Source organism: Scardinius erythrophthalmus (assembly GCF_964197995.2).
Source record: "Scardinius erythrophthalmus genome assembly, chromosome: 17".
NCBI classification, from domain to species: domain Eukaryota; kingdom Metazoa; phylum Chordata; class Actinopteri; order Cypriniformes; family Leuciscidae; genus Scardinius; species Scardinius erythrophthalmus.
The window spans coordinates 12,950,260-13,022,348 of record NC_138237.1 but is presented as its reverse complement, the minus strand read 5'-3'; the positions used below and the strand labels follow the sequence as shown (position 1 = coordinate 13,022,348).

Sequence of the window (72,089 nt, the reverse complement as noted above, 5' to 3'; positions counted from 1 at the left end):
TGCCATAATGACGTCAGAAACACCAGCAAAATGTCTTTGGTTCACTGCAGCTTTGAGGAGAAAATACTCAGCAATGGTGTTGACTTATGAATTTGCACATGGTTTGTCTGAAAGCATATTTAAAATACCACATAGACATAAACATTATGCTTTTTAAACATAAACAAATTATTTTAAACTTTAAACAAAACTAGTTCGATGGTCAAGTAAAGAGGTTTAGATAAAGGGGTTTGAGTGATTAATAATCAGTATCTAACCTGACGAAAATATATTTATTCAGTGTTATCCACATTATATTTCATCTGCAACAGCATTGTAAACTTTTATAAAGATACGTTTGGTCATTAACTTTTAAATGCCTCATTATGCAAATTGCGAACACATGAGGAGAGTCCCGCATGAAAGACCCACGACTGACAGATTAACGTGCTACTACATTTCTGTCCTAAACTGTAGGAAATGAAATTAAATTGAATGTGGGGGATTTTTAACTGTGACAAAGATGGGCAGTTTAAATGGTGACAGAATGCGCGTAACTAAGCGACAGAGCTGTTCGTTAAAGATGCAATTATGACGAAGTGGTATGTCCCAAAGCTGCTATACACTCAACAAGTGTTTTCTTTTTCTTCACAAAAACAGTACTTTTATAATTTTATACTTTTAGGGCATAGTATAAGCAGGCGAATTGGGACGAAGTAATATTATTTGAAAAACACTAGGCAAAAAGTCCCCAGATGACCTGTCCACTGAAGTGCGTATTCGATGGACACGTTACTATTCCGTGAGGCCACGGGAGAGGATTTATGAAAAGAAGTGAAGCGATGCAACTGATGCTGGCAGGTCACATGACAGTGACAACATGGCGGATGTATACGTCTGAATTTCTTTTATACTACACATATTCATACTATATATAACATACTGTTTTAACAAGTAGTCCTACTCAGACAGTATGCGATTCTGGATGCTGCATAGGTGTTCTAAAATCAGCTCAAAATATAAAACATGTTTGATATCCTCCAACTGGATTGAATCATAGCCTGAAGCTAAAAACCTGAATCTGTGCCCATCATATACTAATCATTTTCTGTGAAATCTGTCAACTTAAATCCAACACCTCCAGTCCAGACTGTAAAACAGGACCAGAAATCTGGGCAAAAGTGTAGTGTATTCATACATAAATCTGTTTTTTTGCAATGTTGGACTAACAGACCTAGATAATGTGATTGTAGCTCAGCTTCATCCAGAATCTATAAGTTAATCAGGCCTTGACGCTGTGCACATGCTCCGAAAGGCAGAAGTGATGCACAATGCGTATATACAGTATATATTCCATTACGTGTCGTCATGCATTTTTGGAAAAACAGATGGAGACTGCAGCTCGACTACACAAAAACCTGCTAGCTCGATTCTAACTGCATCTAAACTTGCTTATTGTCTTCTTTCAGGAGGGACGTTGTCCCAGCTTTCAGACAGCGGACAGACCCTCAGCGAGGACAGCGGTGTGGATATTGCTGAATCTGGACGTCTAAGTAAGGATAGCAGCCCACGTCCCGCCCGGACCAGAGCCCCACGGGATGGGCACGGGGGAGGAGAAACATCTGCCAAACCGGTGAGACCGAGAGAGAGAGAGAGAGAGAGCGAGAGAGAGAGAGATGGGTGTGTGAGAGTTAATGACAGTGACAGAGGGATGGTATTAAAAGTGTGAATGAGAGTGAAAGAGTGTTGACAGGAGAGTGCAGTCACGTAAATCTGTCTCCTCCCTCTCCCTGTGACTGAGCGTGCTTGACTTTTAACAATTAATTTTCACTTTTCTTCTTTTGGTACATATATTTTCTTTAGTTTTTTCTGTTCTTTATTTGTTGACTCGTCCACTTCATCTCATCTCATATCACTGATCCAACAGCTCTCTGAAAAACCAATCTCAATGTGCTGAGTCGAGACGCGTCCGTCTTCCTTCTGGCCGTCCTTTAGCTATATGCTTCTCGGCTTTTCTTATACGCATGAGCTGTGTTGTTGTTCTCATGGATCGAACGAATAGTGCCATCTGAGGACAGTGCGGTTGGGCACAAGCCACTTTCTGTGGCCTTATTTTAGGCTGTCAGACACAAAGCAATGTCTATCATCAAAGCCAAATGTGTCTTCCTATATCTGTTCTCTTTCATTCTCTCTCCCTCTCTTTGATCTGCTACTTTCCTGTCTCTCGCTCTCTCCTCATCTTTCCCGTCCTGTCTCTAATCTGTTTCTAAATCTACCTTGCAGCCGGGTCTGTTGGAGCCGACCTCCTCTCTAGTGAGGGTGGCAAAAAGTGCCAGCACTCTGGGCATTGCAATAGAAGGCGGGGCAAACACACGGCAGCCCCTCCCACGCATCGTTACCATACAAGTGAGTGGCCCTTACAGTGTTCTATTATATACAGGGTTATATTATATGAAATAATATAATCTTGGGGTCGATAAGATCATTAGCCCCCTCACCTCTGACAGCAGAGAGAACTGCAAATACACACATACAGAGCTGTGAATGTGAACGGGCTCATGTTGATTGTTTTAAAGGTCCCATTGCATGAAAATTTAACTTTATGAGGTTTTTTTAACCTTAATATGAGTTTCCCTAGCCTGCCTATGGTCCCCCAGTGGCTAGACGTTTTGATGGGTGTAAACCAAGCCCTGGGTATTTTTGAGAAAATGAAAGCTCAGACGAGCGAATCTAGAAATCTTCCCCTTATGTTGTCATAAGGGGAAAGGTTACCTCCCCTTTCTCTTCTTTCCCCGCAAAGAGAATTTGGCCCGCCCATGAGTAAATGAGCTGCGTGACGCGATATTGTTTTTTCCTCGAGAGACATCATGGCTTGCAAACGAGCGAGGCATGGCAGTTGCTCAGTGTTTGGATGTAGCCTACAAATGAACACAAAAGTAATTTTTTAGTTCCTTCATCTGAGCCTCTGAAGAACCAGTGGGTTATGTGAATTTCTGATGTGTAATTGTTCAAGTTCAGACAGATAATCTTTCTGTCAAAGTTGTTCAATACTGTTTATGCATCAGTAAATCAAGCCAGTGACTAAACGATCAACTTCACGTCGTTTCTCTTAGTAGGATGAAAATAATCTTACTTAAACTGTGATTAATATATACACAGAAAGCGATCAAAGAACAATCCTTTTCCAAAAGCCCAAGCTGTCAATCACACACAGCGCGAGTTTATCTGGACACTTGCCAAAACTCGTTATGAAATCAGTGACGCTGTTACACTGCACAACGAAGCTCTTACTGTACTTACCTCATGTTTGCATTGGTGAAAGCATTAATGAGAGTGCAGAAACTGCGTTGCAATGATAAGATCTTCATTCACGTGATCAACAGGCTGTCATCTGCTCAATACTCATCACTGCAACCTTTTATGTGATGGGAATAGATCTAAATGCTTAAAAAACTTCTCACGATTTGTTAATCCAGATAGCTGTAATAGTAAAAACATATATTAAAGCTGTAATAGTAAAAGTTTTCGAGAAAGTTCCACATGTAATGCGAGATATTTCATATGCAAGCATGTCAGCCAATCACAGCAGTGGGCGTTTACACTGAAGTCTCACAGCAGACACGCCCCTTAAAACAGAGCATTCAAATCAGAGGCTAAAATCAGGCTAGGAAATATGCCTTTTATTTCTAAATTATAACAACGTTTGATCTAAAAAACATACTAATATTATAAGGGCACCCCAGGAAAACATTCTAAAATAATAAAAAAAAATCATGCAATGGCACCTTTAATCTCAGGTGTTTTAATGTTCATAAACGTGAATGTAATGTGAGGTTCTACTTGTTAATTAAATATAATGTGAGGTTCTACTTGTTAATTAAATATATAAAATCTCTCTTTTTTGTTTATTCTTTTTGCTTCGTCTTGGATTTATACTGACACCTAATGACATGGATGTAGCATTGTGCAGAAATGTACCGATGATACCGGTGGCATTGAAGAAATTAACTTTTTGGTCAGCTATGTTCAGTTTTTTCCATGAGCAAAAGTGTCCAAATGATAGAAGGGGTTATGGGGTAAAGTAGGCAATATTCAGCTGGTCATGTGATCTCAACATGGTAGCTCCCATGAGAAGGCCCACTGCATGTGAAATAAAACCACTTTTATTAGGTTACTCATATGTGAGTGAACATGATTTTTATCATCTTTTATATGCATTTGTTTAGAACTTCTAAAAATTGCTGGATGTACTTTTTAAGTATTATACTTTAACTAATCTCGCACCGTTTGTACTACAAACATGAACGACACCTGAAATTGTGAAGCTTGAGGAGAGATATTTCCAATTACTTTTTGTTTCATTGTCACCTGAATGGTAAAATGGGAGCAAGGATATCTAGGGACCATAATATCGTAGAAACTTGTTGGTGGGCATTTCTTACCACCCAGAAAACACTAGCAACCACATAGCAATTTAAATGTCACTTAGCAACAGGATAGCACCTTGGCAAATATCCTAGCAACATGGCAATGGTTTTTGTATGGGTAAGCACCACAAAATTTTAATACTGAATCTGATGAATCACAATAGTACCCTGTGGTTCTTCATATTGGGCGGCTGCCAGGTTTTACAGTTGATTGTACAATTTCAAAACCCTCAGGTCTGAAGCCGGTACGGAGCCTGAGACTATGACAGAAACAAAATGAGTCCCAATCATGAGCTTACTGCCGTCAGTCATATAAAGGTCAATGAGTGAATTAAATAATGAGCACAGGAGTACATGGACCTCCAGTTGTGGGCCAGTGTAGAGCAGGAAGTTGGTGTTGATGTTTGACACCATTGTGGCAGCAGATTTTTCCTGATTCTGTGTTTTGTTTTACTAAAAATCTCGAGCACTCTGTTGAACAGGCTTGTGGGAATACGTGCAGTTAGGTGTGCAATTTGTAGAAAGGCTCTCTGTGTTTCTGTGTCCATCCGTGCTGGAGAGGAAATGAAGTGCGTTCTAAGGAGGGGACGGCTGAAATAACAGTGCAACTGATTGCCTTTGATTTAGCAACAAATCAGCTCCTTCTTAATAAAAGACTGAGATACGAAGAGCAGGGGCAGGGGAACAGGAGAGACTGAGCAGAAAAAGGAATATAAGAGAAATGAATGGGTTTTAATTCCCCGGCTGCAGGCGGTTCATCAGCGTCATAATGAAAATCCAACAACAAAAGCAGCCTTGGATTAGATAATGTGGTGCTCTTTTGTTCTGATCAATATCAGGCATTGAATGAAAGAAGACGAAGAAGCTGGTGACATCTAAGTGGCTGACATTTTAGCCTCCATTAGTTTACTACTTCCTGTTGCGTACGTGATGTTATGCTCTGACCCTCAAGTTCGTTTTATTGAAGTCCCCCTGTGGTGAAAATCAAGCTTTTAATGTTGTTTATATGTCTATGTGGTGTTTTTATAGGAGAACTCCGGTCAATTTTAACATTGAGCTCATTTTTTTTATAAATTTGGAGTGCTGTCAATACAGAGAACAACGACAAAAATCGGTGTTGCCTACACCGTGTTATCCTCTTTTTAAAATTTGCACCCTGTTGACTTCAATGGGGCAAGTTTTAAACCTGCTTTTAGCCTCTTAACATCCTTGATGTGTCATTACAAGTGCCCAGCCATGTTGAGTGATTCCTTCAGAGTGAACACGGTGAATCTGACTGCAGTAGATGTGAAAGATATTAATAAAAGTGATGTTAATTCAGCCAGCGCACATACCTGTATTTACTTCCTGTTTTCGGTCGAAGTCCATAGTAATCGATTGTCGAGTTCTCCACTGTTGCTTAGTTACCTATGATCACTCGACAATCGACTACTGTGGACTTCGACCGAAAACAGGAAGTAAATACAGGTATGTGCGCTGGCTGAATTAACATCACTTTTATTCATATCTTTCACATCTACTGCAGTCAGATTCATTCAAATTTTAAAAAGAGGATAACACGGTGTAGGCAACACCGATTTTTGTCGTTGTTCTCTGTACTGACAGCACTCCAAATTTACAAAAAAATGAGCTCAGTGTTAAAATTGACCAGAGTTCTCCTTTAATATGCTTTCAGACAAACCATGTGCAAATTCATAAGTCAACACCATTGCTAAGTATTTTCTCTTTAAAACTGCAGTGAACCAAAGACAGTCTCAAAAACATGGTTTGAAATCTCTGGTGTTTCTGACATCACAAACTACCTTGTAACCAATCACGTCACCCTTTAGCATATCATTAACACCGAACTAACAGGGGAGTCTCTCAAGAGATGCCGGTATATTTTTCTGTTGATATGCAAAATCGGGTCAATTATAGCCTGGCAAGCCAGACCTACATCAAGATGTTAGGTCTGGCAACTCACCATAGACAAAGCTCAATCCGAGGGGCGGGATAAACGGCTGTCTTTCAAATTCCCTCTGCACGCAATAGGACAGCGCTTCAACCAACCAGAGCGTTTTCCCAACAGCGGAGCTAACGTTAGTTGATAGATTCAACTTTTGCCATATCTGGCCGGCAAAACCGACGAACACATCTTCCTTTTTTTAAGAATGACTTAAGTGCCGTTCTTTGCTCTTTTCTCAAAGAAAAACTTAACTCCAAGTCCTCCAGTCGCGGCCAAAGCCGATTCGAAAGACTGTTCTCCAGCAGCAGCCGCCATTCTTTGTTTTCAAGTAGCAGGGAACCGTCGCAACTCTGTCGTCATTATGTTAAGCCCGTCCCGCCTACTCTATACACGACGTGATTGGCCTGACCCAATTTAGGTTTTTGCAGCTCGAAAGTCAACAGAGAGTTGCTAGACTACCCTGGCTGCAAAATACATTTTGCTGCCGCTAGGGTGCGTCTAGATTTCTAGGCTAGGTAAATTAAGCAATATGGCGGGTGTATGATGTATATGCTGTTATAATGAACTATATGCCTTTCTCCACTAACGTTCTGAGTTGTTCAAAGTGTTTCTGATGATTGTTAGAAGGCAGACTGAGATGGCGAACGGGAACATAGTTTGCGTAACATTAGCAACACATTATTAGCCGTTTGATAACATAGTCAGGAAAAAGGCTGATCATATTAATTACCGTTATATGTGAACAACGTTATAAAGAGCGATACCATTGTGCAGCGTTTATCTCAGTAAGTTGACCGAGTGAATCTGTGAGCTGGCGGGGGTGGAGGCGGGGCTAATTAGTATATTCATAGATCTGCGTATACTAAATGAAGCAAGGGTGTAGAGTTTCATTTAAGCTATTCTAAGGCATGAAGATTTTTTTCACAGGAAAAAAAACGTTTAAATATGTCATTTTTGGTGATCAAAGATGTGTTTTAAGGGATGCACTACTATTGACTACAAGGGGGCTTTAAGTAAAGTTCTACTTAATATAGATATTGCTTCTTTAAGTGTAACAGTAGTAAACTTTGAGTACACAACTAGTTTACAACAGTGAACTTGTAGGTATACTGAGTTTACTAGTCAAATACTTGTAGAATATAGCAATACTTTTTTTAGGTAATGAAAAACACATTGAAGTGTACTCTCATTAAACCACTAGTACTTATAGTTTACTGTTATATATATATATATATATATATATATATATATATATATATATATATATATATATATATATATATATATATATATATTGCACTTTAAGTATACTACTATGTTCCTATTTAGGTATTATTTTTTATATTTGTAATTTACCTTTAACTGTACTTTAATTCTTTCCACTTTAAGAACATTTTATTCTAGCTTTATGCATCCTTTTTTATCAACACTTGAATGACAACAGGGAAAAAAAAGAGTAAAAACAAATATAAGCCAAGTATACTTAGGATAATTAATTATACTTTTAAGTAGCCTATATCTCAATCAAAAGATTACAAGAGTACAGGAAATAGGAAAAATATACTTTACATTGTAATCAAATGAAATTTGAACAACAACAGCTTTCATTTTTTGGCAAACAAAGCTCTGCTCAGTAGAAGTTCAGGTTAAATTAAAAACTAAAATTGCGTGATAGTTTTCCCTAAAAAAAAATCATAATTTAATAAACTATTATTTTTATTATTATTATTATGTGTTATTAGCTAAAAAAGTACATTCTACTGTACAATACTAATATATTTCTGTCATAATTCCCTCAAGTTAAACCAAACTTCTGACAATAGTTGTATCAAGTGAAATTTGTTAGTATTTTAGTTAATAGTTTTAGTTAACAATAACAACACTGATCCCTTAAAAAGTCACAATAAGTGATTTGTGGTTGTGCAGTGTTTTCTAAGATAGTTCCAGTGACCAGAGAGCAGCGATAGCTACATCTGAATTTACAGTATGGGACCATCAGTACCCCCTAATGTTTACTTATAGATGAGCAAGTTAATTTCAGAGTCGAACAATGTGCCAAATCTCTTTAATGTTTAAAACTGGGTTTTCAGCAAATTATCAATCAGTTGTCCACCTGGGATCACTCAGTGATGAATTGATATAATAGTTTAATTTTCAACTCCGCTGATTACATTCTTCTGTGATTTCCCAGTTGAAATCCATTTTTTACTTTCTCTTCAGAGCCAAATCTAATCTAACTACCAGCCACACCAAACTGTGTGTGACTGTAACCGTATTTAGAACTAAAACAACCGACTTTCGCTTCTGTGAACTCTGCCAGTCTGTCACATTGTGTTAAATGAAAGTTTCTCAAACTATCTCTCATTCTCTTTCCCACAGAGAGGTGGTTCGGCTCATAACTGTGGACAGCTAAAGGTGGGTCAGGTAATCCTAGAGGTGAACGGAGTGTCTCTCAGAGGAAAGGAACATCGGGAAGCTGCACGTCTCATAGCGGAGGCCTTTAAAACCAAAGAGAAGGACTACATTGACTTCTTGATCACAGAGTTCAACGTGGCTCTATAGGACCGTACGAGTCCCATGATGCTGACTGCGGAAATTGTATAAAAAGCACTGGGAGATACCGCTCCATGTCTTGCCATGATTAACCCCCAGAATCCTGTTACGTTCATACACTTCAGCTCATCCTCTTCTGTGATGTTTTGAAACCAGTCACTGTTTGAAAGGCCATTCTGTGTGGACCAACCCCATGTTGACCTTTCCAGCGGCAAATGCCAGAATAGAGCAAAAGTTCAGTCGGTTCTGGCCGGTTTGTTTTAGATGATTGGACCATCTTTTCAGTCGGCTTATTCCCTGAGCTTCTAATATATGGCAAGAGACTCTTCATTAGGCTTGGATCTGTGTAGTGTTTTTGATACACGATATGACGTCATGTCCCGGTGTGAGAGTCTGCGCGAACGTGTCATGGAAATCATCGTCTTTTTTTAAAAGTCATAGCTATTTTATAAGAAATATGTGCAAATGGATAAAATGTGTTGAAAATATATGTGTATAGTTTATGAGGTGGACATAACTACTGATTCTAGTAAATAGTGACTAACTAGAAATTTGAACTAAAGTGCTTCTCATTACAGTTTGCTGTGAGCAGAACTGCTGAAACATCTGTCATCTGCCTTTTTTTAACTAGTCAGTCGATTTCAATATTTTATTATTGTTTGTGCTGTTTTCTTTTGCGTCATGCAGTAATTGCTAAACCACGGCAATCAGTCATTAGGACAGAAATGCTGGAGTCCTCATAGATTGCTACTCTGTTCAAATACCTAGTGAGCTGCCTACGTAGACAGCATTTTAAGACAGATGGCACTTCTGACGTGAAGAGAAGAGCTTGTTTTGGCCAAATTTTTAAGGCAGCAACACGTGCATCACGGCTCAACAATAAGGATTCCTCACTGTCCCATACCATTCAAAAAATGTGGCGTCATATTTTTTTAAACTGTTTTTCAAAGAAGTCTTTTATGCTCACTAAGCCTGCATTTATTTGATCAAAGATACAGTAAAAATTGTAATATTGTGAAATATCACTGGTAAAGCTGAATTTTCAGTCTTCAGTGTCACATGATCTCATATGCTGAATCATTCTTACTGCTCAAGAAATATTTTTTATTATTATCAATGTTAAAAACAGTTGTGCTGCTTAATATTTTTATGGAAAGCATTTTTTTTCAGGATGCTTTGATGAATAGAAAGTTAAAAAGAAAAAGCATTTATTTGAAATCTATTTTTTGTAACAATACAAACATCTTTATTGTCACTTCTGATCAATTTAATGCATCCTTGCTGAATAAAAGTATTATTTCTTTTAAAAAAAAACAAAATCTTACTGACCCCAAACGTTTGAATAGTAGGGTTTATCATTATTTTCTGGTAAATTGTATTTGAATTTATGGTTGTCTTAGCATTTCCTGTATAATTATATTATATTTATTATGAAGATGTTATATTAACTGTCATTTTTTGTGTTTGGGCCAGTGAAAGCATTAGCAGGGCAAGTAAAAATCTGACCTACTGACCTGACCTGGACAGCAGAAAAAAACCTTACTGTTGAGCTCTGATTTATCCTTCATGTAGTAGACGATCTCAGAATTCACTGAGATGTACAAAGCAGGAACAATGTTGGACAAAGCAATAAATGTTTGATATTTTAAAATCTAATTAATTCAGTATTGCTTAAAACCATTTACTGTAGCATAGCAGCATACTAATGAAGTCAGTTGCAAGTGAAGTCTCTCACTGTGTGCTATTTGAGTTTGTGCCACTCCAAATCATTTAAAGGGACAGTTCACTTAAGAATATGGGTAACCAAACAGTTGATGGACCCCATTGACTTCCATAGTATATGGAGAGAAAAAAAATACTATGAAAGTCAATGGGGTCCATCAACTGTTTGGTTATCCACATTGTTCAAAATATCTTCTTTTGTGTTCAGCAGAATAAAGAACCGCATACAGGTTTGAAACAACTTGAGGGTGAGTAATTGATGACAAAATTTTCATTTTTGAACGAACTGTCCCTTTAGGTTTCAGTAAGGATGTGTTTTATATAGGCCATAGACAGCAAGGCTGCTCACTAGGTTTTGAGAAGAGCCTTTGACAGCATGCCAGCGTTGTGAAGAGTCTCAGAAAGAAAAATCCTTTCAGATTTATTTAAATGGAGCGAGAAAATGAGGAGACCCTTTATCCAGTTATGAGAGGCGAAGCAGGAACTTGACATTGCAATCAGAGACAAGCAGCCATCGAAACTAATGAAAAGTTTAGATCTTCCGGCGTGAGGGATCTGATTGATGCATTGAGGGAAAAAAAAAAAGAACAGACTGGGAAGAGGTGGTGACACAAAGCAACAATGTGTCAGTCATATTATATAAGGGTGGACGAGTGGGAGAGGAAATTGAGAAATGGTGTTATTGTAATGTGTGTGTAAGTGTGTCTGGCTTTGAATGCAGAGGCAGTGAGTGAAACAGTCCCACAGAGCCGAGGTGTGTGTGTGTGTATGAGAGAGAGACACACATCTACTTGAAGCTTTGAAATATTGACTAGTGCAAGCACAGCATTCCCACCTGCCCACTTTCTCTAATATGACAGCCCACCTAGATCACATACGGCACCATTTTACTCCTCTACAAACCCACATAGTGTATTGCTTGTTAGACTCAGCCATTTGAACAGTGTATATAATATGGTATATCTATATATTTTAGGTAAATTGTTTGTAAAAAAGAAAAGAAAAAAAATGTGCTGCTCCGATCTCTTGTTTATTTTACTTATTGCATATTTGTTTTATCCTCCTCTCTTTTACTTCCCGCAGTTGGGTAAATGTGCACTTAAATAAGTCATCTGAAAACAGTAAAGAATTTATCCAGTGAAATCTTCTTCCTTGAAGTCTCAGTTCTGCACACACCTGTCTGACAGCATTAGGAATGACATGTGCTCTTTTGTCAAAGCATTGCTTCAGTGCTCTTCCCACGGAGAACGTTCGCGGCAAAGACCTGCAGTGCTCAAAGGTATCAGTATGAAAGGCATCCGAGGAGAGAGAGAGAGGGGGGGGGGGGGTCTTTGCACCAGATCTCATCCCACCGAAGCAGCTCTTCAAATGGAGAACACTCGTGTGTAGCGCATATGTGGAGCTGCTGTGTTTTTTCATTGGTGGATGGGAACACAGATCAAAGAACAAAGCATGTCTGACCGTACCGACCTTCACATACATACAAACATATATTCACAAGTCCCCAAACATATTTACAGAATCAAGATCGCATTTTCCGGATTCGGCTTCAAAGTTTTAAAAAATTAAATGATGCTTTTTTTGTTGATTGCCAACTCTCCAACTTCAGTTAAACTAGCTTTTTTATTCTCTGTCCATTTTTACTGAGGTTCGCCTTATAACCTTGTAGACAAAATTTGGTAACTGTACAAGTACAGTTCAGTGTTATTATCAGTAATGACTGAATTTAACTGAACAGCAACAGTAATTGAAATAAAACTGAAATATTAGATGAAAAAAATTGAAAGTACAACATTTACTAAAACTAAAACAAATTAAAGTGAAAAAAAAAACGAATAAAAAATGACGAAAGCACATAAAATTACTAAAATTGAAGATGAAAACTGAAAATATTAAATACTATAAGGGTATAGACCTTATGTAGCCCCGCCCCTTTTCAACGCTGCGCTCGTTGTCTTTTGACTTCCGGTCTGTATTTTCACAGCGATTTTGCGTATTTATGAATGAACGGCTCGTTTTAAAATCTTCCCGGTCTACTGACATTTGTTTATACATCTGCTTTAAACATTACAGTCCTCGTGATAACTTTCGTTAACTTTACATTAAGTAAATCCACTTCAAAATCTAATTACTCCTGGACAGCAATGCCATAGAAATATCATAGACTGTAAAAAAAGATGGACGACGCCCTTTCACCCTCTTCCATTGATGAAAACTGAAGCCGCCAGAGTCCCGATATGGCGCTGACATATTGGAACTTGAGTCTGCGCAGTAGCGATCTCGGGACCAGACCTGCGCAGTAGTGAGCAGGAAGTAAAGCCGCAAAATCAACGCTCCGCCCTCACTCTCGCAGAACGCACGCAGGGAGAGTGGATTCTGCACACTTTTAAAAAAATTGATTGCAGTACGACAAGAGGCTTGTTAAAATAAAGTAAATACAATCTCCTACGTCCTCAGAAGATCCCGAAAAAAATGTCCGTTGGTGCTTCAGTGACTACTTCGCTCGGAGAACCTGTCAATCACAGCTGTCAATCATGACGTTACACCACCGCATCACGTAACTAACTAAAAACCAACTTATTTTTGAAACAGACACTTGAACTTACATCAGCGTGATAAAAACGACAGCAAATGAAAGAAACCACCTTTGGAAAAAAGATATTTGAAGTGTAATTTAATTGTTTAGTTGGTCTCGCGTCCCGTTGAATAACACGGGGAGGCGGGGCTTATGACCTATACTAGGACCAGTCACCGGGGGGCGATCGAGACGTTTTGGCTTCACTTTTCAGGGCTTGTGCGGCACGCTTGAGAAATATACAGAGCGACCGCAAAAACGGAAGTTAAAAGACAATATTCTAAAGATGGCGGCGCCCTCGTTTCTCTGGCGCATAAGGTCTATATACTGTCTATGGTCTATATACATGATAAGAAAATAACACTGGTACAGTTTTAAACCTTGATTTCATGATTTTCCACCGATAAACATTAAATAAAATAATTATCAAGTTAAAAAACAAAACAAGTACACCAGAATTATTAACAGCATTGCAGATTAATTAGTTTGGAACTAAATGTTATTAATACAATTATATTAACTACGGTAACAGGGTTAAAGGTTGTGCTTGATGAATAGGCTACAGTCAACTCAACATATATATAAAAATTAAGAAAATTGAATGAGATTACTTAGACTTCAACTTGTTAAAGAATGTTACATTTTGAAATGGATAAACAGCTAAATATTATGGTTTTGTCCTTAAAATGTGTTAATTAAAAATATATTTAGTACAATGAATGTAATTGATTGACCATGCTAAAATTATTATTCTTGGATACCATTAATACGGTCATGACCTCTGTGGTGTTGGACTGGCCAAATTACCATTTGGTGCAAATAGAGGTAATGCTTTTTTTTTTTTTTTTTTTTTTTTTTTTTTTTTTTTAAGTAAAGTGAAGTGAATTTGTGGAGAGAAAATACAGGTTTAGATGAATTTTCAAAACTACATTTATGACTTCATAAGTGACGTGTCTTGGAGTCTTTGCAGTCGTAAGGGAAGAAAATAAAGTTTGAGACCCTTCATCTTGCTGATATCTGCTGGTGTTGTAAGTGACTGACAGCATTTGAGAGAAATTTCTTGAGCTCCACTCAAAATAATTCACTCAGCATCACTCATGGTTTAACTTAGACACTATGCTGAAACCTCTTTTCCCCAGAATCATGTGTTTAGTCATTTTATTATTTTATTCCTTTAAAAGTTGTTTTACCTGAACAACCCGCTGCCTTTGTTCCTCTGTCTGCCTGCCTCTTGTACAGTTTAAAGAAAAGACTACACAGCCATGGTATTTATACAGAAAGTGTGTTTTATTTTCCAATAAAGATAAAGTGCAAAAAAAAAGAAAGAAAAATAACCCCTTTGTCTTTCTATTCTTCATCTCCCCACAATTTCTGGTGCTTTGTGGCAGGTACAAATCTCATTAACTATAATCAGTGAGATAATGTAAAATTAATAGACCCTCACTTCTCACTAAAATATGAAGTAATTCCCTAGTAGCGTGCCTTGAAACCCATTTGATCAAACCAATTCATACACAAACACATGATTATCTGGACTGGTAAGTTATCTGCAAACAGGAGGCATTGTGTGGTTTCTCATTCATTAGGTGTCAAAGCACAGAGAAAAACCATTAGAGGTGTACAATGCAGAAAGCCTCATTAACCATATAGCGTATGGCTGAATGAATAAAACATATGAGGAAATAATTGATTGCAGGCTTCATTTTGCATATAGGTCTCTATTTGTTTGTGTTTAAAATAAATTGAAATAACTGTAAAAAGTAAAATATCAGAATGAGATTGTTAAAAATGTATCAATAAATAAAAACACTATTATTTCCATATGGATAAAAACGTTCATGTTTGTTTACTAATACTAGTACTTTGATGTAGGCTATATACTATCTATGTTTACCATATTCTTTCACAATGGTATTTACTGGTGCTCCAAGAAAACTGTAATCATGATGCATATTTAGAATATGTGAGAATATTTCCGGGTGATTCCACCGAATGGGTGACATTTGCTTGTTGTTACTCTTCAAAATGAAATATAATGTCCTGGAGACAGAAATGTCACCCATTCGGTGGAATGGCTCTTCCACTAAAGACAGCTAGATCTACATAGTTTAAAAAGCCGTTATATGGCTCCATCATGTGGCTGATAATGGTATCACAACAACCGTTTTGCAGTGCGTTGACTTATGAGTGAGTTATGACTGTAAAAATAAGCTTGTTGCTCTGTCAGTATTCGGTTACATGATGACATCCCAAAGAGAGAATCTATCTCGTAATTTCAGCAGCAGTTAAGTTGTTTAACGGCCCTGGGTAAAGTTAAAGAGAAGGATGCTGTTGTGTGGACCATATGAATCGTCTCGGTCTTTTCAACCCCGCCCTCTTCCCTGTTGAGCCAATCAAAACGTCCAAACCAGCGTTCTGTTGATTTTGACAACGAAGCCCCGCCCTCAAATCAACGCCTCGCTCTTCTTAACTGTATAATTAATTAATCCTGCGTCTTTGTTGTAGCTTGCTGGGGTTTCTCTGAAAGTAAATATAAAGTTTTCCACTCCAGAATACAAAAAACATACACTTTTCGCTTTGTACTTGAACTCTTAGGTATGAAGTGAAATAAAACTAGTCGCGTGGAGTGAGTAATAGAGATTTTGGCTCGCGCGAGCAACACAACACGCGAGACCCGCTCGAGCTGAAGAGCTGAACCAAAACCAAAAGTAAAGGGGACCTGGAAGCTTGAGTTACATTTGTCAAGAAGCAGGTGAGAAGAACATGTTTGCCCCGTCGCTTAGTGATGGAGGGACGGGCTGGTGGTGCTAGTTTGCGTGCTGCTCTCATGGAAACAGTCTGAAGTTTATCTATTCACATGAAGAGGGCTGTTTTTAGATGTCCAAGGTAAGGAATCCTACAATACTACAGTCAGTGGAGCTTTGCTTGTTAATTAAAGTCCACAATAACAGATTTCAGAGCAGTGCTTGTATTTAGAGAATTCGCAACTTTGCAAAGGGCTTTTGCTCTTGAACAACAGGTTAAACCACCTTCTGCTCGTTAGTCAAGTTGTAAAAAATGTCATATATATATATATATATAGACTATTTCATAGAAGCTGGATATGTTTATTCATTTTGCCTACTAGACTGACAGAATTAAGCAATATAAATTGGATATGCTAACATTTTGTCGTAACTTATATGCAAAATAAAGCTGGATAATTAAGTAAAAACAAGTTATGAAACAGTAAATGGTAGTTAACATGACATGACATGAAATAGTGACAATAGTGTGACATGATATACCTTATATAAAACTATTATAAACAACATTTATGATTATTGTTTAATTAATTTATTAGCATTCAATGTAGCCTTATATTATTTGTTATAATACAATGAATTCAACATTTATTATGTGATGTGATATATGCTGATATGATTATTATTGAAGTATTAACATTTAATGTAGCCTAATATTATATTTATATTTAATTTATTATATAATATTAATATATTCTATTCAAAAAGCAACCATTTGAACTAGAATAAACAGATCTGATGTGTAAAAAATGTAATATAAAACTTTCTAGGCTGTGGTCAGGTGTTTCTGTGCTAAAAATGTCTTCCAACACAACCTTTTTCAAATAATGGTCAAATAATCCCAATCCTTCCAAGTCAACCTGAAAGAGATGCTCATGGTTTGAAAGTGGCACATTCATTTCATTGCACTGACATTACAGTCAATCTTGTGGCCTGTTTGATCACAACACAAATATTCTTCCTCAGACACTGTGGATCTTCTTGGCCCATAAGGAGCTTTACGGCTCACTGTTCGTTTTATTAATCCTGTTCAGCTCTGTGTGTGTGTGTGTGTGTGTGTGGCCACTGTTATGCCTATTAAGTGCAGTAACAGTGCATGATCTATATATAGGATACGTGTTGCTTTTGGCTGAGCTCACCACAGGCTCGCTGAATGGATGGCAGAGATCTAGACAAGCGGTTAATTAACGTATGCTGCAGAATGCACTGCACTCAGGAGATTAGCAGACTCCCTCGGCGAGTACGTTTGTGTTCATGCTGGCAGAGGATGCTGCTGACAGACTGCTACGGTTTGTGAGTCTTTATGGAATAGTTGCTTGCTACAAACAAAAGTTTCACCCACACAAATAGGTCCGCTACACAGGACATGACGACATGTCATCCGTGCTTGTAGTTTATGAAGAAACTGCATGAATGTGTCTTGTTAGGGTCACTGCCATTTTTCAGATTATGATTAGTCTGTATTTTAGACCTAATGCCCTTGTTTTGATTTTTAAAATGACAAGTGTTCACAACTATGCTCTGAATATGGCAGTCACATTTTAAAGGGTTGTAAACCAAATTTAGTCTAGAAAAATTAAACGGTGCTTTTCTTTTAAAAGCAGCTTTTCTTATAGATCAGAAGGAAAGTTCTTCCCCAGCTATTCATCTTTGCCATGAAGCAGTGTTCTGAATGCTGATTGGCTGTGCTTAGAATGATGACTGTGGCCGGCAGCGCATGGCAGAGATTGTTGTTGTGTGGTCACCATGGCAACCAAGGGCCCTGTGAAGGTTGTGGGTTGTTTTTGAGATTGAAGAACACCTCACAGCATTCACATGTTTTACCGCAATAATATGCATCAATGAAACGAAAGTGAAGCTTATATTTTGATATTGCAAAATGGCCTTCAGGTCAAACACAAATGTTTTCTTTTTTTCGGATTTTACTACTTCGGCACTGATTTGCTGCCAATCATGAATCATTTCTTATTAGTATCATGTTAAAAAAGGTGTTGCTGCATGAACATGATGGTTTTGTAGTTCTAGACTAAATGTGAGCATGAACATGATGGTTTTGTAGTTCTAGACTAAATGTGAGCATGCATTTGATCATATCACTTGCACAAAAATAGTATTCAGTATGTACAGTGAATTGCAAACTTAGAATATTATGCAAACCTGTAATAAAAGGGGTGGTATAATGCCCTTTTTACAAGATGTAAAATAAGTCTTTGATGTCCCCAGAGTGTGTATGTGAAGTTTTAGCTCAAAATACCCCACAGATATTTTTATATAGGATGTTAAAGTTGTCACTTTTTGAGGGTGAGCAAAAACACACCGTTTTTGTGTCTGTTCCTTTAAATGCAAATGAGCTGCTGCTCCCGGCACAGGGGGCGGAGCTGCAAACGCTTGAGTCCTTTTACCTCACACAGACATGCACTGAAAATTTTAAAACTTTTAGCCTTTTATGTTCAAACCGAAGTCAGAAAGATGGAGAGACTAAAGAAGGTGTCAGCATGTAGACAACATTTCTGAATGGTTAGTTGGTGAATTTATGTAGCTTATGTGTAGTTATCTTCTAGTCAATGATTAGCATATTCTGTCTCGATAATCTATAATCGTGTTCCGGGGGAGGGATTTATGTAAATTTTAGGGTTCATGATGTCACTAACCCAGGAGGAATGTTGTGTAGTCCCTACCAGCCGTTTGTTGTAGTCCTTGAAAAGCGATTTCTTTAAAAGAACATATCTCCCTTTGCTTTGAACTTTGAGCGTCGTAACTTTGCAGATGTTGTTTATACTCAAATAGCAATATTACACACTAACTAAAGTCAGAAAAGTGAAATCATATTCAACCACCCCTACACAAATATACTTTATGTATATAATCTCACTTTATTACCCAATGTCTTTGCTGCTGACATTCGATGATCCAATTCAACCATACTAAAGCAATAATGACTTTACATATACCCTATATTTGTGTTTATGTATTTATTTATTTATTGCTGAAGTAAGAGTGTTGAACTTTCTTTTCCTGCGTCCTATTCTTCTGCAATGCAGAATGGCAGCACAGCTCACAGGTTTGTTTAAGCTGCGCCCTCTACTGTACAGGTGTGAATTTACATTTCCTTCAGCCTGAGACTTATTCATTTAACTTTTGGTCTTAACATTTGCCAAATTTAGGACTTTTTTTTAATTTTTATTAATAAACAATAAACCAACCCCGGCCCAGATGAGAAAAGGCAAAGCAAAAGTAACATTACATTACTTTCCATTAAAAGTAACTATGTAATAAACTCAAGTAATAAGTTATAAACTTAAGTAATAAGTTATAAGTAACTAAGCACTTAAAAAATGAAGTAACTTTTTTTTCTGCCTTGACATCAAAATGTATGTACTGTACACTTTAAATAAGCTGATAAGGCAGTTATAAAGGCATTTACATGCAACTTCATGGAATACTATTTTGGGATTTTTTGAGATAAGTATTTTTTTGGATAAGTACAGTTTTTGAGCATAAAAAAATAGACATTTCAATAGTTTTATATACATATATATATATATACTGTATATATATGTATGTTCGCTCTGTGTCAGGGCTTATATGGCAGATGAAGAGCTACATTATTTATTCAGATGTTTTGTTGTTCCACTGGAGAGCAGCTGTTTACAGACTTTGCGTAGCCTTTCATCATGCTCAATTAGCACTGAGCTACAGTACATGAATGACAGAATTAATTAGACTATTGTAAGGAGTTACACAAATGCTTAAGGGTATGTTCGCTTAGAACGGTTCTCTTTAGTCACCTCTTTCTCCTCCAGCTTGAATGGATTCCAGTTATTTATCTTTGTTCATTAAATTAGTTTCAGTGTTTTTTCTTAAAGGGATATTTCACCCAAAAATTTAAATTGTCATTATTTACTCACACGCAAGTTGTTCTAAATCTGTATGAGTTTCTGTCGAACACAAAAAAAATATGTTTTCTGGTTCCTATTGAAGTCAATGGGGATCAGCAACTGTTTGGTTACGAACATTCTTCAAAATATCTTCTTTTGTATTCAACGGATCAAAGAAATTCATACAGCTTTAGAACAACTTAAGGGTGAGTAAATTATGACCATTTTCATTTTCGGGCAAACAATTCCTTTAACACTGTTTTATGTCAGAAAATCATGAAAAGTAACTCATCAATCATTCAATGGAAATAAATACAATAAAATAAAATAAAACATGCTATTTTTGTGTTTTTCAGTTTGTGTTTAATCACCTTGATGACCTATAAGTGGACATTACACCTGTCCATAAAAACATTCGTAATTGGTCAACCATGAGAGAAGACCTCAGTGTCAGTGTGGAGGAGGTGCGGGTGGTACAGGAGCTCAAGGTGGAATAAAAGAGAGAGATAAAGAGCAAGGTAATGGAGCGGAGCAGTGGTCGTACCACTGCAGGAGTTCTGTTGTGGACACCAGCCCCAGCATATCCCTCTCCCTCGAGCCCAGAGGGGTCGGACTTTAGCTGGGATGAAGAACTGGATGAGGACTTCCAAAGCCAGATGGATGAGAATGGCATCATCGGTCTGGCAGAGAGTCAAGGGCAGCAGGAGGTGAGGACATCAGAGATGTTTGACTGATATCTGCCCATTTATTGGTCATTTAGAGCAGGCCCACCAGGACTCTTCATCAGAAGTGTCTCATTACTCTTAAAAACGCTTGTCAGCGGACAAATGCATTTAATTAGAAACATTTCTTATCCATTTTATGCCTTATTTCTTGAATAATGGTACTTTTTTTAAACTCTTTAATAAGCATATCATGATTCTCTGAATCAGGGAGGAGAGGAGGAGATTGCGGAGGACCTGTTGTGGGACATGAAGACCCCCGAGCCGGAGTATGGGCCTCCACCTGCACTAGAGGCGATAAGCTATCATCTGAGTGAGCTGCTGGACTCTGAGCCGCTCTCTCAGGTCACTGGAGACGACTGCCGCTCTGCATTTCTGCGTAAGGACTCAGTTCATTTAAACATCCGCAGCAGAGTTTAATAGCATAAAAATATAGTAATTGTGTAGTGAAATGATTTTAATTTTGTGAACAGGGGTAATTAGTACATAGGTACACTATCTATTCATCAAATAATCCTGAAAAAAAAAAATATCACAGTTGTCCCAGAAATATTAAGCAGCAACTGTTTACAACAGTGACAATAAGAAATGTTTCTTGAGAACCAAATCAGCATATTAGAATGATTTCTGAAGGATCATGTGACACTGATGCCATTGCTGCATTTTCAGTAGTCATTACTCCAGTATTCAGAATTTCACATGAATAAATTACATTTTCAATTTAAATTGTAATAATATTTCACAATACTGTTTTTATTGTATTGCCTTGGTGAGCATAAGAGAGACTTCTTTCAAAAATTTAATCTTGCTGACTCCAAACTTTTTATTAGTAATGTAAGTATAATAAAAAATGGTCATATGGTCTTCATTCACATTCTGTCTTTTTTTAGAGGAAGAACACAGAGCAGAGGAAGACCAGAGTGATTTGTTGGAAGACTGGACTGATGATGAGGATGGTACAGGAATCCCAACAATCCAAAGGCACAAATTAAACACTTTCCCAGAGAGAGAGACAGTGTTAGACATGACGGATGAGGACACATGTGAAGATACTCATAGATTCATGGACCAAACATTTCCTGTCACAGAAGCGATGGTATCTATGTTTGGAATGGTGAAGAGCCTTGACTTCAGTCACGAAATGACTGAGATCCCCCAAAACATTCCAATTTCAGGAGTCCCAGAGCGATCTGAGCAAAGTGATTGTGAGGAACTCAAGGAAACCGATGAGCAATTTCTCCAAGTCTCACATCGTTCCTTTAGAAACGCTTCTGATCCTATCAGTTTTCCCCATTTGTCCTCAGAGGTAATGATGAATAACTGTGATATTGAAGCGGAGACATTTCCAGAGCTAGACATAAGGGCAGAGTCATCTCTTAGCACTTACCAGAGTCCCGCTCCTAAAACATACCACACTGTTAGATCAAAGGGGGAGGAGATTAAACACAAGATCACACCTCAAGCTTCACCAAGAAGCCCTGTGATGAAAATTAGACAGGGAAAAATGCAAGATAGTACGAGTGGAGAAAAATTAGAAAGAAGGTTACACAGTCCTAACCACAACCTGCAGCCTCCAACGGCCTTTCCTAGAAAAACAAACCCTGCTTCCTGTGATGATCAGGTTTCCATTCCAGCACAGTGCGTTTCTAAAGCAAGCGTCTCCCCCTCAGAGCACACGCCACCTCTTACACCTCATCGATCTTCAGCAATGAAGAACCACAGAACCTCTAAAACCTCTCACACTGATCCAGATGACATCAGGTCAGGAGAAAAATGGAAAACATTTTGACCCAATAATTTGACCCATGATTAGTTGGCCCATAAATAAAATAAATGTATAATAAATGTATAAGTTTCTCTGCAAATAATATAACAAAATGATGAAAATAATATAAAAAATAGTCAAAAAAATATGTGAATTTATTTATTTAAAATAAACTTTAAAAAGGAATTTCCTATATTATTGTAAAGTATACATTTTTCTAGAAATGTATCAATTATTGCTGTGTATGTATTTTTAGGAAAGGACAGCTGAGTCACCCCTTACCTGATTTCTCCAAAGTGAAGCCGAGGGTTCGTTTCCCGAAAAACAGTGGATACAAACCTCCTAAAAGCAGTAGACCCCCTCGTGATAGAACTTCACACCCAGATCTTCCTGTAGTGTTCAAATCCCCTGCTGAGATTGTGAGAGAGGTCCTGTTGAGCAGCTCTGATGGGTCTCCAGGAAGTCCCTCCACCAGTGGGACCCTCAAGCGCCTGCACAGTACAGTACCAGAGGAGTTCCGCTGCCCCCAGCAGGCCAGCACACTGGTGCAGCAGCTGCAGGTACGTAAAGAGGAGTGAACACACTGTTCACAATGAAATTCTAGTATACTCTTTACTGCACACTGCATAGTATACAGTACTGTTCAAAAGTTTGGGATTAGTACGATTTTTCTATTGGGGTCATCATGACATGAGAAATCAAATTTGGCTTTTGACATATGAGAGGTCTTTGTACCATTAAAACCTATTAAAACAAGTTTCCAGAAAAAAATAATACTCTAATAATAAGTAAAGTACAGATACTCAAAAAGTTGACTTAAGTACAGGACTCAAGTAAATGTACTTCGTTACTGTCCACCTCTTATCATCTCACCATCATCTCACCCCGTCCACTGGTATTCAGTTTCTTAACAGATGACATTTGCTTGCTTGCACTGGATGTGAGCGTCGCGTCAAAAGCAAATAGAACCCATTATAATCATTGACGCTGTCTACACTGGATACACTATACAGATGCTCGTTCAGTTTCTGACATATTCCATGCTCTTGAGTCTGTCGACAACAGGACAATTTAAAGAGTGAAAGAATGTTCACTATGGTCCAGTTTAAACAGCTCGCTTGCGTCTCTGGACCGAATTTAGAAGGATACCAGTGTCAGGAACAAGTGGATGTTTTATTTTAATGGCATCCCGGATCACGTCGGAGGATTATATGTTTTTTCAGAGCATTTCATTTTGTAAGCGAGGCACAGAGTAAAGGAGAGTTTGCAAAGAAACGTTTGTTGAAAGATTAAGCAGCCAGCTGCATTGAATCTGACAGCAGCTGCATCACAACCCGTAAGTAAATGATTTCATAATGCTTTGTCTGTAAATTATGGTTTAATATGGATTTATATTTTCAAAACACTTACTCGCGTGCAATAGCGAGTGGGCATTGATACTGTTTCCTTTGCAGTGACGCTGGCAAATCATAACAGTGGCCGTTTACTGACAAGCCTTACAAGAGCCGCCCTTTAAAAACAGATCATTTCAGACAGAGGACAAGGCTTGAAAACAATTGTTTTTCCTCATGCATTTGTTTTTGTAGTGCAAAAAACTTTAGCATTATAAGTGAACCTCAAGGAACATATTAACATAATAAAAAAATCCATGTCATGACCCATTTAAATATTTTTTAAGTCTCTTATGCTCACCAAGGCTGCATTTATTTGTTTAAAAATACAGTAAAATGTAATAATGTGAAATATTATTACAATTTTTGTTTTATTTATATATATATATGTATTGGAAATACATTTCTTGCATTTTTTTATGTAAAAGTATCTTAACTTTTAGTAGTCTGATATGTTAAAATCCTGGTTGATATTCATATAGTTTATTGTTCACATTAAATAGGGAAGTATAAGTAAATTGCATTATGGGAAACATTTTCCCTTGCAGTGTACATTACATCTGCACTATGTTTTGACAAAAGTAGTAGGTTATTGCTGTAGTATACATACTGCATACTATTTTTCACAACAATTTGGTAGCATAGACTTCTGAACATACTGACACACTTGAAATTATGCTGATTTATTTTCATTTAGGCTAAATTGAAAGATGAAGCATTAAGTCTCTTATTTTTTCACCTCGCTTATTCTTACAGGAGGACTATAACAGGCTGCTTACCAAGTATGCAGAAGCTGAAAATACTATCGATCGACTTCGCCTTAAAGCTAAGGTTGGCTTCACAGACTGTATTTATGGTTATGTGCTTTTTTCCCTTCATTTGAAGGCTGACGTGAATTCAGTGCCATGCTCTCCCTCATATCAGCAGGGCTGTCTCCTTTCTCCGTCTGCTCTGATGTTGACGAGAGCTATTTTTAGACTCCTCAGGCTGAGTCAACACAATATATATTCAGAATCTCTTTTGTGACGGCCATAATCACAGTCCTCTGTTTAGCAGCACTGCCATACAGAAGCACAGGCTCATTTTCAAACTGAGGGCTCTCTCTGATTGTGATGTTTTTCCTCAAATAGAAAGGCCTGCCAAGAAGGTTTACCTCAGAGGACAAACACTTTCAGAGAAAAGCAAACTAGCAAACAAACAAACTAAGGCAATAAGCAGCGTACATACAAAATCATTATTTGCATAAATTGTTCAATTATCTGCATACTTGATATTATACGGGTAAATGTATGCAACTGAAAATACTATTAACTTCATTGTTTTAAGCAATAAATGCACAAATTGTTGCACAAATACTGTAATTACACGTCTTAGTAGTTTATTATTTCCTTTAAAAGCAATTGAGTGCAACACATTATCTACAAACCAATTGTGGAATTTATTATGATTAAATATTTAAATCAATTTACAGTCTAAATGGCATTATCATTATTATCGTTCTCATGAAATGAGCTCTATTTTATGTGTTCAATAAGATAATAGATTGCATCAGTGTTGAAAAAGGTTAATAAACACAGAACACTGTCACCTAAACAAGTGACAAAGAACCTGACCTGAAACAAATCTGGTCCTGAGCTGTTACATAAGAGGTCAGTGTTACATGTCACAAACTCATTTCAGCAGTACCGTAACCTTTTACAGAGCAATGTTGGTTATTATTTAGGCTAATAATTGTAGGCCATTTCTCTGTGCGGTTTTGCATCTTCTGCTGCATTTGCTCTAATGCTCATTAAGTTCTTCCCTCACATGACCTGGCCATCTGCTTCTGCTTTAACAGAAACAACAGCTTGAGAAAGGCAGGTTTCATTCACTTCAATGATAACCCTTATTGACTTAGTTGTGGTTTCTTAGATGTAGAATTAGGGGTGGGTGATATATAATAAAAATCTAGAAATGACATCATTAAGAAATGGCCTTTCCAAATTCAGACAGAAAATGAAGAGTTTATTTAAAAGAAAGTTAAATATTGTATACTGTGTATATATACTGTGTATCTGCAGTAAATTTGAGGGGTCTGTCATGTGTGCTGGCAAGTCAGGGCTGTATTACTCTGATGGTCTCAGCATCAACACAGTTTCTCCACATGTACATTTTTTCTCTTAAAAGTACAGTATACCAAGTAAATATGGATTTAGAGAGATTTTATAGTACAGCACATAGGGGACATGAATGCGTTTACACAGGACTCATTATAAAGCATTATGTATAGAAATGGGCTCATAGTGTTGGATTATTGTCAAAGTAGATTTTCACTCATGTATTTGCTGATTTCTCTCTCATTTTTGTTTAAAGTAGCTCTTTACTTGTCAACTCATGATTGTTTTTTTTATGTGCTGTTTGTTTTCAGGTTGGTCTCTGTTCTGAACCCCCAAAGCCCAGTACAGCTATCCTGTCAGGTGTTATTCAGGAAGGGTCAAAGGTCATAACCCTCAGTTTTCCTCAAGCACAGAGGGCAGAGTTCAGCGCAGGATCTGCTAACCTGTCCCAGCAGAAGAATGGCTCCGGTACACCACACTGACAATACCACTTTGAAACAGTGTGCTTGTATAGTGTACATAAATTACACACTAACCACAATCAAACAGAAGTAACATTTTCTGTAATAGTTAAGAAAACAGCAGAAGTTTTATTTTTGGGTTATTCTTTTTTTCTAGTGATGCACTAAAATTATTTTTTGAAATTAAAGCTATTATTTGGCCAAAAACCAAAACCAAAAATAACTTTTATTTAAAGCTGCAGTCCATAGTTTTTCCTCTTTGTCGCCATCTCTGTTCGAAATCTGCAATTGCAGTTATTCGCGGAATTATCAACTTTACGTGGGTTGTGCCTCGGCACAGCGCGGGTGAATCCAATGTTTTGAGGAGAATGTGCGGCTGTCAGTCACCGTGCCGGTGTGGATACTGTCATTCGCAATCACAGATTCTACTTTTTGGAAGTATGACCAACATAAGAATTTCCACCGGAAAATGTAATCTGAACAAGAAAGTAACATCCACTTTTGTTCTGACCAACTAAGGGGAAAAAAGCATTGCAGTAAATCGCACTGATTAAATCTAACGATCGCTTATCATATCACGTCAAACTGTGCAAATTATACTTTGTTCTCAAATTTTTAGTAATAATGACGCAAAGACATGCTCGAATTTCCCGCGGAAATCCACCAGTACCACTGGAATCAAAAACATTATTACAAGCTTACCATTTTGAATAAAGCTAAGGCAAGCAGATAGTTTTGAACACTGGCTGGTTATGTACTTGCTCAAAAATCTGGATAATTTTTAACACAAAAAAGTTATGGACTGCAGCTTTAATAATAGATTAATTCATGAAATTTATTTAAAAAAAAATTGACTCAAGAACTTATTTACAGTCTTTTACAAATTATGGCAGTTTTCATTTAAACTTTTTAATGATATATATATATATATATATTTCAATTATGTTTCTATTCTAATTCAATGTTGAAATATAAACATTTGAATGGTGACTGTAATAACAAACATACATTAAATAAGACATCACTAACAGGTTACGTAAAATTATAATGAATGTGAGTGCATATATTTAGCAAAATGCTCTTCTCTAGAGCTATGGGTATGTGGACTCTTCTAAATTGGTAAATTGTTTTGTTCGCATTGCAGAAAATTCCAGAAAAACAGTACCTCGCCCTTCTTCTGTGAGCTCCATCAGCTCTGGATCTGTCACAGCAGACCATGTAACAGAGACTCTGACCAAACAGACTCGTAGATTTCAGCTACAGGTAACTAACTTTAAAAGAATCTGTTCGGATCTTTTAAATGTGTCTGTAACAATGACCATCATTATGTCAAACTCAAGAAAAAAGAATCAGATCAGCCGGAATCTTGTTATTTTAACAGCAGTGCACTGAATCCTAAATACATTTTTTTTTTGTTCTTTTTTTTTTGGTTGTTCAGGTTGATGCTTTTGAGGCACTTCTAAAGAATGGGAAACTCAAGCCCTGTGAACAGATAAAAGTATGATGATGCTTGTTTAAAAAAAAACAACGTGAATTTTTAAAGACATGAAGTCAGATTGACTGAGTCTGAATCCTCTACAGGGTCTCTCCACACTGGCACAGGGGCAAGAGTCTCTTGAGAGGGCTTACCTAGATGCACGAGCCCAGTATCAGATGCTGCAGCAGCGACAAGGCGGGCATGTCACCTTTGACCCAGACAGGTAACATATGTTTTAAATATCTGTATATATACACTACCATTAGATTTTTATAGACATTTTTTTAAAGAATTTAATACTTTTATTCAGCAAGGATGCATGAATTTGATCAAAAGTGACAGTAAAGTCATTTATAACATTACAAAATATTTCGATTTAAAATAATTGCTGTTCTTTTGAACTTTCTATTCATCATAGAATCATAACCAAAAATTTTAATCTTCAAAAATATTAATCAGAACATATTTTTTTAAATATCAGCATATTAGATCGTGTTACACTGAAAACTGGAGTAATGGCTGCTGAAAATTTTAGTGCAATAATATTTCACAATATTACTATTTTTATTTATTTTTATTTTTTATCAAATTAATGCAGCCTTGGTGAGTATACGAGACTTCTTTCAAAACATTAAAAAACATACCTATTTTTTATTTAATTTTTAATTTATTTGTTCACAGATAAACGTCATTGTTGTTTGATGCCGATGCAAACATTGACAAAGCTGTGCTTCCTGTTTACTTCCTGTGACACTGGTTTGTAGTATGTACAGAATATGCATACTGTGTGTTTGTGTGTGACACAGGGACCTAGAAGGTCAGATCTTCAGGTCAGGGATGCGATTGGATGAGATGAAGGAGTGGCTGGAGCAAGCAGAACAGAACCAACCCATTTCTGAGTCTACTTTAACCCCGCTCCCTCCTTCAGATGTGCTCTCTGTGTCCTTGCTGGAGACTGAACCTCTACCCGAGGTGCCTCAAACTTAACCTTGACACCTCACTAACCTCTGACCTCATGAGCTCACAGATATAAGGGACAGAAAATTACTGATTTTCTCCTCCATTCTTTCTCAGAGCACACTGTCAGCTGTCCATCCTGAGGCTTATGTTGGTGTGGAGGTCTGTTCAGTTAGCGGAGAGAGTGATGCAGACAGAGAGGAAGAAGAGATCCTCCCATTTGTTCTTCATCCACTCAATGACAAACACAAGCATGTGGAGAAAGACTTCAGTAACCTCATGGGCTGGTGAGTGACCTTTGAACCTCACACACACATATTTATATATATATATATATATATTAGGGCTGTTTTCGACTAAGGATTTTCATAGTCGAATCTGATTCGTTAGATTTTGCCGTAGTCGACTGATAGTCGAACCTTTTTTTTTCTTTTTCTTTTTTTTAGATAGCAGCTTGATTTTTTCCATTTCAAACAAAAGAGCTAAAAAACATATATATAACACATATATCATAACATTTCATAAACATGAGGAGCAATATGAGAGAGAAATTTGGTGATGGTTGTTTAGGTACATTAAACCACATAAAGCTTTTTCACGCCCATGAGAACAGCGTGGAGTCAACTCACTGCCGCTCCGCTGCCCTGCTGAAAATGTGAAGCAGAAACGCTTAGTATCAGATAACGTCGATAATAATTGGACTCTGGGTTCGATTTTTTGACCATTTTCAGTGGTTATGAGGAGCAATATGAGAGGGAAATTTGGTAATCGTTGTTTAGGTACATTAAACAACGTAAAGCTTTTTAACGCACATGAGAACCGTGTGGAGTCAGCTTTTTAACGCACATGAGAACCGTGTGGAGTCAACTCACAGCCGCTCCGCAGCCCTGCTGAAAATGTGAAGCAGAAACGCTTAATATCAGATAACGTCCATAATAATTGGACTCTGGGTTCGATTTTTTTTTATCATTTTAAGTGGTTATGTGGAGCAACATGAGAGGGGAATTTGGTGATCATTGTTTAGGTACATTAAACCATGTAAAGCTTTTTAACGCACATGAGAACCGTGTGGAGTCAACTCACAGCCGCTCCGCAGCCCTGCTGAAAATGTGAAGCAGATTTTTGAATACATTTTTATTTATTTACATTAGTAAGCTACAGGACATTGTCTTTCAAAACATGACCTGAAAAAATAAAATAAAAATGGTACCCAGCCCTTCTGAAAATGCGAATGCGTCTCTGTCCCCAGCACATTTCAAACCAAACTGACGCCCATGTATTCGACTATGAGGTTCATAGTCGAATCAGACCTCTCCGAATCGAATCGTCGAATCCTCGACTATTAGAAGTCAGCCCTAATATATATATATATATATATATATATATATATATATATACATACATGCATACATATACAGTTTTAAATGTCAGACTCTATCTATTATTGTCTTCTCACCCAGCTATCAGAGTTTTAAAGAGCTCCCTGGGATGCTGGACCAAGCTGTGACTTTAAAGAGCCGTGACGTGCTGGATTTTGGACACTGTGTTCCCTCTGGGAAAAAAAGCGTAATGGCCAGACAACGACACAGGACTATTAATGAGAGTGAGATGACAAAATCTGCTCAGCAGTGAGTCCTGAGCCTATTTCACATAATATTTCAGTACATCAGCTTAACAGATGCACTGCAATACTCAGTATTGTTGTTTTCCAGTATAATATCTGTACATTCTTAAATCAAGGTACATTCATTTGAAAGGCAAAATGGCAAATTTTGGCTGCTGATAGATTTTAAAATGGGAATTTATTTGTTTTGCTGTATTAGCCTATATCCAACTTCAGTGTGGCGGGGTCTTCCTTCATTTAAATATTAAATATCTTTACTCTCCATAATTAAGGTAGTTGCTAGATTATCAGTGGGAGCAGTTCAAACTTATATCACGTAATTTATGTCTCTGGGAAAAGCAGCAGTGGTTCCAACTTAAGTAATATTTTATGCCGTTACAATGGTGAAATTACAAACAAGAAATTCACATTCTGAGACATGAAATTACATGAATAACTGGGAATTTGATTAAAAATAGATCGTCCTTCTCGCTTTTTCCACCCCAAAATTTTTGAGCCGCCTCTGCAGAAAACCACACTTTATATCTTATTAAAATTCAGTGACTTTATGCTTTAAACAAGAAAAATATCTTCTAGTGGTGTAAGAAAAATTAACTTCCCTTTGAATTACGTTTATTACCTCACTAGCAGATATTTTCACATTTTAAGTATAAACTCACTTAATTTTGATAATGTTTTCAAAAAACATGACAATTTTGCTTCTTAAGAAAATGTATCTTGATTTAAGAATGTTTAGATATTTGTACTGAAATCGAGACAAAAATTTAGTAAGAAATTTTTCCAGTGTTTAGAAGATCTATGGGATCAGCAACTCTAAACAGTAAAGAATGTTATATTATTGTATTTCATTATCCAGACATCACTGTTTGGGCCATGTTAACCGATTTGAGAAAATTGACAGGTGTACCATGGATTAGAACTATCGTATCTGACCAATTAGAGAACATCTTGGCTGATAAGCCCCATCCATTTTAGAAACCCTGAGATTCTATCAGTTTATTCTAATTCAATGATATAAATAATTGACACAGATGTAATAAGAATACTTCTGTGTCTGTGATCTAAACATCAGCTGTATGTTGTTATCTGATTTTGAAAGATAATTAAGGGTAGCAGCAGTTCAATCCGCACTGCACTATTATCAACACCTGGCTGTTTTCTCTTTCATTCACCTCTCCATTCTCTCATTCTTTAGACAGCCAGCAGCAGATTGTGTCCCTCGCTCCAGCCCATCTGTTAGGTCACAGGTGTGTGACTCTATGGAAACTCACCCAGAGGCTCTTTGCCACTCCTCGGTGTTGCCAGGGCAACAGGGCAGTGAGAAGAAAATGTCAGGAAGCAGGAAAACTCAAAGCAGTAGCCTAACCAGCCTGGCAGAGAGCATAGAGCCCAAACCTATGGGCTTGAAAGCGAAGGCCGAGACTGTCAGAGCGCCCCTTCTGGTCAGCGACTGTACTTTATTTGTGATGAACAACACTATATATTCTAGTTAAAGGATTAATTATTTCTTTATGTGCTTGAATAATTATTTTAATAGAGTTCTTGCATTTATTTTTGACACTGCAGGATGGGGTCATGTCTCCTGAGACAGACAGTGGCTTTTTGGGATCTGAGAGCAGTCAGCTCACTCCTGCAGTACACAGTCCTCTACAACAGAGGGCAGTGGTGAGGTATGAAGTGCCTTTTCTGTGTAGACCAGACTATGTCTAGAGCACTTCGACTTTGATTCTGTGACCCTTTATTAGAAAAGAAACCAGTGATATATAATGCTTTAGTGGTACTCAGTAAAACAAGCATCGCTATAACTTGCTCATACTTCGGGTTAGGGACTCATCCTGCACTATTTGTGCTACAGACATGAGGAGAGAGGTGTGCTTTTACTTTTTAAGTGGCAAGACTTAATTTCCACCCGATTGGTCATAAAATGGGCAAAAAGTCTGGCAACACCCCTCAAATTCTATTTAAATACTAGTGATTTTATACGCTTTTATATTTTTCTGATATCTTCTCCAGTTCCACGCCGTCTGGCTCGCACATGAAGAACACAGAAAGACCAGAGTCTGCTCCTCCTTCTCGGCAGCCTTTTGCCATCTCCACCTCTCGCTCACAATCCTCTCCGAATACCCCAGGAGAACACCTCAGCATGTCTGGAGAATGCACAGGTCCGGTTAGGAAGAGAGGAGGGGATGAAAGGTGTTCTTCTTCCAGCCTTTCTCCATCAATCTCCCCCCTTCATTGGCCTAATAGCGCCATCCCGGCCTGGCCAAGCAGTCTGACCAGCCAGTCAGATCATGGGAGTGATCCTGGTGGGTATCAGCATTAGAATAGGTTTGACTTTTCATACAAAAAGCAAGTCAAAATATATTTTTTCACTTCTAAGAGTCCATTTGTATTAATATGGACGTCTTATGTTTCTCTCTATGAAATCATAATAAATAGTTACACTAAATGCATTGTGAATACTTTTACGAAGATAGATTAAGGTTAATGTCAATTTCCACATATACTAATACATTTTGAACATTTTATGTTTCATGCAAATTAACAATAGAATATAATTTAACATTAACCTGGTATAATAAATGTTGTAATATATGCTATAATATATATGTTTGTGTGTATGATTTTTACAGCATTACCATGAAAACATTTATTGTCTTGAATAAGGCTGATATTTGAACACGTCATTAATACTGATTCTGCATTTCTCTTTTCATCCTTTTTCTCTCTCTGCATCCTGCTTTTATCCATAATTTTTCAGTCCATTTCTTATCAGGGGAGGAAAAAGCACAGGATAGCCAATACCCACAACCAGCCAATCTGCAGCTCCGCTCTCACAGAAGCCCCTCCTTCCATGTGCCTTATCACCACGAAGACCAAAATTCCGTTCAGCTAACAAATCACCAGTGAGTTTCCTAAAGGCTGACATGGCCACTTCAGCACAAACAAGCAGAGATTTATGGCTGCTCTTTTGAGCCAGGGCTCTTACTGTAAGGGTGTTCTGGGAAAAAATCCAGTGGTGTTAAGTGGTCTCTATAAAATCATTTTTCACTTTATGGCAGCCAGAGTTCCATCTGGATAATTAGATTTCATTTTCATTCTTTCCTTTCTTTGATTCAGCTGGAGTTTGTCTCTCAAATAGACTAGCTGAAGATAGTGCTGGTATGTATTCTGCTCCACATCAAGAGACCAGCATTAATCACCATTAGCTATTAATAAAACCCCTTGTGTGTTTTTGATGGTTGAAATATTCACCTACCCACATCTACACACCCACGACTTCTGGCAGTGCCTGTAACGCTTCTAACTGCAATGGCTATTTCTAAACCCTGTGTTGATCTGAACTCTAACAGACTCAAAATATCTTTAGAGCCAACATGAACAGTTTCATCGAAACACCTTAAGACTATTTGTGACGTTTAACATTCCGTATAAAATCTGGTCCACACTAAAACTTATAATGACTTCTTGACATCATCTGACCCAACATGACTTGGGACTTTTGAAGAGGACACTTGGCCTGCTGCTATAACTTCAAATTGTTCATGAAGGGAAATATTTGGCATGCTCTGTCATCTTTTACACTTTTAATGTACACCACCGTTCAAAAGTTAATTTTGATAACTTTTACCAAGGCTGCATTTATTTGATCCAAAGTAGTGTAAAAACAGTAATATCGTGAAATATTATCACAATTCAAATGAACTCTTTTCTATTGTAATATATTTTAAAATGTAATTTATTCCTGTGATGCAAAGCTGAATTTTTAGCGTCTATTACGCCAGTCCTCAGTGTCACATGATCTTTCAAGAAATCATTCTAATATGCTGATTTGCTGCTCAAGAAACATTTCTTCTTATAATCAATGTTGAAAACAGTTGTGCTGCTTAATATTTTTGTGGAAACCATATTACTTTTTTAAGATTTTTTTGATGGACAGAAGGTCAAAGCAGCATTAATTTGACACATTGAAATTGGAACTCCAGATAGTGACTGATTTTAATTGAATTTCATGTTTTGTTCCCTCTTTAAACTACAAAAACTGCCTTTATGCATTGTGTATGTTTCAGAGAGGCTCTTGAATCTCTACATCAAGAAGTGAACCGATTAAAGGAGAGACTAGAGGGAAATCTGAGACTCTCCAAACCTGCTAGTCCTGTTAGAGCGCCCCCTTCTGCCACAGAAAACACCAGAAATCACGCAGACCCACAGACATCAACACCGCAGTGGTTTCATTTAAGGTAATTAGACTATCAAAATATTATATATGTTGCCTTGAACTTGTAGTTAATAATCGGATGTGTTACAACTTCAAAATGGTTTGACCATATCTTTCTTATTAGGTCAGAGAGGAGAAGGCAGACAGAGAGAGAGAGGAATGGAGAAAAGGAGAAAGGATACTCACCAAGACCCATCCTGAGGCAGAGATCAGCATCTTTACCTCGGCACCAACCTGAAACTGACCTGAGTATGTTTAGCTACTTGCAAATCTTTCCAAATCAGTGTAGGATAAATATGGCACATGTCTTTGTTGTAAGATAGGGATGCAAAGAGATTTTCTCAACGACCCTGAATAACGAAACACTTGGATGCCAAGTTTGAATCAGTTAAGCTCTGAGAGAGAGATTATATTCATTTTTCCATCATTAACCCTGCTGCAGCAACTGATTCTGAGCAAATCCAGTCTGAGCCAAGACCATCAACATTAAGACATGTCCCAATGTCCCCTATGACATCAAGAGGAAGAAGACAAACCAGAGGATTTGAACGTCACAAAGAGGACAGTACCTGTAAGAATAGATCTTTGTTATAATTTAACATAGATGACCAGGTTTTGATATGGTAGTCAAGAACAATTTGTGGTCATTTTAATTGAACATCAGCAGGCAGATCCGATACTAGCGATGAAATGGAGCCGAGCCGAGGACCGGAACCTACATGTCTACACTGCATATCAGATCACACTGGTGCCTCGACACGTAAGCATCCTCTCTCTATCATGATAATGGGATCTGAAACTTACTGAGACTAACATTTCATGAACTATCCTCCTGTCCTTTACACTATTAATTGAAGGCCCAATGAGGAGCAGGAGCTCTCCACGTCTCACACAACCTTCCTGTAGCCAGTGCCCATTGTGTGGTGCATTAAGAGCCTCTCAAACAGGTTTGCACCTCATTATCTATAAACTAATGAAGATGTGAAATATTTTGCTGATATATTCACCTAATGTGACTTGTATACCACCAAGAATCATGTTGACTCTCATGTGTGGTTATTTAGCCAATCAGGTGCCAGTTTCCACCCCCAGAAGGAGTGAGCCAATGAGATCTTTACAGAGGGACAGAGGAGGCATCAATGTGGCAATGGCTCCTCGCCCCACATTGCAGGGAGGTGTTCCAGTTATCCCATATGTGCCCGTCTATCCTTCAGCTTTGTGAGTACTTTTTCCTCTGCTGCTGCCTGGACAATGAATCAGACTCTAGAAAAATGTGAGAACACTCTCAACAATCTCAACTTCCTGTCAATGGATGAGTTAGGCAAGCTTGATTAAAACTTGTCTGAGATCACTGTGGAAATTTGAAGCACAAAATTATCTAAATAATTCTATACCTTTTAATTGATTTTACTCAAGTTGTTGTGTTGTTTATATAATTTGTAGTGGAAAAAAAATAGTGCCCTCTGAGTTTTGGACTTTACTTTGTTTTTTTGTTTTTTTATTGTTTTTTTTATTCGCTCCATTAGAACAACTAGTTGCTCTATGATGATTTGATTTTATGCTGATTTACACAGCCGTTCAAAAGTTTGATGTTGGTAAGATTATTTAATGTTTTTGAAAGACATCTCTTATGCTCACCAAGGCGGCATTTATTTGATCAAAAATACGGTAAAACATTAATAGTGTGTAATATTATTATAATTTGAAAGTACTGTCTTCTATTGTAATATATTTTCAAGTGGAATTTATTTATGTGATGGCAAAGCTGAATTTTCATTTTGCTGCCGTTTTTTTTCAGGATTCTTTGATGTAATGACTATTTAATCTTGCTGAATAAAAGTAATCATTTCTTTAAAAAAAAAAGATCTTTTGAACAGTGTAATAATATATAATATATTTATATGACATTTATATTATACAATTCATATAAAATATAAAATTGATTGAACCCCCCCGCTCTGTGTCATTTTCTTGCAGTTACTTCTCCAGCCCTGTGAAGACACAGGCCTACTCACAACCCTTTAATATCACAGCAAGTTCCAGCAGAGATGGGGTCAGAGGTCATCGCAGACGCTCTTTCTCTCTGGACCATCAGCAGCTCTCGCTGGACGGCTCTCTGACCCGCGCCCTCACAGCGGCTAGAAACATGAAAGAGGTCTCGCATCGCATGGCTCACTCTCTGTCCTCAGGGCTGCACTGCAGTAGCTTCCTCACCACATCCTGCACCTACTGACACCAGCATTTGTTCATTCAGCTGACGCTTTTATCTAAAGTGACTTCAAATGAGAAATAATACATTTCAGCTGCTCAGCTGTTTCGCATAAAGAAAGTGATGTTTGTTCGTTTTTATTAGTTTACATAATACAACTTTTTCTCGTAGCAGTGTGAATGACGACAACGCTGCAGCAGAAAATGCTTAATGTGAAATGTCTCAGGTGACTTTTAGAGATTGAGAGCTGCATTATGGTAGCTTAAACAATACAGATTTGTATATACAGTGACCTAAAAAAAAATGTAAACTTAATCCACACTTAAAGATAAAAATACAAGAAATATTGCTTTTTTGAACTAAAAAGCTTCTTTTTTTAGTTTTTTTGAAGTGAAAACATTGTATAGTGACAACTATACTATAAATATACTGTTATGAAAAAGCAGTGGATACATTGTGGTTTCCAAACATTAGTAGAACTTGACGAAATCCACTATTTTACAGAATTAGTTTTACAGATACCAGTTGGATTTTTAAGTGTTTTAAATGTCCAAAGGCTTTTTGGGTCCACTGTACTAGACCTTTTTTTCTGGCAAGTCCAGATAATGTCATTGTTAAGCTTTTCAAATATCCACAGTGTGGTAGATTTATATTTGTTTTAACAAATAAGAAAAGTTACTTTCACAATATGAATGTGAAATGGATTTGTTTTTCATATATGTTAGTGACAGGCTTTTAAATCTTTATCTTTTCTAATGGGGGGGATAGGTACAGCGCTGTTCTTGAAGTTGTTGGGTGATTGTGTTAGTATTTAATTTACAGTACTTTTGTGCTGCATTTGTTTACCTGGAATTTCCAAATTTCAAACTGGATAACCGTTTTTAACTTGTCAGAAACAGCAGTTTAATTCGGTGTATATAATCCGGCATACCTTCAGTCCCACAAGTGTTTGTAGCAGCATTGATGAGTGTGAAAAGACCAACATGCATTTCACTTTGTGGAACCAATAATGGAATAGGTGTGAGCGTAAGTTTTTCTGTTTTATTGGGTTGTGAGATATTGATTGTTACTAAATATTTTATATATAGTTTTCTTTGGAAAATGTATTTTTAGTGCTGCTTGTTTTTAGTGACTATGGTTGCGTTTGTTTAATGTTTCTTTTATGTTTTTGTATTTATAGAGCTGTACTTTTGTACTTTATTTACTACTATAAATGATTCTATATTTGACCCGTGTCATGCTACTGTTGTTCCTTACAGCTAGGTAACGAACTGGACCTTTCTCTTGATGTGCTGCAGGTGTTTGTATGGAGAGAAATCTGAGTTGAAAGTCACCTAGTGTATCATACATCCAGAATCCAGTGATCAAGGTTGGTGGCTAATCAAATGGTCCATGCCACAACATTTTGTTCAATGTAACAGGGTTCCCACAGTCGTGGAAAACCTGGAAATAACAGGTAGCCATTACCAGACCTGTAATTAATAAAATCAAATTAGTAATTTTTATTAATAATAAAATATACAGTATATAATATATACTTTTTATATACAGGGGTTAGAGAATGAAACTGAAACACCGGGTTTTAGACCACAATAATTTATTAGTATGGTGTAGGGCCTCCTTTTGCTGCCAATACAACATCAATTTGTCTTGGGAATGACAGATACAAGTCCTTCACAGTGGCCAGAGGGATTTTGAGCCATTCCTCTTCCAGAACAGTGGCCAGTTCACTGTGATGCTGGTGAAGGAAAATATTTTCTGACTTGCTCCTCCAAAGCTGTGCAGGCCATGGGAGATGTTCAACTTTACTTTCATGTTCATCAAACCACTCTGTCTGGCTGTGTGTTGGTGCGTTATCATGCTGACACATGGCACCCCCTTCATGGTCCAATGTTTCGGTGCACATGATCCTCCAGAATGATTCGGTAGTCTTTGGCAGTGAGGCGACCATCAAAGCACGGTAGGGAATGCCATGATATTGCAGTTCAAACCATAACTGGTCCACCACTGTTCTTCACTCTGGGCAGCAACAGTCCAGGTGTGAAGCTTCTTTCAGTCAGAGAACAATATCTTTCATGTTGTCCACAGCCCAAGATTTGCGCTGTTAGCACCGCTGAAACTGTCATCTGGCATTGGCACGAGTGACCAAAGGTTTGGCTAAAGCAGCCTGACCTTGATACAATCCGGGTGAGTACCCAGACATCCCTTTCAGACAGCTTCCTCTTGCATCGACAGTCACTGCTGTTGGATGTGGTTCGTCCTACGTGTTGGTATGCTGACATTACCCTGGATACCATAGCTCTCGATACACCACAAAGACTTGCTGTCCTGGTCACAAATGAGCTAGCAAGACATGTACCAATAATTTGTCCTCTTTTGAACTCTGATATGTCTCCCATTAAGTTGTGTGGATTGCAATATTTTATGTACAGCTGTGCTATTGCTCTGCTAATTCACACTCTACTCTTACTGATGGAATGTAAAATCAGCAAAGATTGGCAACCAGGCCACTCATAAGGCATGAAACCTCCAACACTATATTAGCCAGTGTTTCAGTTTTCATTGTCCAGCCCCTGTACGTTTTATATCAGCTAGAAATCTGCACAGTTATGAAAAAGTGATGAAAGTGGTCTATGGTTACAATTTTTTGGGAACCCTGTTATAAATCAATCATTTCCATATAAATCAACGTAATTTTTTTCATATAAGAAAATCTGAGATTATCATAGTCTAGAGGTGTGATCGGAAGTATAGAGGAAGTCACGTAAGGAGTGTCACAAAAATGTACTGATTCCATATTTGTAATAGAAGCCAATTTATTTGACAGCCTTACTACATCGGTACACATGAAGTATACTTTAGTTTGTGCTTCAACACTCGCAAACATATAATCCCAGTAAGATCAACAGGTTTAAGACAGACTACGTTCTTATTTATTGATAGTCTCTGAAAAATAAATTTAATAGAAATCAATCTAGTCGACACAGCTATACAACAGCAAACACAAAATAGGGTAATAATTTAAAAAAATAAAAAAATAAATAAATAAAAAGAGAACCATAGAAGCATTTGCATCACAGAAAACGCGTAGTGCAATACAGCCTTCTGCCAAAACAGAGTATAGAGGTAACGGAAACCAAAACGTTAAAAAGGGGGATTGCTTTTTGTTGCAAAGCCGTTCACCAGTGGAAGATAAAACATTGCATCAGAAAGAAACTACAAGACAGTCAAACAAAAGCTAGATATAACCTATTTTATTCCCAGTTTAACACTACAGCTACAGCTAATACGTCACAAACACAGTGGCTTCACATTGGCAAAAGAAAGTTTTACTACTTCACAGTCAGAAATTTTCACCAGTCAACAGTGAGACGGAAAAACAGTAACATATGGCATATACAACAACACGTTACTCAGTGCATGTCCCGGTTAAACATTGTTTACTAACCAATGATGAGACTTAATTGGACGAGATACAATACTGAAATACAACTGGCCCTTTTTTTGAATTCCTTAAACATCTGCAAGCAACGGCCTTCTTCACACTAAATCATGAGGTCTCTGTAGAAGGAGACGTGAAAAGAAAAGGATATGGAGAGTAAATGCTCCCGGAATCTCGACTGAAGGAGGGATGACGTTCGCCATCTATGTACAGTGTCTCTTTCACTTTTACAGCTTGAGGCTTTGATCTGTTTCTCCTTTGGCCTCCTTCCTCTTCATCACTGGAGTCCCAAAAGATGCTCAATGTTACATTTTTACACATCTTAACATGTTTTAATCTTTATTTTTCAATGTTTTCACACGTCAAAAGGGCCACACGGGCCACGTCCATGGCATGCACATCTAAAATGAGACGACAATTAAATCCAAGCATCTAAACCGGGCGTCAGTTTAGCCTTCAGCGTAGGAAGTGATATGCATCATTTTGCCTCACTGGTCTATTTGCATACAAACCAGTCCCTCCCCCAACCACTTTAAGCCTTTTTATAAAATAAAATAAAAATAAAACAGTTAAATAAAGAACAAAGTGATCTAACATTTACATATTCTAGCAGGTTCCATAACATACAATATTACATTTGGTACTTTCAGGTTTTTAAATTGCAATTAATAATGAAAACTCAGTTTGACAGTCTAATCATTTGCATCCATTGTAAAACAGAATACTTGCAGATATTCTATTATTTCAACATTATATATATATATATATATATATATATATATATATATATATATATATATATATATATATATATATATATATATTCTAGATATATATATATATATATAAATTTATAGAATATTCTTTTTAACTTTAACCAATCATCTATTTTTTTTTTCTTTTACTCTCAAGCAAGATGCATACACAATTCATATAGGAGCGGGTGAGATTTACAGGGCGACGGATGAAGGGAGGGAGAGGGTAACTGGGCGAGGGGTTTGGGGGGAGGAAGTTGTGATTTTAGCTTGTCTGCTCCTCGTCGGGTTTGTTCATAGCCTTGAGAGCGTCCAGAAGCTGGGTGGGGGCGACGACATGGGTTGAACCTGCATAGATGAGCACCGAGGAGAGAAACAAAAAATTAAATATTTGTACATATAGGCCTACTTTAGATTAGTTGTAAAAATGTGTTTTCAGCTATCTATCTATCTATATACACGCACACATAATATACACTACCGTTACAAAGTTTGGTGTCAGAAAGTTTTTTTTTTTTTGCAATTATTCAGCAAGGATGCATCAAATTGATCAAAAGGGACAGTAAAGACTACGTTGTTACCAAAAAAATAATTGTTTAAAAAAAATATGTTGTTGGAACTTTCTATTCATCAAATAACCATGAAAACGAGAATCAAAAGTTTTAAGCAGCACAACTGTTAATAGTAAGAAATGTTTCATGAGCAGCAAATCAAAGGATCATGTGACACTTTTAAAATGTGTCTATTACTATTTTGATTATCCACTAATTTGCAACTACATGTCAACTAACTCTAAGAGTATTAGAATAACTGCTTAATATCTGCTAACTCTTTATTGTGATCATCCACCAATAGACATTCTACTGACTATAAGTAACTTTGCAACTACATGCCAACTTACTCTACTAACCCGAAACTTAACTGTCTACTACAGACTACTAATGAGAGTTAGTTGACATGTAGGTGCAAGTCAACAGAAAGTGGACCCTTTAAATATATTAAAATAGAATAGTTTTTTTTTTTAGATTGTAATGATATTTCACAGTATTTCTATTTTTCTTCTGTTTTTGACCAAATAAATGCAGCCTTGGTGAGCATTAGAGACTTCTTTCAAAAACATTAAATAAAATCTTACGAGACCCATATGAACAGTAGTGTGTATATATTCCATTGAATCTACATACAGATATTTAGCTGAAGACACATTTCTAACACATTACAGATACTGTAAGTTCAAACTATCCAAAAAACATTTGTGCACAGGGCGCTAAACCCACTGAAATAATTTCTGATTTGTGGTGCCCTGTGGAACAAATGTTTATTCTACTCCCTGTAAAACTACTTTTTTTTTTTAGCAGAGCTGCATGTTTACACTGCAATGCAATAAAAAGATCAATTGATTAAAAACAGTTGATAATGAGAGTAACATTATACCTTTACATTCAGCATGCTCGGTTTTGAATGTACAGTACAAATATAATCGCTGATATAATCTACTAGGTCAACTAAATGCAAACATGCAGCTTTGCTAATGGCTTATTAGATACACAATGTGATTTGTAGCTCTTCAACTAGATGAACGGGTCTAAACTAAAGATCCATGAAAACAAACCATGTTATTGTTCGATAATGGCTGGAACAGTCAAGAAGTGTTTCATGTTGCAGTATGGGTTAGGACTGGCATACTGCATATGGTGTGATCATTTACAAACACGAAAAACCAACAGAAATAGGGGGAAATTAAAGGGATATAGCTTTAGCAGGCTGACACTTGAATGATGATACTTGCTAGGGTCGATCAATGATCATTCTTGTACAATGGTTTAGTCAGTAAAGGTATATAGAAGGACACTTTGTATTACAGGACTACTCTTTGCAATGCTTCGGATTAGATCAGTGTTGGGTGAAAGGAATATGCCGGGTTCAATACAAGCATCTGTGATTACCACAGAAAATAATTTGACTCCTCCATTTGCTTGTAAAAACACTTGCAATGAAGTCTATGGGGCAGGGTATTCCAAAGAGTTTAAATTAAAAACTAAAATATTGTATATAAACTTATATGGAAAGGTACACGTATAATGTCCAAGTCTTATGGATATACTTTCATGACTGTGTGTATTTGAACATTGTTACGGTGCAGTGCTAGCCTAGAAATCTAGATGCACCCTAGTGGCAGCAAAATTTATTTTGCAGCCAGGGTAGTCTAGCAACTCTCCGTTGACTTTCGGCGCTGTAAAAACCTAAATTGGGTCAGGCCAATCACATCGTGTATAGAGTAGGCGGGACGGGCTTAACATAATGATGACATAGTTGCGACGGTTCCCTGCTACTTGAAAACAAAGAATGGCGGCTGCTGGCGAACAGTCTTTTGAAACGGCTTTGGCCGTGACTGGAGGACTTGGAGTTAGGTTTTTCTTTGAGAAAAGAGCAAAGAACGGCACTTAAGTCATTCTTAAAAAAGGAAGATGTGTTCGTAGTTTTGCCGGCCAGATTCAAAAGTTGAATCTATCAACTAACGTTAGCTCCGCTGTTGGGAAAACGCTCTGGTTGGTTGAAGCGCTGTCCTATTGCGTGCAGAGTGAATTTGAAAGACAGCCGTTTATCCCGCCCCTCGGATTGAGCTTTGTCTATGGTGAGTTGCCAGACCTAACATCTTGATGTAGGTCTGGCTTGCCAGGCTAATGCAGTGCCCCATACACTTCCATTGCAAACATTGTTTAGCGAGTTCTTACAAACAAGTCGCAAGAGCCAGACATAAACTTGTATTTAACACAGAAAATTCTTATAAGAGCGAAGACGACCAATTGTAGGAGTCATTTATAACACTTAATGTAACCACAAGCCTGCACAGGAATTACAGTGCTGTAATATAAAGTGTTGCTAAGCTTGTTTAAAACATCAATTTTAAAGTATCAGTCATAAACCACAAGTCTCATTGACTGATTATGATATATGACTTGGTCAGCTTTATAATCAACTATTTACTACAGTATTTTTTGAATGCAGAAAACAGTACCTGAGGCATAACATGAAATGACATAGCCAGGGCCCAAACCAGTTAGTTTTAAAAGGTTAGTGTTTGGGGGAAGCGTTAGTGCTAAAGCATATCTGAAGAGCACAGCTACATTTCAAGCTTTGGCATCTGCAGAAGAATTATACAGAAAGAAAAGAGCCAGTCGCTCTCTGGCCGAAGTAATTTTAACATATATTCTTTGCAGACGGCCACTTGGTCATGTAGACGTGATGTGAGGTAGTTTGAGGAACTAGATTAAAAACAAATTATCCTGCAATTGGCTTCCAACAATTACCTCTCCATAGTTGAAAAAACAAAACAAAGTTAATATGAGTGATTGCCTTGGATTGTTATTCAGAAATAATCGGAATATGGTGAGTCTTGAGGGTAGATTAAATCTGCGGGAAAATGAAGCTTTAAAATTTGGGAGGGCAAATGGAGGAAGCCCTTCCTCGTCGGAAGAGGAGGCTCCATTGAATTAAAAGGCGCGTAGTGAGGAGAACGCAGTTTAATCCACCCAACTGAGAGGATGTGGTCAACAGGGATGGGGTCAGGACCCCTACTGCATCTGTCACTCAAAAAGGCTCCGCCCACTGCAGTTCTGAATGGGGCATTCAGCCAGCCAATCAAGACTGATTAATATTGGCTGGTCCCAATAGAAGGCGGAGCCTGAATGAGACTTGCAGGTCAGCTTTTCAGTGAGGCAGGGGCCGGACACCCATCCCTGAGGCGTGGTGGCGTTATAAAACGGTAGAGTGTGGTAACAGGAGCAAGAAAAGAAAGCCCTTGTGCTGTGGGGGTTCAGAAAGGGTTTCTTTGTTCGGCTGCCTTTACTTTGTCAGAGTGTGATTTCTTTCTCCCACCCTTCCCTCTTTCTCTCTCACTCTTCTGAGGGGTCAGGGTCCTCAAAGGACACCTTAGTGGATTCTCGGAAGTCGGGGTGCCGCAGGTCCATTAGAAAATTGGTTGGGGTGAGCAAGTGAGTAGAACCTGCGGAGGAACAAAGGTGGCTTCACGCTCAGAATTAATCTCACACCGCACCTCACGTTCTTTCACCACCGCTAATCTTTATGGGGACAAAAGAGGGTTAAAATCTGTAGATCCTGATGTTTCATGAATATTAACCTAGAACCCTGACGAAAATGATTTTTGAAGTTCTGGGTGGATGTTTCGTTGAAGGAAGACTCTGCAACTTGTAGGCCTCAAAATATCAACTAAATGTATAGTAACTTTTTCCACAAAGATTCACAATTAGTAACCAATTGTCTCACTGAGGTCTTTCAACTGCACAGTTCATTTCAGATACTGATAAAGGCCTCATGCTTGGACAAAATTGTATAACTCGTACAATACCAACAATTAGAAATTCAATACGAGTTTTCTTCTGGAAAACAACAGACGGATACAGTTTTTGGGTTTTTTTTGACGTTCTTCAGAATTAATCTTTAAAGGGCCGTTCACACTGACAGTAATTTGCAGCGACAGAGTGGCCAAAAGCTGATCATTTTAATGTAGCAAGCATTTGAGAATTTATATGCAAATGTATAGCAATGCAATGCGGCAACTACCAATAGGAGAGCAGACGGTGGAGCTCACGGTCGGGTAGAAACACCAATTAGCGACTTGCCGACTGAATCGATCTCATTGTGAACATTCACAAATATTTGTATTGGCTGCCATAATCCTTAAAGGTATGATAAAAAGACAATTCTAAACACAACTGCACATCTTAAGCATAAACCCTATCACACGCACACAAAACAGACACACAGAAGAACTTACGAACATAGACTTATGAACACAGCAGAGGCTCACGACTGCAATTTAAAAGCAGTTAAAACATGAAAAGCACAAAATACAAGACAAGAGCACAGGAAATTATACAAGACAGATTTGCCAGTCTGATTACACATATCAACACATGTATTCAGTAGTTAAAGCTAAAGGTATCAATCTAAGGCATTAAAGGGTGGTTGCTTAATAACTCTTGAATTTACAGCGATTTTTAGCAGTATCCTCTGCAGACTCACCAACGATGGCCTCCCATTTGCCATTGGCCTGTGTGACCTCATAAGCACAGCGCATCTCGCTAAAGGACGCGCCCCCGATGACGAAGACCATGATGCGAGGGCCTGTGCGGTACTCTCCAGGGGTTTTATTCTTGTGCCAGTGGCCATATCGGGCACTGCCATGGGAAAAACACATTCAATGCATGTCAACTTCAAGGTAAAGGTTCTTTTTTCAAACCAAAGGATGGAATCAACATTGTTTTTGCATTGTCATTTGAAGGTATCGGTTGTTGCAGTTTCCATTTATGGCCTTCTAGTGGCAGCAGTTAGAGACTGTTCTAGCTGTTTTACACAATGTTTCGTCTTCGCCACACTTGCCCACTGAATTATGGCATATATCTAAGTATGTACAGCAAGTGTGCCGCACACGTCCTGAAAAGTGTTCGCAAAAACATTTCGATCGCCCCCTGGTGGCTGGCTGGAGTCTAGGTTATAAACCCCGCCCTCTCCATATAATCGAACGGGACGCAAGCCAAACAAAAAAATCCAATTACACTTCAAATATTTTTTTCCCAAAGATGGTTTCTGTCATTTTAGGTAGTTCTTATCACACAGACAAATGTTCAAGTGTTCACTTTATGTTTGGTTTTAGTTAGTTATTTGATGCTATAAAACGGAGTGTAACTTCATGATTGACAGCTGTGTTTGCGATTGGGAATGTGGACGGGACCTTGATACAGCGACCATTTCTGGGAAATTTTGCCTTTATTTTTCTACAGTGGAAGGAAGTGGAGGCGCTTCATCATTAGCAAGCATAATGAGAGGGGAAATTGCGTAGTGAACACTAGTGATCTTGAGTCCAATCAATAAATACACGATGAGACCCACCAGCTCCCAGCTCTCCCTCTGTGGGAGTCTGGGACTTTCTGCTTTGTCTCTGCTACTGTTTACAGGAGCTGTGCTGGTTTGTTTGTCCTGAAAGGAGAACAGCGGATCATTACTGCTGACCCTGAGGAAATACCCCAGTCTCCACTGCTTTTGAAAAGCGACTTGATGTTCACTCCCACCACATATCGCACCAGCCACCAATCACGGTATTGATCTCAATGTTCTCCCCACCCCTCTGTACAAATGATTATTGATCCAAGTTACTTCTATCTTGCGACTTGTGCAATACAAAAATGCATATATTCACCTGTATATTGGGGTTTGTGTGTGTGTGTGTGTGTGTGTGTGTGTGTGTGTGTTAGAATTGCCTTTGATATTCTAATTTGTGAAGGTTTTGAAATAGTAGTACATTTAAAGGAATTAATTTAACTGCTGTAAGTATAGTTTTTATTCATTTAACAATTAATAATACATTTTGATAACACTTTATTTGAATGTGACGTAGTTCCACATTACTACATGTACTTACTAGAGTAATAACAATAAATTATGCATAATTACAAGTTACTAATCCTAAACAAAACCCTAACCCTAACTGTTATTCAATAGTAAGTACATGTAGTTAATTAATATTACTCAGTACTTATCTGAGTAAGTACAATGTAACTACGTCACCTTAAAATAAAGTGTAACCTTAATCTTTTTTAATGATTGATCATGATATGGTAAAATTATAAAATTGCATTAATGCATACTGCATAGTTAATGCATTAACTAACAATGGGCAACAAACTAACAATTGTTACAGTATTTGTTTATGTTAGTTAGTAAAAATACAACTATTCATGTAAGTTGATGTTGATGTCAGGTCCATTGAATAATATTATTATTTTCTTTTCTTTTTTAAGTAAATGTTGAAATTAACTAACTAAGATAATAAATGCTTTCAATTTTTTTTTATAGTTAGTTCATGTTAAATAATGTAGTTAACCTTATTGTAAAGCGTTACCAATAAAATTAAGAATTTTCCATTAGTGAATTATCTATAAACATAATATACATCATATACACAAAATAAGGTATTCCAAGAAACATTAGATACTATTAGTAAAGTTTTTTTTAATCATTTTATAATATGTAATAACTTTTATTATTTATTATTATAAAATATTATAAAATTGTACTTTATTTAGATATTTTAACTTATTTTTTAACTTATTTTATGGAACATGATGTAAGAACACTTATTTTCCCAGAATGCTGAAGTATATGTCTAATTTATGTCTAATAAAGTCTTCAAAATGGACCCAAACAACATGAAGCAGTAATCATCTGTTCTTGCTCATTTTGTTCAATGAAGTTTAGTAAATTCCTCTTTCTGTCATTCCATTCGAACTTCCTGTGGGATGTGGCCAATTCAAATTCCAACTCATTATTTAAAGGGAGCCTTAAATTCTGAAGTTTGGTGAGCGTGCGTACCTGACTGCAGAAGTGCTGAAGGAGGAGGATGAGCGTGTGGAGATGTACGGGTAATGTTTGGTGTCCAGCTTCTCCTCAATAGCATCCTGCAAGATTCACAATCAAAGTAAGATCACATTTTTGTGAATTTTTACACAAAGATTTTTTCTTCTTCTTCAAATTCTATAGATCAGGATTTACCTCCATGATATCCTTGATCAGCGGGGTCCAGCGAGAGAGTTGATAGGTCTGCTCGCTCACACGCTCCTTACGATCGAGCTTCTTGCCTCTGCGGAGAGTAGACTGCAGCATACAGAAGCAAAGCAAAAAAAACGTCAATGGCAGGTCAGATAAACTGTAAAATGCTTTAACAGCCAGTGAGATTTAATCGTTGCTTAAGACAGGAAGCGGATAGCGTACATCTGTGACGATTGGGACGCCCAGGTGAGCCATATTGGTGATGATCTCACTGTCCTCAGGAGGGATCTGAGCGTGTTGGATCAGCTTGTTAAGGTTCTCCTCCGTGATCCCTGTTTTACCACACATGCACACACAAGTCACGTTACAAAATGGCTGATCAAGGTAATAAAATGCAAACTGAGGCATAAAATGGCTGCCGAACCGTTCTTCAGGAAAATGTAGAGCAGGATGATGCGGATCTTGTCATAGGTGGTGACGTTGGCATCCAGCAAGATTGGCACGATGGCCCTCATGGGGTCTTTAATCTTTTCCCCCTCTGCGTCTGTTCCCATAGCGAGATCCTGCCAGGTGACAGAGCGCAGTTAATAAATTATGCTCAAAGGACGGTAATAAAAACAGAAATTACCTTGATGCTTTCAAGTTCTTTTAGTATCAATAGCAATACATTTAGTACCATGTCATAAATATCACATAATTAAATCTATAAATTCTAAATAGCAGATACTTTTACTTTCCCTTGCAATAAATTTCCCATAGTTCTTGAATAGTAACCCTAGTTTAACCAGATAACTACAGGTAAAACCATGGTTTGCACCTCATTATCTTAGTTGGATCATTTTAACCAGTGGCGTGTCAAGTTGGCACACAGCTTTAGACACGCACTTCATATTCTATCACTCATTGTGGCAGTTTGATTGCTTCGCAATTCGCTCTGCTTGAAAATGAATCGTGAGCTAGTGGGTAAGTTTTCCGAGCAGCTCTTGTGTTATACTTCCCTCCCTGCCACCTCCTCTCACTTTAGCTGCTTTCAGCCTACACCATAGAAATACAATGAACAGCCCATGAAAAAATGTCTTTTTTAACCTGCTAGAAGCCATAAACGGAGAAGGCATAGATGATTATAGCACTGTACAGTCCTATTACAGTCAAGTTAATCAATCAAATTACTAAATAAAATTTGACCCGGCTCCTAAAATATTTTCACAAATATACAGTTGCAATTTTAGCTGGTTTATTAGGCAATTTCAAATCAGGATCTTTGTCACTTATGGCAACAATCATCAATATTATGTGTAAATATACTGTATATAATATTATTTCACGTACCAGACTTTGCAGCAAGCAGGCAAACCAAATAACTATTAACAAACTAACTAGTAACAGGCCCGTATATTTACAAAAGTAACTTGTATACTCTACATAACCACGCGATTAACAAAAGTATTAGCCCAATTAAGTATTATTATTTGTAATAATGCATGTGGATAATGCACATTTTTATTGCAGTGTGTGTGTGTGCGTATACAAAATTCAACAATAATAAATGTAATATTATAAAGGCAACAACATTAAATAATTGTTTATACATTTCCAATAATTGGCTCATTGTACTAAAATAATCTGGTAAATAAAATAAAGAATTTTTATGTAGATATTTTTTTTCTTACATTTGACAGCACTAGTTTTGAATTAAATAAATAATACATAAAATCATTGCAATAAATCTCAGAATGAAATGGTAACAATATTATCACATTTGGTGAATGTTTAAATAATTTTGTGAAAACATATTTTATTCATTTCTGAAGTGCAAACGCTGACTGTTTTTCTCTCAAATTTTCCACAGACTATTCTGTGGCAGTGACGTCTGGGGGTGAAATTGTACCTGCTCTACACGGCACAGCTTGTCCACGGTTCCCTGGTAGTGCTTCATGCAGTCCTCGGCCAACTGCAGATGGGTTGAGTACTAAATGGACACATTTTAAAGGGTCAACAAGGTAAATATTGGAACTGCAATTCCCATGAGGTATCTCCTGATGGCTGAATGCACATCTATCTCCTGTGACTTCTCCCACCTTGCTGAGCTCTTTCTGATACTGCGGCATCTTCTTCAGCATTTGAGACAAATCCCTCATGGTGGTCTGAAAGAAACAAAGGACTTTCTCAGAAAGGACAGCTAAGCAGAGGTCAGACGCGACTCAGATCCAGTGAGCCAAATACAGTGCAATATAAAAGCTGTTATGCTATATTAGAATAGGGTGACCAGACGTCCTGTCGATTACAGTCCCGTATTTCCAAGTAGGTATAGCTACAGATCTCCAAAATGGGCCGTGAACTCCAAAAGTGAGTAGAACCTCCAAAAGGGGGCGGGGTCTCCACACGCAAAGACTTGAGCCATTGGTTCTGGCTTCAGCCAATTGTCATTGACTTGCATTTCACAATAAAAATTTGTAAATTACAACGTTTGTAGTTGATCTAAAATAGTTATTTTTACACATGGGAAAGTTGTAATTTGGACCCAGGGTTCGAGATGGTGAGGTCTGGTTGGGGAGTTACACACGGCCCGGCTCGGCGATTTCATTTCGTATGATCATCTTAACAGCTTATCACCTGAACTGCCATTTTCTTTAGCACGCTATTCAACGCAAATCCCAACCCTGCAGTGAATTTTATTGGTTAAGATTAGGGTGTAGGGTAGGTTTAGGGGTTAGCATTTCTTGTAGCGTGTGTAGGAAATCAGCACTTATCAGCAATAGATACTTTAATGTGTGCATGCGTGTTGTGGTGCCTGTCCATCCCATCCCGTATTCCACCATGGGAAATCTGATCACCCTTATTATACACTATAATTGCAGATAGTACGTCACAGCAGAAATGTGTGTGTTCATGTCTGTTTGCTTGTGCTGTGTCAGTAAGTCAATCAATACTAATCCTGCTGTAGTGCTTTCACATGAGTCAGCCATCACGCTTTAGATTCGGCTGCCAACGCAATCTCATCCGCCAGGCTATCCTTCCTCGCCCACACTACACCATTCTCTCTTTTCTACTCCTCATTTTTTTCTCTCTCTTCCAGGCCCCTCCCCCCCTCAGCCAGACTCCAGCGTACCTTCTCTCCAGTAGTCATCCGCTTACTGGCAGAAAATTCCTTCAGGGAGCGTGTCACCTCCCTGCCAGCGAGGGAAATGAGAAAAGGAGGGAGAGAACATTTACAGACCAAGAATATTACAAGAAAACCAGAGCTTACGGTCGAAAATGTAAGGTTTTACTCACTGAGAGACCTCAGCAATATGCTTGTGCCGTAGATTCACCCAAAGGTCGTCATCTTCATGCAGGAGCACTTCCTTCTCTTTTGAGTCACCTATCCCACTGGTGTCATACCTGCCAGACACAAATCAAACAAATATTTATATATTATATATAAGGTATTTATAGATTATCTATACATATATTAGATATTTATACATTTACACAGTGTATTCTCTTGTTAATCGACCTAGGATTGGTTATATAAAATATTTGTTAATAATTATCCTATGATAATAATACAATGTATAATTTTCTTTAATATATATTAATGATTTATATTTTATAATTATTTTATATTGTATTATATGGAATGTATTATAATAATATAATAGGTTAATATTTTAGTAAATATTATTTGAAAATACATGTTAATATATTTTTATATTAACACTTTTGTTTTTGCCCCCATTTTTCATGAGCTGAACTCAAAGATCTAAGACTTTTTCTATGTACACAAAAGGCCTATTTCTCTCAAATATTGTTCACAAATCTATCTAAATCTGTGTTAGTAATCCATCCACCTCACAGGTGTGGCATATCAAGATGCTGATTAGACAACATGATTATTGCACAGGTGTGCCTTAGGCTGGCCACAATATAAAAGTCCACTCTAAAATCTGCAGTTTTACTTTTAAAAAAGTAAAAAAAGGTTGTTGATTGTGGTCTGTGGAATGTTGGTCCACGCCTCTTCAATGGCTGTGCAAAGTTGCTGGATATTGGCAGGACCTGGAACACGCTGTCGTATATATGCCGATCACCGATATATATATATATATATACACACCGATATATATATAATTAATTTTTAATTTACTCACTTGTAAACATCATTCTCGATGGGCAGCAGGTCATAGGCCATAGCCTGGAAGGTGAGCTCGTGCAGGACGGGAGAGACAGGGTCGAAAGCCCGGTCCAGAATAATGAGCTGAGAGCGAGCCTTGTCTGGTCCCTGCAGAGCGATAGAATATGTCTAAAAATCTACTCTTGTTTCATGTTCAGCACAAGACGCTTTTAAATTAACAAAGCCACCCACAAACATAATTATGTGGGCAAGAATGAAGCTGACATAAGCAGCTAGAATTTCTCAATATGGAAGTTGTGAAGTCGCTTCAGAGAAGAATTACATTTTGGTACATATTACGCAAAGGAATAATTTTTTTCTTTGGCATTACATGATTCCAATCCAAATCAATGGCCACATACCTGCAGCATCTAAATTCGGTTGTCAATTCACCTTTTAGTGGCTAATCCTGTTCTGTACACACACAGTTCAGTTTTACAGGAGTGACATTCGCATTCTAAAAATCCAGGTAGTGACACATTCTGTGAAGTGTGCGGAACTGAACTGAACAAAGTTGTTAATGATGTATTTGAACGTGCATCAGAAATGTTTCTCTCTTCTGTATGTGCGGTGCAAGAAATCACAGGGAACCAGATCTTGCTAGAAAAACAACCAAACAAATGCTTTATGCTGAAAATAAGACCAAAATATCGCAATCCGTACCTGATAACTTTAATAACTCTGCAAACTCGATCGCTTTATGAGCCAAGTTTAAACAACAAGCCCTAAAAGTCGTATAATTAGTGAACATGGCAACACTGCAAGAGCGTGTTCCGTGAAGCAGCCTCTCCAAGCATAAGCAAAACACAACGCCTCCGTCGACTATGCTTTACTTAAAATTGCTGAACATAACAAGTCTTTTGTCACTGTATGGTCAGAATAGCGGATACCAAACACATGAAACACCAGAAGGTTGATATGGTTTTCCCATGCTGTCAATCATCGCAGTTTCGAGAGTAAGTCTTGATCTATACACACACGATAACTTAGGGGATTCACTCCCACATTTAAATGTGGTTGTCACTTCTGAAACTTTACAGTGTGTGTACGTGGCCATCCGTTCACAGCAAGACCAGGGCAGTGAAGGGTTAATATTGGTCAATTTTGTGCGTGCTGAAAAATCTGAATTTTTCCAAGAACCCGCTGGAAGCTGCTTCTGTTTCCCCTGTGCATGTACCCCGTGTATTAGCATATTCATTGGTACATGTATTATCTCCTGCAGTGAAGTAACTGAGATGTGCCGCTCACCTCCCCCATTGTGGGATCATCTGCCTTGTAGGCGTCCAGTTTGTCTTGAAGCAACTGAGCCAGAGTGGCGTTATCTTTATACTCCCTGTGCAGAGAGAATCAGAGCATTAGAGCAGATAGACCGAACTTTAGACAGCTCTGTTGATCCTGACAAGCAGCCACTTCCTGGAATCTGATCCAGAGATGACTGCTATCTGTCTTGTCCACTAGTTCCTGTTGTAACTTTATATATGTTGGATAAATATGATTGCATATGTGAAAGGGCAGAAACATCAGGTCAGATATAGGAACAAGTCAGATGTAAAGAGCCTTAGTTCAAGACTCGGCACCAATGCAGCCTTACCCTCGGTATCGGACGGCGGGGTATTCCTTCAGCGTGGCACACAGAGTGGCCAGCTGTTCGGCCAACCGTTCCATCACAGGGTTCTTCAGCTGTGTCTTATGAGGGCTGTAGAAGCTCTGGAAGGCATCAGGGTTGTCCAAGGAGAACACCTAAACACACACACACATTCATACTCATTACTGATGGAGCAGTATTGTGGACAAGCTAATTGGTCAGATGACATTTTGGCATTCTTGATGTTTTTAGTTTCTTTTTGCTTTTTTTATGTGCTATTTAAGGGCCCATAATACAATTACATTTTAATTACATTATATTTTAAAATGTAATTTATTCCTGGGATGGCAAAGCTGAATTTTTAGCATCATTACTCCAGTCTTTAGTGTCACATGATCCTTCAGAAATCATTCTAATATTCTGATTTGCTTTTAAGAAACATTTTTTTATTATTATCTTTGTTGAAATATATAAATTTATATAACCGTGTGATTTTTGTATGCATGTCACATGCTGAAGACCTGTGACAGAAAATGTGCTTCTCTCTCTGTACTTGGTGTTACCAAACTGGTATGAGGGATGAGCTTCAGTCCAGTCTTTCCTAGGGGCCGAATCTGTGCTATATCTCTCTGACTGTGGCAGACAGTTTATCTGTATAGTTCTTCACAACCACCCCTCCCCACCCCCTGTCGGCACACACAAGGTCACATGACGATCCTTCTGCTCAGCAGATGGGTTCCCCTTCATGCTTGTTTCCTCTCATAACCTCCTCTGATTGGCCGAGGCTCTCTATGGATGCTGCATCGGCCAATTACGCGCTGCTGAATGAGGCGTGTTCACGAAGCGTTGAGCTGCAGCATCACGCACTGCTCCTCTGACTCCACTGCATTAATCATAGCAGACAGCCTCAGCAGCAAAGCATTGTGGGCCAGACCGCATCCCTCAAGCCTCAGAGCTGTTCTGGAACACTCTATTTCTACAATCACTGAGTTGCTTCTGGAGTCTCAATATGGACTGTCATTATTCCCCTAGATTTTTTTCTCTCTCTTATCCTCTCCACTCCCGAAATTGCTCACCTGGGACTCATAGGGCAGGAAGGCGATGTTGATTTCAGTAAGAGTTTTAATGGTTTTGGAGGCACGGCTCTTCACCACATCATTAAACAGCGGGTCTGGGCAAGCTGTAAGAAACACATGGGTAGTTGACATATCATTTTGAGCCGTGAAAGCTGTGTATTGGAATTCTGACAATAATTGTTATACATTACACAATTTTTGTTACACATTACCTAATAGTATTTTAATATTTTCATGCATATATACTGTATATATACAGTTGTAAGCGAAATTATTAACAGCTAAAAGTTTTTTTGCCAGTAAACCTGATTTGCAATGAGGGTTGAATAATTTTGATTACAACTGTATACTATATATATCTATCTATCTATATGTATATATATATAATATACTGTATGTGTGCAAATATTGCAGCCAAATATATGTAATTTTATATATAAATATTTTAAATTTTTTTAAACAAATGTATGCTGTTTTTATTTATTTTAAGTTGTGTATATATGTTTTATTGAGAACTTCATTTATGATTTTATCTTATCAATTTTATTTTATTTTTTTAACAAAGTAAGAAATGAACTTGTGAGACTATACACACATCTGTTGTTTAATCCATATGATCACAAAACAAATAATTTCAGTTGAGTCACATTTATATCTGATGTTACATAACATTGTTTTTCATTAAGATTCATTATGAAAGTGTCAGGCTGAGTGCTTGTGTGGTAGTCTAGATTTGAGCGTGGTCCCGTTAATACTGCAGTGTATATTATGCTTCCAGGGCCCTTGATGTACAGTGGAGTACCCTCAGATACTCACAGTCAGTGAAGAACACATGAGCCCCTTTATATTTCGCTGAATGGGGATCTTTGAAGTCATTGACGAGAGTCTGCACAGACTGGTAAGAGAAATACAACAAGCTTTAGATAAGAGTGTGTGTACGTGTGTGTGTTGTTATAGCAACCACAATGGCTGATAAAAATGACACGATTTTCAGCTGTTTGTGTAGGCTGTGTCAATAGTACTGTGTGGTGTGTGTATGTGTTAGAGAGTGACATATGTTTAGTGTGTACAGTGTGAAGGTTCCGCCTCCACACTGAGACAAACGTATACTCTGGAGCTGTTATTTTGCTTTAGTATCTTCTGAAATCATCATGTTTGGGTACCTTCTCAGTCGGGGTGATCAAATAAATGGCCTCCAAAGAGGGGAGAGGCTCTCTTCGCTTATTGATGTCTTCAACAACTGCAGAGATAAAGAGAGAAACATTAAGTCATTAAACATTAATTGAAATAAAGCAGAAATAACATCTAAATATTAGATGAAATACTTAAACTAAACAAAAATGTTGCCTTGGCAACTAATTGAAATAAATTTCAGTTGAAGCTCTAAAATTACTAACTAGAAATAAACTAATCTAAAACTAAAACTGAAATAAAAATAAATTCAACTTAAATAATAACAAAATTATTTAAATGTTATTTAAATAGTCACACTTGTACTGCTCTCGGTCAAAAATGACTGCATTGAAAATGAATGGGAAGCTCATTTCATCTAGTGGAAACGTTTGGTACTGACTTTTTTCTCAAAATTGATTCAAACTCGCAATTAAAAAAGATAATTGAGTTAATTCTGACTTTTGTTCCTCACAATTGCAAGTTTATATCTTCTCAAGTCAGAATTGTGCGATTAAAAAGTTGGAATTACCTTTTAAAAAATGTATTCCGTGGCGGAAGAAAGCTTCCATACATTTCCACACCTCATTCTAGCCAAATGATTGAAATGGAGTCTCGCTAAGAAGTCGAGTCACATACGATGCCTAGCTAAAGTGCTTCCTTTCAGAACACTGTTGAGCAGATGTTAGTAAGGTTTATGATTTAGAATGTAATTCTGTTTTTTAAAATGTTAATCAGATGTTTGTACAACTATTATGAATATATTCAGAGCTGAAGGGGTTTGCAACTGTGTGCCATGCCTAACAACTCCCTTTAGCTAGAACTTATTCATAATATAGCACAACAACTTGTAACCTTAATTAAATTTAATGCGATGCATTCCAGACTGATTCCAGATCCGATCTTGTCAGTGACATTTGAGTGCTTTGCTGGGTTTTTGATATGAAAGGTTGGGTTCATTTCCATCTGGCCATCATTTCCCAGCGTTTATATGAAAGGTTTCAGGTTAAGAGATCAGTTCTAAATCGAGTTTTTCCGAATCCTTTTGTGTAGGCTAGTTGTTAGCAACAAAGCGACACTTTTTTTCTTCGTTTGTAAGAAAACAATTCAATAAAAGGACTTACTAGTGATCCCCTCTGTCATAATATCAGTCATTTTGCAGCAAGAGGACAGCATCCTCATGCTGAGCTGGTCCACTATCAAAGCCTATAGACAAAAATAGAGAGCAGAAATTTCATTTCATTTTATTTATTTATTTTTATTTCGAACAACAAAAAAGATGCAAAGAAAATAAAATGTAAAAATTACAGAAAGAAAAAAACAATATCTATAAAGTATTAGAACAATAATTACAATATGTTCGAAAAAGGAGCGGGATGAAGCATAAGCTTATTATTTTTCCCACCCCTTATATAACTCTAAATAGTTCCAGTATATATTATATATATATATATATATAAAGCAAGATAACAAAAATACCATAATTTTAAACACCAACCAATCTTTTACATTTTGCACCAAACAACCCTTCACCCTATATTCACATATCCCAATGCAACCACACTCACAATCACTTCTGTTCCTCTTTATATCCTTTAATAAAAGAGTTTTTATAAAACTTTTTAAACTGTTTAATGTTTGTACAATGTTTTACCACCTGCTCCAAACCATTCCACAACCTCACCCCACAAATAGTGATGCACATTCTTTTTAGAGTTGTTCTTATTTTAAACTTTGTAAAGTTTAATTCTTCTCTCAAGCTATACCCACCCTGCCTTTAATAAAAATAAAAAATAAAATGTTAAATTTCCCAGAAGTCGATTACTTCTTGCTTTGAACATAACTTGTGCCGTCTTCAATTTAACCATATCAATGAACTTCAATATATGTGACTTTAAAAATTATAAAATGGTCTGATTCTGATATCCAACATTATTTAAAGATTTCTTTTTTTGGCATTTTTGCCTTTTATTAGGATAGGACAGTAGCTAGACAGGAAGTGAGGTCGGAGAGGGAGGAGGGACGGGATCAGGAAAGGTCCACGAGCCGGGACTTGAACTCAGGTCGCCCGAAGCACAACGGCGCTAGATGTCGGCGCACTTGCCCACGATGCCATCGGCCCCGATGATATCCAACATTATAAATGATGCTCTCTTTTGTAATGTGCATAACGACTGTAGGTTGGTTTGAGAAATGATGAGAGAGTCTCAGAAACAGTAAGGCCCTTTTACCTTGGCTGCAACAACGTCTATGTAGCACCACGCTGCTTATGCAGGCAGTGAAAAGCATGCATTAAATGCATGCGGTGTGATACAGGAGTAACACGATAAAAATGGATCAATTATTCACACAGATTTCCTGGTTTGCGACTCAGGGACTCAATGAATGATCAAAACTGTGATGCCGTGACAAAAAGAGAGTGTGGTTGCTATGGTGATGGGGTGAATGAGTTTGTCTTACCTTCCATTCTCCCTTCTTCTTCACCTTCTTGATGACATCATTCATAATCTCTGCAGAAGAAGAGAAAAGTTCAGATATTAGCATTTCATACACATCTCAAATTTGAGTAATTATCACATCTGTCATTATTCATTTACACTGAGTGCAAATATGTGCAATTAAACAATAACTTTTTTGTGAATAGTATCTATCACTATTCACACCTTTTTACTCAAAAATAAACTAGTGTAAGTAGCATCTACTTACTGGTTGGTAAGAATTTTCAATGTTTTTGAAAGAAGACTCTTATGCTCGCCAAAATTGCTTTTTTTATCAAAAAAGTGAAATGTTATAACAATTTAAAAGAACAGTTTTCTATTTTAATATATTTTAAATTGTAATGTATTCCTCTGATGACAAAGCTGCATTTTTGGCAGCCATTACAGTCTTCAGTGTCACATGATACTTCAGAAATCATTCTAATATGATGATTCGCTGTTGAGCAAAGTTGTTTTATTTAATATTTTTTGTGGAAACTGTTTGATGAACATAACAGCATTTATTTGAAACAGAAATCTTTCGTAACATAAATGTCTTTGCTGTGACTATTGATCAGTTTAATGCATCCTTGCTGAATAAAAGTGTTCATTTATTTCAAAACAAATCTTACTAACCCCAAACTTATGCACTTATTACTTAATTTAATTGAATAGTTCTTTGACAGTTTAGAACAGCATAGGACATTAAATCATGAGGCAGTTAAGGGCAGCATACTGTATGTTTGTGGTTCATACAGTACAAAAAACACTGTTATTTGACAGGAAGCAGCTTGTGTGTTCGTGTTGGTTATTGAGTGTTGACGTGTTGGAGAATAAATATCTTACACAATCAAAAAATGAACGTATTGGTGATGACACAATGTGTATACAGGGTATATCATTCTATCACTCCATTTATCCTCTTATCACCTGCTCTGTTGCCAAGCAAAGCCACTAGCACTGTCGTGTACTGTATGTGGTGCCCATTCTGTCCCTGGCACACCTGAGCCTGACTGTGCCCGCTGTCTCTCAATAAAAACACTCTGACTTCTGAAAAGGAATTCGTGAAATCCAGCTCATCTGGTCATGCGGGAAAAATTAACGTTGTGATCTGGAATGTAACTCTGGGTGGGCGGGACTGGATGGCTCTTATGAAACATTGACCACCCAATTACAGAAATAAGGTTAGATTCTGAGATAAAGTTGCAATTACGAGAGAAAAGACAAAATTGGGAGATGCAAAAGTCAGGTTCTCAGATATAAAGTCCAGTGATTATGAGAGAAATAATAAATAATAAATGTCACACTGTGGTTTATAGGCCCGGTTTCACAGACAGGGCTTAGTTTAAGCCAGGATTAGGCCTTAGTTCAGTTAGGACATTTAAGTAGCTTTTATAAATGTGCCTTAGAAAAAAACATTACTGGTGTGCATCTTGAGACAAAACAACGGCACTGACATATTTTAAGATGAATCAGTGCAAGTTGCTTTTCCAGTTAAAACGGCTCAAACATGCATTTTAATCTTGAATCTAAAGCCTTGTCTGTGTAACCGGAGGATAAAGTCACAATTATGAGAAATAAAGTCAATTGTGAGATATAAAATAGCAGTTAGGAGGAGAAAAAAGCAATTGTGAGTTAGCAAATTGTGAGCTATTATCACAATGACTAGAAAAAATAGCAATTCCTCGCAATTCTGATTTTTTTCTCAGAATTGTGAGTTTATTTCTTGCACTTTATAACACGCAATTGTGGATTTATATCACGCAGTTCTGAGAAAATAAGCCAGAATTGCGAGACATCAGCTTTCAATTGAAAGAAAAAATTCGGAATCGCGAGATACAAACTCACAATTGTGAGAGAAAAAGTCAGAATTGTGAGATAAAAAGTAAAAAAACAAGCTTCCATGCCATTCCCTCTAAAGTGCATTAGTTGCAGACTGAAGCAGTGGCGCTATCAGATGTGGCGGAGACAGCGTTTGCTATGGCGGCAAATTGAATCTCTATAGTATCTTCAGAATCGCCCTCTGTTGAGATGCCAAGATTGTGCTGCTTACAGACAATGCTAAATGAACACAGCAAATCATTGAGAATGGAATCTACAGTATGTAGAGTCTCTTTCTGTGTAACTGTTTCTGCTCTGTGGCTGATCTCTCTTATTCACTCTGATGTAAGTAATCCCATCATGCAGCGATTGGGTGGAGGCGACCATGTTTGTGTGTTGGGGCCAATATTAGCATGATTGCACTGCTAGCCATCTGGTTGTAGTATCAGAATAAAGGCGCTCAGGGTGATTTTGTGGTTTTCACATTTGTGCCAGTGCCGTGATACAGAGTTAAGCTCCTCTGTGGATGAAAACAGTCTGGATTATGGGTGTTTAAACACAGGGCATGTTTTAGTAAATGTGAAGAGATTAGCAGGCAGATTTAACATAGATTACAATAATACTAATTTATGTGAATGAGGGCCAAAGCTAATCAAACTTTCATTGTACCAATGAACACATTTCTGACCTGTTGATGGGAGAATATTTATTTGTAATTATAATGAAAAAACAAAGTATGACTTCCCTTATAAATGGTAATGCCAAGACTAGAAAGCCTCATACAAGTAAATCCGATTAAAAAAAAACAAGTGCAGGATGCTTCTGTTTGTAGCCAGCAGAACTCAGAGTAGCTTATGTAATTCAAAACCTCAGAAGAGCTTCGTTAATGTCTCATTTCAATGCTCATTTCTTGCTCTCTTTGTAGTTTTCACCTAAATGCTTTGTGCTAAGAAAAACCTGTCTAGAATAGCTATGATTCTGCAGATACCGTCTAGAGGTCAATCGATTTGGGTTTGTCAATAGGTGTTGCCAAAGCCAAAAGAGAATTTACAGTTTAATTTCAAACACAATGTAGCAAATAATTGAATTTAAATCGATAATTATTTAAAAAATATTACTACTCAACAATATTCACTCCATGTGACCAGTGTTGTTATAGTTAACTAAAACTGTTAAAAATTATTTTTGTTGACTGAAATAAAACTGAAATAAATGCAATTTTAACTATTTAACAATTCAAACTTAACTTGAATTTTAGGTTGAAGTACTAATACAAATAAATTAAAGCTAAATAGAAATATCAAAATTTCAAGGGCACATGACAAAATTACTACAAAAACTAAAATGAAAATTGAAAATATAAAAATAAAAGCTATAATAAACTACAACAGCAAGCGCACGGCCTTTGAGAGGTATACGCTAGGTCATGTCGTTCTCAGCTGTCTCCAGAGGACACTTCATCCAGTCATGTGACATCAGCACAACCCCCATTGGCCTCACTTCACTCCAGCCAATGTTCAGCCTCTAGGACTGAGGTAAAAAACCATTTTACTGTACAAATGGGGGTTACTGAGCGAGTGAAGGGGAAAAATACAGAGAAGGACAAAATGAATGTCAAACAACCTCATCCAAGGCTTCTGGAATATGCTCAAAATCCTATCATTATTACAGAAAAAAATCCTAGCTTCTATACAATCCTTTACAGAGACTTCTCAATGTATTGATTTTGCTTCATCGCTGATCTGTAGCCTTTTCAAGATATGAATTTTTGCAGTGCAGCAGAACTATACTGTATTAAATCATGCTGTACTATACAGACTGCAGGCCGGGTCTGAGTTAATGAACTCCGTTTTTTTATTTCTCCTCATATTGGGTAATAAAATGTACCGCAGTCTATCAGATATTTGTCACAGCAGGCTACAGATCGCTCCAGCACTGATTTTCTCAGTAAGGTGCTGGATAATGTGTTTGAGTTTGACTGCTTTATCGGATCAACTGGATTGTAAAGTGACACTAAAGCAAGATAATTATAATTCAATTAAACAAAATTCGGTTTACAGTAACAGTAATTCCATTTATGTGCATTCAATTAAAAGTAGAAAAGGACACTGCCGTTATATGCAGTCAAACATTTAAGGGTGTGTGATCGGGTGTCAAACAGAAGAAAGCAAAGGACAGCTGCATGAGACCATTTCCCCTTCTGGGTCACATAACAAAGTCATTTACTGCGGTCTAAAGTAGAACCGTGAATGTGCAAGAAGCAAATCTGGCGAATTTGCCGACAGCAGAATCATTCATCTGTACAGTAAGTGTTGATGATAAGCATTTCAGTTCAGATTCCACTCGGAATTAAAGTCAACTTGAAATCAAAATTGACTAGTTCAGTATTTATTCTAAATAATTTATCCGTACACATCGTCATCAATTCATGATGTGGACTCCCTCCCCTCCTCAAGCAACGACTTTTCTGATGATGTGCTTACTGGCACAAGGGCGGGACTACCTGTCACTCACATGAGATCGACCAATAGCAAACCAAACGATCCAATCAATTCCCAATGGACAATATTAAGCCCCGCCCTATTTTGTTCTCGTTCAATAAGCTGTTTCATTTGAATATACGCCACAATAGGGAAGAAAATACTATCACAATTTCTGTTTCATGCTGATTTTAAAACTGAACCATGCAGGCTTTGCAGATAAACATGTTCTCTCGGTTCACGCCTCGCTGTTTCTGTCTCACACTCCTTCACTTAAACACTGAACCTCTCTCCTGAGTAAACCGACTTGAGTCTCATCTCACACCAGCTCTTCATATATTTAACCTTAATGTAGACGTCTTAATTAAACACGAGCTGTAGTTTGTGATAAAAGTAGATGTTTGGTTAAATTAAGCTATTTCTACAGCTGTAATATAAGATGGCTTAAAAAAGGATGTTTGGATATGATGCAATCGCTGTCTGGTTTAGTGTGATTGACTGTTGTGTTGGTTCTCTCTTGTTTTTGCATGTGTTCATGATTTCTTTGTACAACAGCCTAGTCAAATAATTATGTCTGCACAATTAGGCATTTTCATCACAAATAAAACAGTTGACTATGCACAACTATGAAATATATAGAAAATATACCTTTTTCATTTATTTTTACTTTGCATCTTACTGGCTGTACGTTCAAAATGATGGTTCCTCTACTATACAACTACGTTAGTTAGCATGAGCTAATGATACATAATAATTCTACAGCATTTAAAAATCTTAAGTTAATTCTACATTTTTAAAAACTTAACTATGAAAGTCAGTTAATGCACTGTAAACTAACACGAACAAACAATGAACAATTGTATTTTTATTAACTAACATTAACAGATCTACTTAATACAAAATACATTGCTTGCTCATAGTTATTAACAAATTAGACCCTTTTTTTACAGTGTTTCCAATCAAAAAGCAAAAACATAATGAGATAAATATTAAATATCGTTAAAAGGCATCACCCAGCTGTACTACTGGTCAGTAAAAAAAAAAAGGTATAACGGCTGCAGATTTAACCCTCCATTTTCCCAGGCTCCCTCAGGGTACTCTCATTTCATGACCCACTTTTATGCTCAGTCTCTCGGGAATTTTACGGCCATTTACCTTAAAGAGACAGTCTGTGGTTTTCCTTATCCTGGTGGGTCTGATTTGATTTTCTGGTATGACAACTAAACCTAGAAACCTTTTATTTTCAAGTTTCATGTTTTGTATTGATGCTTGATTGCATCAATGACCTTATTTTTTTAATTTTTTTTATTATTATTATTGAGCCATGGTTTACTATTAATATCTGTTCAGTTGGAGTGCAAACAGCAACTGAATAATTAATTTCTTCTTGAGGAGTTCTAGAGAGCTTTTTAAGGCAATTGTTGTTGTCAGAGCATCTCGTCCACACTGCAGTAGTCTATGCGCATAGTGTCATATAGTGCCCCTGAGAAGGTGACTATCCAATATTGTCCTTGTATAACAGACAGAAGATGCTCTGCTAACCCCCAACCAACGTCACAGAGTCCAAGGACAGAGCATCCACCCACACACACACACACATTGACTCGGATGCTGTCCTACTGGTATAGAATTTCAGCATGCTGAGTCATTATCCATTCAATGGATGTGCAGAAGAGCTTCTTGTGGAAGAAAGCCACTAGTTATACGTAAATATTATTTATGTTATGGGTAATAAAGAATAAACAGACTAAAACTCGAGTCTATACTATTTTGTCTAAATTAAAAATTAAAAATACGTTTATTTTGAGATTTGCTGCAGATTACATTTGTTATTAAAATTATTTTAACAAATGATAAAAATGGAAACATTTTGTTTTTGTTTCTTTTATTTTGGTGTTTATTTATATGGTGTTATTATTGACTATTAATAAATGTTCACTTTATTGGAGTCATTAATCACTTTTTAGATGATGGCAAAGGCAATCTATCTGTCAAAATAGGGGAAATGAGTAGTCACGTATCCAATATCAATCGTCCGATACCAATAAATGTGAAAATCTCTAATATGCATGCATTGATAAGCGATATGGTACTGATATGTTGTGCATCCCTAACCATAAGTATTTTGATACAACAAGATATAATGTCCAGAAATATGTGTGTGATCTCAAAAATGTTTTTGGAAATTTAAAAATGTTTCAATTACAAAATAAAAATAATGTTTTTATTTCAAATCTCAGATTTAATTCCTTACCTCACAGATATCAGTGTGTTTTGTAATCTTACTGTACACTCTTAAAAATAAGAGTGCCATTGATCGTTCCACGAAAAACCTTTAACATTCAATGAATTTTTACATTATGCAAAATATTCTTCATGCAAAGAAAAATGGTTATTTTAAGAATTCTTCACTGAAAGGTTCTATGTGCAACCAAAAATGCTTTTGGAACCTTATATTAAGAATTTATGTTTTGTACTATTCTGTTCATTTTAGCATTGTGTCTGTCTCAGTGGGACGACATCTTTTATCCTCAGGTCTGATTTATATTTTTCCCCAGAGCTCTCCACTCTGGCTCATTTTCATAGGAAAGCCATAAACCCAGGCTAAACGGGATTCTGGATAATGTATTCCGGGAGAGTCAGCAGAGAGCTTGAACAAAACATCTTAAGTCTTTAATATTATCTTGAATATAATGTCTAATAAAAGCATCCCGAATCAGATCATGCCATTGGTAAAACCCAAGGAGAAACTATAAAACTGTATGAACGATTGCAAGCTCATGACTGATCTTAATAGAAATCTATAATTCATTTCGACTGTTGGTACATTTTGCATTTGCCTGCAGAGATTGGAAAATGTTACACTGGTCAGTGCATCCTTGCACAAAGCTAATGCAACACCCAAATGTCAGGGCGAGAGCAATCATGGATAATGAGAGGCTAGTGGTGCATTTCAGACCTGGGGAAATACAGTAGACTAATACACAGTGATTTATTTAGCAACATCTTCAATGCATTTCATGGCTTTCAAAATGGACTTTGGGACTGCAAAATATGAGGTGAAACATCTAAAATATCTAGAAGCCTGTTTTTTTTTTCATATAATTTATTCTTGTCCTACTTCTCTCTGGTTGGTTTGTCATTAGTGGTGCTTGATAATGCAAGCATCTGTATTACAAATGCTTAAATGGAAATGGATTTGAAGACTTTTCCAACAGATAAGACCATTTTTGGTCAGATGATAAAATGGGTAAAACAATGTCATTCTGAAAGCAATCACCTCAGCAACATGCTAAAATCCCCGTTAGGACTGTGACAATGTGTTTTGAACAGATAAGCACCATGAAAACCCAGTTTAAACCAACCTAAGATGCTTGTCTGGTCTTAGCTAGTGGTCTTCTTGACCTGAAAAGTGCTCAAAACCCTTATAAAACCAACGTTAGGCTGGTTTAAGCTTTAGTACCGATCACACTGTTCTCAGAATGTGTCAGATCTAGTTTGTATGGCAACTGCCTTCTTAATTTCCACTCTGCCCTTCATTTAACCCCTCATTCTTTTTTCATTCACACTAGAATTAATCATCATTATCTGGCTGCTATTTTTATCATGGTGTGTCTGGGTTCTTTAAATATGGTGGAGGTTTGCTTGTGTATATTGAATTGGAGGAGAAAGCAAAAGCTAACCTGGATCAATAGCTACTAAAGGCAATTCTGAAACAAAGAGCCACATACTGGATCAGTGCTCTCCATGCAGCGTTCATTCATACTCTCATATATTAAAACTTGTCCATTGTCACAAATGGTTCTCAATACATGAGAAATACTTGAAAGGCACAGGGCTCTCTTTGAGCGTTAAGGGAGTTATAAATGTCCTCCGTTCAAGTCAAGCATGAATCACACGCTTGCAATTTGCTGCAAGGCACATTGACTGTCCTCTCTTCGCTTGCCATACACACGTAGACTATGATCAAGGACTTTCGTCTTAAAGGTGCAGTAAGGAATTTCTGAGAAACACTGTTGATATTTCAAATGAACCCAAACAAACACTCTCCTCCCTTCATTGCTCCACCCCTACAAGAGTGGATATCTCTTTATCATAGCTGAAGAGTATACACAATACACAAGAGTATATAAAAGCAAGAGTTCATTGTTTGTCACCAGCAGCACACCAGTTCCCACTATAGCTAACATTACAACAACAGCATATCTTGGTTCTGTGAGAAATAGCAAAACCAATCTCACTCACGTATGGAGCAGAAACAACACAACCTCCATTTTCAGGCATTCCCCTCTTTCAGCGCTGGTTAGCTTTTCTAATAATAATGTGGGTCCTCCTAATGCGCTTGCCTGATCATAACCCTTCTATTTCCAGTGATATTCTGAGAGGCTGCTGACCGCAGAGCAAATGGGAGGAGCTTACGTCTATTCATACTTTGCACGTGACGTCACAAGTACTGGCTGGCGGGCAAGAACGTCTTCTCCAGCAACGAAACCCAGTAAACTAATCAAGGATCTTGCCAGGACGTCGCCAGTTTTACTATACAAAAGTTGGTGTTTTGAGGTGTAAACGACATGCCAGTTAGTTGTTGTGCGATTGGATGCACTAACCGCAGATGAGATAAGCAACCTTCACAGTATACACGTCTGTGCAGTGATCATTCCATCACTCCATCAAAGGTAATTTCAACATTTGTTTGAATACAATGGGTGTATGATCATGTAATTAATCGTGTCTTTAAGTCACCCTGTAGTTTCGTCAATCAACACCACCAGCTGGTTCGGCAAGTCAGCTGTTTGTGTTATTAGTCTAAGCTAGGCTAACTGTGCGTTCACACCGCCGGCGAGAGCGGCAAAGTTCATTGAAAATGAATGATTTCCGGGCACTTTGACGCTCTCGCCGGTGGCGGTGTGAACGCACAGTAACAGCTGTCGTCTTTTGCTAACAACAACAAAAGTGTGTGATAGGTTGTTTTAAGGTTTGTGATATCTATGGTTTTCAATGAGAACCAGAGATGACCCAACAGTAGAGCTAGATTATTTACGGAGGAATTATTACTGCTCGATTATCTTAAAAAACCTTGTCTGCTTTACACAATTTAGCTACCTTGGAGTTAATCCTAGTCCATAGTTATGCTGCTAGCTCGCTAACAGACTTGATAGCTACTAGAAAGACCTGGAACTACAGGACTCAACGTTGAAAATACCCGTTTGTTGCCCGCCAGGTATCCATGGTAGTCACGTGACTGCAAAGTTTGAATAGCGAATGTAATTTGGGCCTAATGGGTGGAGCTAGAATATCCAACCACACCCTGACCCTACCCACTGCTCTATCCCTCCACCCCATTAGACGTCCAGAGAGGAGGAGCTGAACGTCATTTATTTCTGCAGTGAGTACCACTTGGATATTCCTCTGTGCCTTATCTCTTTTGTAATGTCTCTCAGCCATCTCTCTTTCTACAGTCTTTCTTTAAATCTCCCTCTTGCTCACTCTCTCTCCTCCCCTATCATGAGTGCATATGCCCCCTACTGCTGATTGGCTGCTCGGTCCGATCCACCTTCAACAGCGTTTCTCAGAAATCACTAACTGCCCCTTTAATTCAGCTTCAAGTTAAGAGAACAGAGAAGTGTTGTCATCTGTCATATACCCCTCATATAGGTTTTGTTTGTGGATGTATATCTGAGAATCCCTCCAGATGTTCTTTATGACTCATTGTATTGGCAAAATAACCTTGGCAGATATATGTGTGTGTTTGTGTGTTAAATATACAATTATATATATATATATATATATATATATATATATATATATATATATATATATATATATATATATATTCTTTATATAATAACTATATATATATGTAATTGTCAAACATGGTAAAGAAGATTATATCGGTTAATGTGTTTGCAGTATCAAAATCTTATTATAAAGAGATTTGTGGAGAAATAAAAGGAAATATGTTTCCCTGAATACTGAATGTAATGTAAGGCTGAATCTGGTAAGTGGGGCATAGTATAAGCTCAATTCATGAAAATGGATCAACAAATAGGCAGGCTAACAAAAGAACTGGTTCATTCAGAACTAGACTAATGCCTATGAAAGACCCTTTAGACAAATACTATGAATCATTTACACATGCTTTCCATCTACTCTCCTTACATTGCATCCTACATTTCCCTGTGAACATTACATCTTTTAAAAATAAAAACAAAACTATGACAATCTAAGCAAGGGTGTACGTGCATTTGGCCAGTCCCCTCTCATCTCTTTGCTCTCTATCTGACCCTGAGTCTGATGATGTGTGTCTCATGTCCCAGGAGAAGACAGTGAAACCAACACACACACACACACACCCACGCCACATCAGAGACCACAGGAAAACCAATCCATCATCCTGCGTGTGAGGAAGACAGAATCCATCGCAGGTGTTCGGAGCACTAATGATCAGGTTTCAGTCAATATTGATTATATGTGTCCCTTTCATTTGGACTGGACAATGCAACAGCATTTTCACTATTATGTAATATTTTCCATGCTTTCAGTTTTTAGCAGGTGTTTAAACAACATTAACTGATCAATTACAAATGAAACAAACTCAAAATGTTTAATATGATTCTGTTGAATGATGAGGGCATAATACATGGGTCAATGACAAATAATAAATATTAAAAATGTTGCTTTAATATGTTCCTCAATCAAATTTAGACAATATAATCATATTTTAAAACCTTTTTAAACATTTTCAAGGTAGAAATATATTTTACCCCCATTTGACCTGAACAAATTTTGTCTTTTCATAAAAGGTTTTTTAGATGACCTAAAGGGGTTCTCTTTGAAATCCATGTTTTATCAGTTTTTATCACTTAACTACAAAATGTAGTTACAACAAAACTGATTTAAATGTGTTGGACTGAAGTTTTTCATATATTAATACTTCATTTGCTTCACTGGTTCACACGATATATATATATATATATATATATATATATATATATATATATATATATATATATATATATATATATATATATATATATATATTAAAAAAAATAATATAAACACATTAAAATGCAAGTTATAAAAAATTGTGGGGCTTTTGTGGAGAAAAAAAAATTCTGGGAAAAGTAGTTTGGCTTATATATGGGCTTATATTGGAATATATATAGGCCTATATATATATATATATATATATATATATATATATATATATATATATATAAACCCCACATTTTTTTTATAACTTGCATTTTAATGTGTTTATATTATTTGTAATAAATTAACTGATACGTTTGATCATGGCAAAGCTCAAATTTCGATTCCCAATTATAAGCATGCAAGCACTGAGATCTCTAAAAGAGAGAGAGTGAGAGTCGTAATAATAACTGATTTCATCAACCTTTCAAACAGGCCATTTCAAAACGATTGTCTTCTTATCCTGCTGCATAAGCAAAATCTCTAAAAAACGAAAGCACCAACAACCGCCATCAATCTGTCTGCACTAAACGCCATTCCCTTGCGCCACACATGACAGATACAGCTCCACATCTGAGGGATGCGCATTCCGTGCTCTCATTTTCCACTACTCAACCGAACACGAACAACTCCGCCATTTAACGATCATCCAGCTGGAGATGCGAGCCAGCTGCATTCATGTTAAAAGCACGGGCACTTCCTGGGCAGAGCAGTTCACCAGCTGGAGCTTTACGCAATGGAATATAATGCACTGGTGATCAATCACAGGGGTGAGGCTGTGCCAAAACGCATTTATTAAGCTAATTTTCGGATGTGGCAGGTAGAGTTATGCAAACATCGTTTCAATTGTATCCTCATTAGTTATACAGATAATAATAGGAGTAGAATAAAATATCATCGACACAATTCCCTGCGTAATTCCTCAAACGTCCGTGCAGAACAAGGGCGTTCCTGTTCTGGACCATCTTTATCAAGCTTTTTTTCCTGGTAGTCTGGTTCTCGTGCCACATCTTTATAATTTAAACAACATGCAATGGAAATAAAACCAATTCATGTCATGCTTCACTGATGCACAATGCGTATCCGCAACATCCCGAGAGTTATGTCCTCCCCGTTCAGCACAATGGCAGGGAAACAAGCAGCCGCATCCAGGGGAACAGAACGCTGAGGAACACTAATGACATGCAACGGGAAGGTACCATAAAATAGCACGTTCACATGGTTGAACATTAAACCTCAGTAGCCGAGGAGAATTAACATTATGGTCTTACTTTCGCCAACGACCGCCTTTAATCCAATTGGTGCCATGATGCTCGTGAGTGTTCGCCCGTGTGCAGTGTGTTCTCCTCCCTCTCCTCCTCTTGCTGTCTCTGGTTGAGCGATGCTGCGCACTCCTCACGGCGACTGACTGCGGAGATCCGTCACTGCGCATGCGCCCCTCTCTCCTCCACATGAGCTCATGATACAGATCGCCAAACGCTGAGGGCGCAAACACAGAATCAAAAGTGCATGCTTTCTTGATTTCATACTGATTTTCTCTTCTTTTTTTCCCCTCCATGCCATGATCAGTGTAGATTTTAAAATATCATTGCATCTGTTTCTATGGCGTTCATTGGCTCCCACTAAAGGCTTAATATTTTACATTGACTTTTAACATCATTAGCAAACAAAGCCGTTTTAGTTTACTTCATTCAGTTAAAAACACACTACAAGTTAAAAGTTTTGGATCGGTACGTTTTTTTAATGTTTTTAAAAGAAGTATCTGCTGCTCACCAAGGCTGCATTTAT

The 72,089-nt window shown here is 37.4% G+C and overlaps 3 protein-coding genes across 6 annotated transcripts in view; 2 read left to right on the top strand and 1 right to left on the bottom strand.

Moving 5' to 3' along the window:
- Window positions 1-10,676, top strand: part of whrna (whirlin a) — a 116,144-nt gene extending 105,468 nt beyond the window's left edge. For all 3 annotated transcript variants that reach the window (XM_081391612.1, XM_081391613.1, XM_081391614.1), the window contains 3 exons: window positions 1,449-1,612; window positions 2,263-2,385; window positions 8,731-10,676. In XM_081391612.1, the coding sequence (XP_081247738.1) occupies window positions 1,449-1,612; window positions 2,263-2,385; window positions 8,731-8,913 (470 nt within the window). In that variant the 3' untranslated portion in view covers window positions 8,914-10,676. The remainder of the gene's footprint in view (window positions 1-1,448; window positions 1,613-2,262; window positions 2,386-8,730) is intronic.
- A 9,728-nt stretch (window positions 10,677-20,404) lies between these two features.
- Window positions 20,405-38,032, top strand: akna (AT-hook transcription factor; the record flags this gene model as incomplete). Its single annotated transcript, XM_081391434.1, has 23 exons — window positions 20,405-20,590; window positions 20,816-20,984; window positions 21,496-22,366; window positions 22,627-22,930; window positions 24,518-24,592; window positions 26,169-26,325; window positions 27,463-27,581; window positions 27,757-27,816; window positions 27,900-28,018; window positions 28,602-28,767; window positions 28,870-29,039; window positions 30,213-30,380; window positions 31,572-31,818; window positions 31,943-32,046; window positions 32,390-32,538; window positions 33,138-33,282; window positions 34,447-34,617; window positions 34,720-34,844; window positions 35,038-35,166; window positions 35,260-35,355; window positions 35,453-35,542; window positions 35,660-35,813; window positions 36,573-38,032. The coding sequence occupies 23 exons, from the start codon at window positions 20,405-20,407 to the stop codon at window positions 36,826-36,828; spliced, it is 4,230 nt and encodes a 1,409-aa protein (XP_081247560.1). The 3' UTR covers window positions 36,829-38,032.
- A 3,117-nt stretch (window positions 38,033-41,149) lies between these two features.
- Window positions 41,150-71,713, bottom strand: stxbp1a (syntaxin binding protein 1a; the record flags this gene model as incomplete). Of its 2 annotated transcripts, none has more annotated exons than XM_081390084.1 (19): window positions 71,573-71,713; window positions 59,012-59,061; window positions 57,676-57,757; window positions 56,545-56,621; window positions 56,198-56,276; window positions 55,382-55,485; window positions 54,312-54,460; window positions 53,969-54,053; window positions 52,698-52,828; window positions 51,844-51,951; window positions 51,680-51,740; window positions 50,649-50,714; window positions 50,459-50,539; window positions 48,995-49,133; window positions 48,793-48,902; window positions 48,574-48,675; window positions 48,394-48,479; window positions 46,048-46,202; window positions 41,150-41,349 (listed from the first exon to the last, which is right to left on the bottom strand). In XM_081390084.1, the coding sequence occupies exons 1-19, from the start codon at window positions 71,607-71,609 to the stop codon at window positions 41,267-41,269; spliced, it is 1,785 nt and encodes a 594-aa protein (XP_081246210.1). In that variant the 5' UTR covers window positions 71,610-71,713. The 2 variants fall into 2 exon arrangements, with proteins under 2 accessions (XP_081246210.1, XP_081246211.1); XM_081390085.1 differs by lacking the exon at window positions 41,150-41,349 and adding an exon at window positions 44,898-45,007 and having other exon boundaries at window positions 71,573-71,695.
- Between the last annotated feature and the right edge of the window lie 376 nt (window positions 71,714-72,089).